The sequence below is a fragment of the Drosophila tropicalis genome, unplaced genomic scaffold (assembly GCF_018151085.1).
Source record: "Drosophila tropicalis isolate 14030-0801.00 unplaced genomic scaffold, ASM1815108v1 contig_1190, whole genome shotgun sequence".
In the NCBI taxonomy this organism is placed as follows: Eukaryota; Metazoa; Arthropoda; class Insecta; order Diptera; family Drosophilidae; genus Drosophila; species Drosophila tropicalis.
In genome coordinates, this window is record NW_027172561.1 from 3,268,315 (window position 1) to 3,340,403 (window position 72,089).

At 35.9% G+C, this 72,089-nt stretch overlaps 1 protein-coding gene and 1 non-coding gene across 2 annotated transcripts; both read left to right on the plus strand.

Moving 5' to 3' along the window:
• The first annotated feature begins 3,871 nt into the window (after nucleotides 1-3,871).
• Nucleotides 3,872-3,944, plus strand: TRNAV-AAC (transfer RNA valine (anticodon AAC)). The gene has a single exon. It is a non-coding gene; the product is annotated as a tRNA-Val (tRNA).
• Nucleotides 3,945-26,707: 22,763 nt separating this feature from the next.
• Nucleotides 26,708-27,964, plus strand: rpr (reaper). Its single transcript, XM_068293215.1, has one exon. The coding sequence runs from the start codon at nucleotides 27,197-27,199 to the stop codon at nucleotides 27,407-27,409; it is 213 nt and encodes a 70-aa protein (XP_068149316.1). The 5' UTR covers nucleotides 26,708-27,196; the 3' UTR covers nucleotides 27,410-27,964.
• The last annotated feature ends 44,125 nt before the right edge of the window (nucleotides 27,965-72,089 follow it).

The window sequence follows — 72,089 nt, forward strand, 5'->3', positions numbered from 1 at the left end:
GTATTAAAAACAACCAGCAGCAGCCGCAGCAGCAACAACAACAGCAGCTAGAGAAGGAGTCAAAGAGTGTAGGGCCAAAAGGGACATTGACTTTAGCTTTAAGCGGCTTCGATTTTCATTTTTCTCAAACCCAGATTGAGTGCTAACATTTTTGCACAAATCATGTACGAAAATTGGTAGAAAGTGTGATTTTTTCTTTATCCTATGGGGTGTTGATTGGTCCCTGTCACACACACTCACAGAAATACGCACAACACAAAAAGAAAATAAAGAGAGAGAGAAAAAAATGTAAAAGCAGTTGGTTGGCCTGCCAGAATTTCAAAGGATTTTTCATAGCCAGCGGCTACTTATCATAAAAAAAAAAATAAATCGGAAAAATGAAACATAATGCCAAGCCATGTTGCCTGTCTGTCAAGTCATGTGTGTATCCCCGGCCATAATTGAGTTGTTGCCGGCGGTAAAAGAAAAACCTTTAAACCATCTAGCATAACCCTTCTTCTACGTCGTCTTCTCTCTGTTAGTTCAGGCATATTTGTTCTTAAAGGAATTTTGTCAAAGTGAAAAAAATGCATGCCTTATTTTTGTGCCAATTTCGCCTCAAATATTATTTAAGAACTGACTAACTTGATACTAAAAAATCGAATTATGAATTAAAGGTTTACATAAACACTAAAAACAAATTAAAAAAAAAAAAAACAAAAACTTTTTTTTCTATTAGATTATATATTCTTTTGAAAAAATTCTTCATGAGGATGCAAAGAAATCATATTCCAATGGAATTAGGAATAAGGCTATCACATACAACTGCAGGACATTTTGACTGTCTCATATGCCGAAGCTTTCTTCACGTCTTACTTTTACGGTTTTATTATTTTCGTTTCGTGTTCGTGTTTCTTTTTATTTCTGGTCTCTGGCTTTTTGTTATCATATTTTATGGGCAACTTTTGTGTTGATTTGGTTTTCACACCCAAACGATGTCAGTTCGTGTGTGTATGTGTGTGTGTTGTTATTATTGAAAATTGGCCAAATTGTATAAACGCACATATGCGTGAAATTCAATTTTGAAGAGTGTGAGGTATGAGAAGCAATGGGATGGATAGCCGGAAAGGAGTGCCAAGCAATGGTTGAGCGCTTTGTGGTCAAGGGGTAAAAAGGGTTGGTCACACACACACACACACACAAATTGCAAGGCAAACTAATTCAATTTACAAGTGATTTGTCCTGGGCCTAGGAACAAACGCCAACCTGAACCCAATGGTACCCACTACCCAAACTCAATCTAGTTTTGCCTGGCTTGACCAAAGTGCACAAAAACAGAGAACAGCCAGCAAACAGAAATTTATGCAAATCCCATTTAAATTGTTTGCATTGCAATTTCAATTTAGAAACAAAATAAAACGTAGTTTCAAACCGAAACGACAATTGGGTTTGGGTTTTAATGTTAGATGGATGGAAGAAGAAATAAGGTGGATAGTGGTTAGGAAGGAGGTGCCACACACACACACACACACAAATGACAGCAATTTATTTAAATTATGTTGCAACATTGATACCAATTTTTGCAATTTGCCTGGTTGGGTGGGTGACTGGGTCCATTAACAAAAATCCATCAACAAAATTGCCAAAAGAAATCATCAGCCAGCTCGTCGCTTGTCATTTCAACGCCTTCAAATGTTGACGCCGTTTTCAATTTGCTCGGTCCGCTTATCATGAAACTGAAAATACACAGTAGACCGACCAACCAACCGTTCGACCGACTCCCAACCTTTCTCTATCTCTGCATTTACCTTGTCGTTGCCCCATCCAACACCCACACACCCAGACCGATCTGCCCATCCATCGCAGCTCATGCACCACTGTGCCACTGTTAGCTACCTACTATCAGTGGCCATAAAAACAGCTTTCCGGTCGTTACTCATTCATGGCAATCAAAATGGGTGCCAAAAAAAAAAAAAAAAGAAACCAAAAAATAGAAAGACTGAAAAAGGAATCGACATTCGGGTAGCTAAACAAAAGTGAAAGAGAGCCGCAACAAAACACGAAAACCAAAGCATACGCAAAAGAAAACAAAAGAGAAAAAAAGACATCCTGAAATGTATTTGAAAATTTGCATATCAATGCGTTTGAGTAAAACAACCAAACAGAAAAAAAGAAAATGCACTGCAAAAACAATTTACATAAAAAAATAAATTTAAAACAAATTTTGAATAGACGTTCGACGGAAAAAAATAAAATCATAAAAAACTAACAACAAACAAAGACTACAAAACTCTTTTTTTTAAGTGATGAAAATATCTCAAAAATGTGTTTAAAGAGATTTGAAATCATCTTCACCTCTTAAGACTTTCTTTCTGTGTAACTCTCCCAAAGTCTAGGCTCTATGAGTACCACTTACTTATCAAATACCCAGGACCTGTTCCCTTTTTCGAATACTGGTGCAGTACAGCAAATTATCAGATAGCTTCCCTTACCCATGAAAAATAGACAACAACCAGCAGGCCAACTGAAAAGAAAACCAAAAAACACATTGAAGTAAAATATTCAAATGAAATGTGAAACGCAGCAATTTTGGTAAAGTGGAAGAGAGAGAGAAAGAGAGAGAGAGGGGGGGAATACACGGAGGCACCAAAATAGTCGGTAATCCGTCAACGGAAGTCAAACGTATTAGCATCCTGGCGATTTTTCATACAAATGGCGCCGCACCATGGGTATACGAACAGAGAAGAAGCAAAAGGACTCCACTAAGGGCTTTTGGTAGTCTCGTGGCTTGTTGGCATGATTGGGCTATCATTGGCAACCATCTAGTAACCGGCAAGGCAAACCTGATGACATATTGCAACCATTTAACACTGTCGCTTGTAAGGCTACACGACAAACACAATGCCAAAGGGATCCCTTTTTGAATGGCAAAAATATGGCATGGAGATGGTTGGAGGAGAGTAGAGGTTGAGACAGACACAGGAAGCCTAAGCGAAGTCGTCGTCGTCGTTGAGTCGTAGTCTCTGGCAAACAAACAAAAAACAATTTCGAGGAAATTGACTGAAATTTTGCAGTGTTGCTTCATCATCAGACATGACCATGTGCTGCTCCTTTTGCCGCTTTGCTTTCCCTGTCGCCATTGCCATTGCCATCGCCATCGCCATCACCATCGTCATCGTCGGAAGTTTGCCTCACTTCAACTTGGGGCTAACCACATGCTGTGCTTTGGATAATGAGAGTAGTTCCTACTACAGTTAGCTCTTGCGCTTGATTTGAAATATTATGCTGCGGCATAGAAAGATGCGCAAGATGTGGGAGAGAGGACGAGGGTGTGAAAGAGAACGAGTGACGACTGAGTACAACGAGACCGAGTGGCATTCATGCAAATCTGATAATTGAGGGCTTGTCGGTTGGTTGGTTGGTCGGTTCAAAATTCGATTCAACTGAAGGACTAGAACCAGCAACAGCACCAAGACCAGAAGACAATTTTCCATCACCATGTGATATACTGAGATTAAGGCTGAGAACCAGCTGGCTAACCAAAAATTGATGACTAAAGCGGTAGGTTGAATTTAAGCTGAAAATTTAGCATATTTCTTTTGCCATAAAGGTTAATTCTATTCTAGTAGATATAATCTATAATACTGACACAGGGCAGTCAAAGATGACTTTAATGACCACAAACAAGTATAAATTATCAATGTTGATTAAGTGTTAAAAATTTGTACACCTCTGGCCTAAATTATATCGGCAAAAGTTAAATAAGTAATTTGGTATTAATCAATTTTCATGATTTGTCCGCATCGATAAAGTATTTGTCCGGTTTTTTGTCTAGCATTTCAGATGTGTTGTATGGCCAAATCCAATTAGATGGGACCAATGTGCCCAAACGGTTCTCGTGGTGTAGCGGTTATCAAATCTGCCTAACACGCAGAAGGTCCCAGGTTCGATCCCTGGCGAGAACATGTAAGTTTTTATACCATACACCCATAGGGTGAAATGGTATATTAAAGTCGCCAAAATGTATGTAACAGGCAGAAGGAAGCTTCTCCGACCCTATAAAGTATATATATTCTTGATCAGGATGAATAGCCAAGTCGATCTAGCCATGTCCGTCTGTCCGTCCGTCCGTCCGTCCGTCCGTCCGTCCGTCCGTCCGTCCGTCCGTCCGTCCGTCCGTCCGTCCGTCTGTATGAACACGCAGATCTCGGAGACTATAAGAGCTAGAGCCACCAAATTTGGTATGTATACTCGTGTAGTATGCACATGTTCAGCATTAATTGGAATTTCGGCCACGCCCCCTTACGCCCCCAGGAATCACACAAAACTGTTTTTCTTAAAAAGTATAATAGCTAGAGACATCAAATTTGGTTTATATGCTCGGTTAGTTAGCGCGCAGAAACTAATTGTTTAAACTTTTTGCCACGCCCCCTTCCGCCCCCGGAATTTACATAAAAGAGATTTCCTTAAAAACTATGATAGCTACCGACATCAAATTTAGTATGTAGACTAGCTTAATAGACGCGCAGATATTGGCTATTTAAACATTTTGCCACGCCCACTTCCGCCCCCGCAAATTAAACAAAACTGATTTTATCAAAAACTAACAAAGCTAAAGTCACCAAATTTAGTATGTATACTGGCATAGTATGCGCGGAGAATTTAGATATTTTCACATTTTGCCACGCCCACTTCCGCCTCCATAATTTAGAAAAAAACGATTTCCTCCTGTAGTTTTTTGACTATCGCATTTAAATTTGGCAGACTAATTAATCTTATCTATTTCTACAAAACTACCAAATTTTATTGAATTCGGACCAGAAACATGCAAAATAAGCGTATGAACGTATTTTACTACGCGGTCCACAAGGCCAGAATTGGACGTTGGCTAGTAGCGGCGCTAGAGTGCTCGTGTGTTTGTAGAGTGAGCGAGATAGCACATAGTATAAGACATGTAAAAACAATTTAATAGACATACATTTGGTCTTCGAAATTTGAAATATTTGGTTCACCAGGTGTATGGTATACCCAAGTCGACGAGTCGACTTACTTGCTTCATTTTTATATATTTCAATGTATTCTTAAATTACTGAACCTTTGTGTTCCTATTTTGTGAAATCTGAAATAAAGAAGCTGCCATACTCGCTTCTAGTCATGTGCTTTCTTTATAGATAAAAGATTTTTAAATATACTGTTCTAGTTTTCGATTCCGAGTGATACATATTTTAATCTATTTATAGCTTAATAATATATGCGATAATGCCAAGTCATTCCCAGGGAAGACCTAATGCGTGAAGATTTTCATAGCAGGTTCGACTATATATGAACTCGTCTCTTCGTGCTGATCAAGAAAATATATACTTTATATGGTCGGCGATGATTATGCGTTGCACACTTCTGACCAAAATTAATATGCCCCTTATGCAAGGGTATAAAAAACAGGCTATACTGCTTTCTTTTATTTTCAATCATTACATTATGCTTCAATATCAGTATTTATCAACGATAAACGATTCAAAGTTTAGAAAACCAAAATTTTCGACAATTTTTCTGACTTCCTGGATCGGTCCCTGATTTTAATTGCCATATTGTAGATTAAGCAAGTCGCAACAATTTATTGATTCACTTCCGGTTTAATTGTAAGCTTCTTTGTGTGTGATTCTTTTTTTGGCTCTGACCACTTGAAATGCATTGCAGTTGTTGCACAACTGTACTTGAATTTCACTGCTAGTGTCCGTCCGTCCATATGCAAATGAAACGCAAGGACCGCACTTACCGCGCGCGGTGGCGTCTCGGGCGCACCCCTTGCACACCGATAAACAAAAGGGGTTGAGATTTAATTATGGGAAAACAGAAACCAAAAAGTGCCAGCAAAAAGAGTCAACAAACTTTGGTTCAACTTGGCGATTTACGCTACACGTAATTAAGCACACTGGGCAGGGGACAGAGGGCAGGGCGGGAACAGGACAAGGTCCGAAGTCGCTCATTAAGTTTCAATGCCTGCATTCTATGCATTTAACTCTTTCAGTTTTTCCAGTGTGTTCCATTTTTATGGTCATTAATATGCTTGATTATTTCCCATTGACATTGTCCTTGTCCTCCTCATCGTCAACGTCACCGTCCTCATCGTCGTCGTCCTTGTTCTTCTGCTGACACGTGACCAGCAACCAGACGAACGTCCAGCAGCGCCCGCATAAACATTTTCATCCTGAAGTATCAACTTCCTGTGCGACGCAATGCTCACTGTGTGAGAAGCGCTTCACGAAAACCATAAATACATCTTTCCAAAGTAGAGCATGTCGAGGTAGAGTACCTACACACACACACACTTACCTTAAACACACCACCAGAAAAGCAAAACGCAAAGAGATGGAGACGAAGAAAAAGGGTTAAGTAGCAGATTTTTTGATGAAATTCGCTTTAGGGTTGAGCCACGCCTCATTTTAATGCTGATTGACGCCTGTTTTGTAATTTTTGTAATTGAAACTGAAGTTTCTTCTAGCCTTTTTCTCTCTCATTTTGTGTTCCCTTAATGTTGCGCCCACAATCATTTGTTTGTTATCCTTTGATCTTTTCACTCTTGTCAGCGGCAGGCTAATGCGCTTTGTCTATGCGGCTTCTACGGTTTTTCCGCCTTTTTCTTTTTTTTTTGTCCTTTCTTCTCTTTCTTCAGACAAATTTTTAATTTTTTTAATGCAAAATGACAAATTATGATATTCTCACACGATTCTACCCATTTCTTTTTATTACTAATGGGTCAAAGGGGGTTAAATTATCCGTTTTCTTTCAGACGAAATGAAAGAAATAAGCAACTAGAAGTTTAATTTTGGAATTTATCTTAAGATTAATATTTTTTGTAAGTTTGAAATATATTTAATCTGAAATGTTATTAATATTCAAACGAAAATATTTCAACAAGTTTTCTCCAAATGTTATTTGAAAATCTTTAAAGTAGTCAGAACTGTGCAACGGCTAGATGAATGATTTTTTGGCCTTTTTGATTGAAAATATTTCAGCTCTGTATGATCGAGATAAGTTCGTACACACATACACATATGGGCATTTCTGGCCACTCGTCTGTCCGTCTTTCCACCTAGATCAACGCATACTTCAACGACGTAAGTAAACGTTAGCTCAATTGCTGAAGATTTGTTAGCTCTAATTTCGGTTTTCGTTAGATTTTTGGCATTACCATGTTATCTTTTAGGGTTGCCAAATTATACAATTATTTAGGTAAACATTTGGTTTTGAGTGCAAATCCTCACAAAAATAACACACGTTCAATTTGTAAATGATTTTTAAACTAATTCTGATTCTAGTCCTAACATTTTAACGACTAAATTTCTTTTCGACTTCCTTTAGATGTTTTTCTCACTAAAATTTTCATGTTGACTTCATTTAATTGTGGCTAATATTGTTCCGAATATATAAAAATAATAGAAATATATTTGGAAATAAGAAAATTGGCAATAACTTTCATTCAACTGAATAAAAGGCAAACGATTTGAGTAATTTTACATGGAATTGAAAGCGGTGAAAAGCACAACTCTGACGAATGGAATAGTATGGCCTGCTGCTTTCTACCATCTAGTATTTTGGGCAACAATTTTTAAGGTACAGTTATGCCGTTGAATTCAACTAAAGCTTGAGTACAGTTTTGTGTTTTTGGCAGCTTGCTGAATTTATTTTGCTGCTGTAATACAAAACCACACCTCAGTCACCATCAATCAACTATAATGATTACGCACATATGTATTTCATGATGAAAACTTTCATTCGCTTTGTGTCCAATTTTCCGTAGCTATTATCAACTGTAAAATATCAAATAACCACAGGATAACTGACAAAAGCAATGGCAATGGCAATAAGCAAAAAAAAAAAAAAAAGTATAGAAACCAGGAAAAAGGAAATAAAAGCATATTTTGTATAATGATTTGGCATTTTTAAGCCAATGGCAATTCCAATTGTCCACACACGCTCAGACACACACACACACGCTCACACACATAGATATCGGACATAGGCATCAGATTACATTGTTGTGGTATAGAGAATCCCCACACAGAATCCCCCCACAACCAGAGACCAACCACACGTGTTGCCCGGACGATATCAATAAAAAAAAAAAAAAGAGAGGAAAAAAAGGAGAAAAGAGAAAACCGTTGCTCGGCATATGCGATAACGGGAGTGCAAAAAAAAGAAAATCCATATATGCGAAATTGACAAATTGACATACGGTTTTGGCTTAGAGGTCCTTCATCATATGTCCTGTCATTAGAAATAATTGTGTATGTGACATTTTTTAATGTCGACGATGGGCCAAGAGAGGGCACCAAGGGTACGTGGTTAGGTGGCTAAATCCATTTTGAGTTAAGCAACTTCGCTTTGATTGGATGCTCAAAAAAAAAAAATCCCTTTGATATATCAGCATTTAGTTGAGCTCGCTCCCTTTAACCATTTAATTGTCTGTCCTAGTTTTGATATACCCTTTTGTTATTTGTTTTGAATTATGTGCGAAACTGTGCAAGTTGATTTTGAGATTTCAGATTTAAGATTTTGATTCCAATTCCTGGGGTCATGGGTTGTTTTTTTTTTTTTTTTTTTTTTTCTAAAGGGATGTCCAGATTTATTTCTTTAGATTAGAAGATGAGAAAGCGAGCGTGAGAGAAATGCTTTCTGGCTCATATCTCTTTACTCTTTGCCGACAGGGTCATAAAAAGCAAATAGAAAAAATGGAAATTTCGTTAACCGTCTTGCTACTGACACAAGTTTTACGATTTCGTTCATAAAAAGTCCGAATAGTTTGATATCAGGGAGTAATTAAAACTCATAGAAGAGTATTTCCTGTAAATTTTTGTAATCCTTTTTTTTTTTTTTTTTTTTTTTTTTTTTGCATAATTTTTTTACATCTCCAAAGGGAATATGAAATAAACGTTTTACGACAGCAACAGCAAAGCATGAAGGCGGGTGTTGGGTTGAAGATAGGGAAACAAAGGAAGAGAAATGAAATTAAAAAATATGGGCAAAAACGCGGAAAAGAAAACAAACAATCGAGATGAGCAATTCTCCTCCCTTTTTTGTTTTATTGCCCCGACTCTTTGTCTCATGGTCTCTTGTGTCTGCAATTGTTTATCTAAAAGGATAATTGTCGAAGGGTTGCGCGAAAATGAATTACAACTTCATAAGCAATAAAATCATTAAATTTTTATTATCAGCCTCTCGTCGTTGTAAGCAAAAAACGAACGTAGAAAAAATGAATCTGAAAAGCAGCTTAGAGAATACATATACAATACATATATACTCTGATTCTTGCCCTGAAGCTAGCAGACACAACCCTTTTCCTGATTATGGCCTCGAAAAACCTGTCGTCCTGCTGGGCAGCTAAGATCATTACAATGCTCTATTATGAAACTCGAAAGCAAAAGGTAGTGTTAGTGTTTCATCAAGCTTGCTACCAAATTGAATATCCGTTTATATTTATTAATATTTTACTCAACCAAAGAAGTTTTTGCAAAAAAGTTCGATAGAAGTACATACTTATTTAAATTATTAAACAGTTCGTTGGCCACACACAATATGTCAAAATTCCAAATTAAAATAATTATAAAGGTTTAGGAAAAATTTATTTTTACCAAAGATCAGTTTTAAGTTTTAACCTGTAGCTAATTAGATTTATTATTAAAAATAAACCAATTTGAGAAATTAAATACCAATATTGGCTTGATAATTCAGTTCTAGTGCGTTATGTGTTATTTTTCTGCATTCTTTTATAATTATTTTCAAAAAAACATTTGAAATACTTTACCATTTCTTTGATATTTTGAAGATTTCTTTTATGTTATTAACAGCAAGGATCAATGAACCATAAGTTGGCAGGAACGTTCTGTTACAAAAATCCCCTTCTTGAAAACCAATTGAATTTGTTTTCAAAAGCGATTAACACTTTTTTCACCTTATGAACTATCAAGGAACTTTCTTCATAAGTTAACGTATTTGTATAGTTTAATGAATCCAACTTAAAAGTAAAAGGCAACAAGGGAAATCAAGCTTCAGGACAATTAGAATTGCTTGCATATTGTAATAGAGTATATAAACTGCGATGCTGAAATAAAATAGCTGCCTGCTTTTATATTTTTGTGTCCTTATTATTTACTATTTGTATTTATTTTTAGCTCAACTGCAATGTCGTTATTTATTTTTATAATGCCCAATTTTTATTTGTTTATAAACATTTTTTGCAGTGCTCTCTCTCTCTAATGCGCTTTTATGTTTTGGAAAAAACAAACAGAACGGACGACGACCATTAAGCGAACGGAATGTCTAGCTAGATAGATGAATGAATGAATGGTTGGATGGGTAGTTGGTTGGATGATTGGCGGAATAAGGTGCTGAGGGTTGTTGGTGGGTGGATGGGTGGTTAAGTGGTTGGCTTGCTTGTTGCTGCTGCCGCCTGGCACCAACTGCTGTTATTTGTTACAATTACACTGGACAAGAGCAAAGTAACCCAAGATGATGGCAGTTTTTCTTCTGCTAACAAATTATGCCACATCAAGATTTAAAGCGAGTCGAATGTATCTCTTTGACCTGTTTCACTGTTTGACAGTCTTTCTGTCTGTGCTTGGTCCGCTGAACTTGTCACTTGGTTGCTAGTTTGGTCTCTGGTCGCTTTGGGTACTCTCCAGCACAACCAACAGAGTTCATCTGTCAAATGTCAAACGGGTCTGGGATTGTCCTGCGCTTACATTAACTAAATTAAGTAATCGTTTTCCACCCATCTTCTTGTTTTTTTTTTTCCATTGCATAATTTGTTAATTTAGCAATTGCTAACGTTTTCTTTCTTTCTATTCTTGTTTTTGTTCTTTTGATTTGATTTTGGTTCTCGGGGGATATTTTGTCATGGTGAAGAAGTGAATTAGTTAAGCGGATTGAAACCATTTCCAAATATTTAAGTATCTTTGTATGTGTGTGTATTAGATAAAAAATTAAACAGTATTAGCTCATCTAATGACTTAATAAATTGGGTTTATTTAGAGTTTGATTTAGTTTTTTAAGTGGCTCAAAATTTCATGGTCTTACATTCTGCAAATTTTCTTTTTAACACAAATATTATCTCATTCTCGACATGTCAATTTGGAAAACAAGAAATTTTCATTAAAAATTAGTTCTACTATAATTAGAATTAAGAATTAAGTTTTGGCTAGAAAGATAAAGAAATTAACTTTCCAAAAAATTGATTGTTTATTCATCTCGACCATTAATTATGACATTCTGGGTCACTTTCAATGGAAAATTATAAACCGAAATAGCCTCTTAGTTAATTACTTTTGCTCACTTTAACCCATTTTCTGGGCAAGTTATAGGAAATAATAATATAATTAGATTTATATTCATTTTTTGTTAGATATATAATTATTAATGGTTATTTTTTATATTCCTTATCTCTAATTTTGAAGGGATTCAAATTGATTTTTATTATCATCCTCAATTGATGATTGCTTTAAGTCTTTTGGGCATTAAAAATGCTCAACGCCTATTTTAGCCTATAAATTTTCATGGTAATTAAGTTGCGCCTTCTTTTTCACACACGCACACACTCACACAACGAACAAGCGAACAAACAAACGAATGGAGGCGATAAAACTCATCGCCGAGAGTGCCAAGTGCTCAGTTCCCAGTGCCAAGTGCTTCGGCGTTCAGTTGGTCGGGCTGTACTCTTGGCCCGGTTGTCGTTTTGTCCCTTGAGAGATACTTTGACAATAACTCATAAAGGCATTTTAACTGCCCGGGCATTGGCTAATGACCAGGCAGACAAACAGTCTGGTTTAGTAGAATATCGACTTGGCTCTGGTCACAAATTGCGCGCAATTAGTGTGTGCAATTTTTGAACACTAGGTGGCGCGCGAGCGTTTTGCACACATCTGTGTGCCACACCCACCCACATTCCTTACCACACACACACACACACAACATTACAGTCAGTCCAGCCGTACCCTCTTCTCTTCCTCCCACTAACATGATTAGTCCTGAGTGTGTTTTTGGCGTTGTAATTGCTTTTTGTAATTTATGCTCGCAACGCATTTTGTCTCCATGTGATACAATATACACCCGACCCAATGATTCTTCATCTACTCCTCCTCATGACCATTTTTCCTGCTACGGCTGCTGCTGCTCATGATGATGCACTTTGGTCCATCATTATGACAGCTGCTTCACGACCAAACCGAAAGGGTCTGTACTGTAGGTAGGTTGGTTGCTATCGCGCTGATTGGGTAATTTTTCTTCACTTTGCTGCGGCTAATTTTGATTTTTTTTTTTTTTTTTTGCCCCTTATGAATTCGCTTTGTGACATTTGACATGTGTAATAAGTACCAAAAGAACTTCAGCTGATGCCCATCTACCCACACAAAGAGCAAAAGACGGCCAGAATGGGCGGCTATTCGTCATGGTGATTAGAATGCGCCCAGCGGCTGAGTAAGAGATTTTTAAATTGATTTTAATGGGATCTGTATCAACCATTTTTTCGGATATAAATTAAAAAATCAGCGGCGAAATAATCCTTCCACCTGAAGTGGAGATTTTGGTTTGTGGTATTAACATTTCATTTCAATTTCTGGCTTTAAAAGTGGCATTGTTAGACAAAAACAAAGGAAAATACCTTTAATTAACTATTATGAAATTTTACATTGAATCCTTTTGTTTTTGCTTCCCAACGATCGACTAGATCACAATCTGTTTAACTACTTTTTAATTAGTTCCAACAATTATAGTAAGATATGCATATAACCAAATAATTATATATAAATCTCAGTGAAATCATTTTCTCTTCATCCTTTATGACATTTTTTCTGCTCTGTCTCATTTGCAAATAGAGTGTATACAAAAACTTTAGTCCCCAAGCCTTCCCAGCCAGACAGTCAGTCAGTTAGTCAGCTCGACTGTTTTTCCCCATTTGTGGGAACTTTTTTCTTTTCAATTAATTGCCATTTAGTTAACTCTTGTTCCCCACTTCCGTTCCCAAAAATCAAAAGAAGGAGAGAGAGTGAAAAAAGGAGTTCATCTGGACTCCAAAACCACATCCAACCCCACCTCACTCATTTTTCTCAGTGACATTTTTGCTATAATTATGGCGCCCAACGAAGCGTAAACATATGTCGCCCTATACAAAAAATATATGTACGTACCTATATAAAAAGAATCCTTAAAAAAATAAAATGCAAAGGGAGTAGCTGAAAGTACAGTCCTTACTAGGACACCTCTGCAAAAGGCCACAAATATATACAAATTAATTATATATGTAGTCACTCATATAAATCACCAAAAGCTTAGATTATTTCTTAATATTTATACTTTACACACGTTAGTAGTAAATATCGAATTCGAAGAGAAGATAAGCTTAATGCAAATATGTATGGGGAAAGGTTATTTGCCAAAGGGCGCTCTGAAGTTGGGCACAAATGTGATTCATGAAATCAGCTATGAAACAGTCGTCGGTAAAGAGGACTGACCTTTTGTAAAATATCTACAAGTCCAGTTGAATCACTTTAATGTAATAATTTTGATAATTTTTTTTGGATCTGGATCAAAATGAATTTGAAAATGGCATTTAAGTAAAGAAATTCGTGACATTTTCTAAAAATCGTCTCAAAATGTTGTGCATTCAATTCAATTATTCTCGACGAAAGTTTGAAAATAAAATAAAGAACGAATACATATAAGCAAAGTTAGTTTTAAATTTTGGCAACAATTTTTCGATTTACGTCAACAAAAGAACTTATTTGATATCTCGATTAGTTTAGAGGCTACACGGTCTCAAAGTTGTTTTTAGACAAATTAGTCTCTGAGCCACTGTATTATGTACTTATTCCTGTCCCATTAAGCCTTATCAATAGCTGAGTCGATCTAGCCGTGTCCGTCTTTCCGACAGTCTGTATGAACAGCTAGAGCAACGGATAAATTTCATATAATAATTATGCTACTTTTGATTTAAATTGTTCGATACGAAGTAGATTTATCGATCGCTAATGTTGGGCTTATCACTAAAAAGAACTCATAGTCATTTACTATAGTCAAGTTCTACTGTATGGTGTAATTCTATTTTCTTTTTGCCTTTCCCCTTTTATTTTTTTGTGGCCTGCACAATATGCCCCATTCATCGCATGGGGCTTGCAACAGTAAAAGTTGCATTCATATTTTTGAATGTCCTTTTTTGCTTTGTGTGTTTTTCAATAGTCAAAAAGTATAAAAAGGACTATGGCATACAGTTACGCTCTTCCTTTGCCTTGTCCTCTTTGCCTTTCCATCCTTCTTCCGTTACCATTTTCTCGTTCTCGTTCTCATTCTCATCTCATTTCCTTTTAGGTTTATTTTTTTTGCACTCGGTCAACGAAATTGTTGCCGCGTTGGGCAGGTTCATTCATGCACAAATTGTTCAAAGTGAATTTTCAGGCTGCATTTGTCAGTTGTCCTCGCATCACACACACACACACCTCTCCTTTCTCTTCTTCACTGGTTTTTGTTGGGTTTTGGTTATGGTTTGGTTTGCTTTTTGGTTTCAGTTCGGTTCGGTTCGCATCGTTTTTTAATAAATGTTGCAAATGCGCTTTTACGCTTTTGACTTCAATTTGTCCGGCCGTATTGCGATGAGTATATGTCGCTTTTGATATTTCAGTCACATTGGTTTGGTTGGTTTTTCTTTTTTCTTCCTGTTTTTTGTTGTTGTTTTTTTCCACCGTGTGTTTTTGTTGCGTTTATTGTAATCGCATTAAGTGCGCTTATTTAACGCAAATCTGCCCTAGCTCACAGGACTCGCACATCCTTCATCTGTACATACATGCATAAAGCGTAGAATCCTTGATCCTTCGGAGTCCAAAACGCTAATGATGACTAATTTGTTTGCATTGCCGTCAGCCCAGCGTCCTTAGCATCTCTCATCTCATCTCTCGACTCTCAGCTCACTAGCCCTCAGCTTCGTGCATTCGAGTGGGCCACATGTGTGTGTGTAATATATGTGTGCGTGTGTGTATGTGTGTGTGTGCGGTTACAAGTGTTTGCCAGGACTCGAGTTCGCTTTTCAGCCGCCCACCAACTCACCCCTGATCCGACCTCGTCCCCGCCACGCCCACCCACGACCTTGTTCCCATCATCATCATCAGCAGCCTCTGAGTGAGGCTTTTTGTTATTTTTGCAACATTTAACGCTTATTTGGCTCTTTGCTAAGCTTTCATCGGGGAAAAAGGCTTTTCAGTCTGTTTGTTTTTTTCTTTTTTGTTTTTGTTTTTTCTTTTAAAGCATTTAGAAAGGTTTTTATTTTGTTGTTGTTGCTGTTGTTATTGCTGCTGCTTGTTGTTTTTAGATGCAGCGCCCAATTAATTTGCAATTAGCATTTTGTTTTGAAATTGTTAAGCAAATGATTTCCCGGTTTAGAAGGATAAACAGAAGCCAATTGGCAAAATGTTAAATGAAAAGTAGACACATCAGAATGAAAAACGAAAAGACAATTGGTTAATCAGCCATACGCAAGCATTTGCATACCTCTTCAATAAAATTAAGCTCAACTCATTAACCATTCTTAAATTTAGTCGAGATCAAAAGGCAATATGATTTGCTCATTTGGTGGATAAAGCCATAATAGTCCTACCTAACACAGATAGAAGTACTTATTTTTTAATGCCGATCAGAATAAGCCATTTATAAACAATTAAAAGAATTTGCGAAAAAAACGGATAAGTCATATATGTACATATATTAAAACTTTATTGCTTTGACACTAAAAGTTCCGAATCAATTTTCAGTTTAAGAATTTCCTGAGCCATCTGTACAAACAGAAGTGAATATAAACGTTTGCACAAAAAAATGCTTTCAAAAAAGGTCAAATTTTAACTAGGAACTGTATATTTCAACAAAGTAAAATATACAGTTCACATATTCGAACACAAAGTCGAACAAGTAAAACAAGTTCTGATTTGCCATTTATAATGGCAAGGCCGTTTCCTTATAATTTTAATGTTTATTATTATATTACTAATTTATTATGAATTTACTATTGCATTTACAAGTCTTGGTGTATATTTAAGGAATATAAGAAAAATATGCAAAAATCGACATGAGAAACACTTGCAGAAATATTTCTTTCCGATAGCTCTTAACATGGCTGAGTAAAACGCATAAAATTTAAATTAGTTTCGCTACTCGTCTCTTTCCTTTCATTTAAAAAGGAATAAAGAAAGTATTAAGTTTTAAGTTATCAATGAAAATCGAATTTTGGAAATTTTCAATGTTGACAATTTTAAAATTAAGTAAATTCAAATGACTCTACGTTTTAATTTAAGCTGAAATCGCAAGTCCAAGTAAAGAGAACTCTAATTGTTAGTAATAGAACTCTATTAGCTATGTAATAGTATAAATTATATATATTATTATATTAATATATTTGTTAATTAATTTCAATGTTTTTAACACAAGAAACCGTTCTGATAAAAAATGTCAATGGAATTGCTAGAAATTGCATATTAATTAATTCCAAATTAAGATTACTTAATTCTTGCAGTTTGGTTAATTACAAAATAAAGTAATAAACTCTTAACAAATAAATAAATACTTTTTTTTATCTCACTTACATATACATACATATGTACATATTTAAATTTATGTAAATGGATTGCAAATGTTTATTGTAAACCGATTGTTGACCGCTTCAAAGACTTTCCTTTCAATCCAGAATGTATGATTGAATTTGTACTTTTATGTGGTTTTGAAAGAATATATTAATGAACTTAATGTTTGGCTTTATACATTCAGCCAACTTGTTGAATAAATACACAGTAACCTCTCACTCACACAGCCACCTGCCACCTACAATGGACATAAATTTATGGATATGCCTAGAGCAAAACAGAAAAAGAGAAAAACAAATTCCTCTCTTTTCGTTCACCCTTCTTCTCATAATCAATATGTTGTGCAATTAAAATTAATTTCATTTGATTCAAAATATTGATTTAAATATTAAAAACCAACAAAAAGTCAACAGAGAAATGTATTGAAAAATTACGATAATTGCTTCCGTGTAGTGTGTGTTTCGTTTTTCTTTATTTTATTACTATTTATTTATATATGTATGTGGATATATATTTTATGTTTTATTTTTGGTTAAATTACAATAAATTATATAATTGAATTTATATTTACGACCGCCAAACAACACATTGATAATGACGGCGAAGACGCTATAAAATGTAAATATATGTATATATATATATATATATTCTCGGATAAGATCGTTAACCATTTCCTGCATAGATTATACACGCCCCAGACAAAGCGGCGTCCTGCCATAAAGACCGGACCGACAGACGACAAACACTCACTACACTGCAATGAAGCACGCGAACGCGTTTCACTTCGTTTCAGTTTGATTCTATTCAAATTTCATTCTTTATCTATTTTTATGACCAAATTTCTATCTGTCTATATATGTGTGTGCGCGTGTGCGTGTGTGTGTGTGTGTGTACCAGTTTTTATTTTTATTTATTTTGATTTCTCTTTTAGTTTTATGACTCCCGCCGCTGATGCTCGGATGCTGCTACTGTTACTGAGAAGCATCTTTTACGACCTTAGCCGCCTGACGATAAGCAGACAGAAGCGAAGGATTCCAGAGAATGGCAGGAGGATTGATAAGAACAGTTTGCATACGTGACATTTGCAAATTTTTTAATGCGACACATAAAACTTGACTGGTATATACCCACACACTCTCGGAGTTACCCATATGCAAAAGAAAAGGCTGAAAGGATGGAAGGATGGAAGGGAATGCCGCGACACATAAAAGACAATTTGAGGCGCCACATGTGTTGCATATTTCATGGCGTTTTCACGCAAAATGCATAAAAAGCACAAAAAAAGAAAAGGAAAGGAAACCAAAATGGAATGAAAACTAAAAATATTACACATAACTTAAGTGAATCAAAAGAAGAAGAAAAAATGATGTAAAAATGAAGACAGAGAGAATCGAAGGAGTTTGAAATGTTTAAGTGGCCATAAAAAATGAATTTTTCCTAATGGTTTACGTACTATATAGATGCATATATGCATGCTTACACAAGCTTTAATTCAAAGTTGATGGCAAACAACAACGCAATTGATTTTTGTCAACTAAATTCTATATATGTACCTACCTATCTATATTTACAAAATTAATTTGCCATAGGGGAAGACTTTTACACTTTTCGTTTAAATTACTTATCAATCTAAATATTCTGCCACAGTGCCTATGACCATTTAATAGCCGATTTCAGATTTGAGACGTGCTCTAAGTGAGATATAAGGTTCTTTCCTATTATGAAAGCAAAGAATTCTATGAAATATTTTGTGCAATAAACACACGATTTATGAAACTGCTTACATATTTACATATGTATATGCAAACCTGTACGTACGTACGAACATTATGTATGCTTCTGATCAGTGTTTTAAAAAAAAATCGCCGAAGTTCATGTATGCTTAAAATCGTCAATTTATTGAATAAATTTACTTGAAGAAGTATAATTTTCCGCATGTTTCTGTATTATAAGAATTTCTTAGATTTTTGGTATTTCTACTGAGATACATACATACATACATATATCTCAATATATGTACATACATGTAGTGAGCATTTTGATCGATGGTTTATATGAGAGCTATGTATATGCTTTGGTAAACCGATCCTACCCGAATCGTAAAATTTGATCCTGATTAGGCAATAAAAAGCACAGACGGGCAGAAGAACAGACGTATATAGCTACATATGTATAACGGTGATCAAGAATATACATATGTAGTTTATGGGGTCGGAAACGTCTCCTTCTCTCAAATCCATGTTTCATACATTTAGAGTTGACATTCGAAATGCTCATGCTTGTCATGAATGAGTTATAATAAAATTAAATCATCGAAAATTGTAAGCTCTTGAGATTGACTGCTGTTTTTGCACACCTTTTTCATGGATATCTAATTACTTTTCTACTTACAACAGCGTAACGAAAAAAGAAAAGAAAAAAAGGGAACATAATTTGCACATTCTTTTGGTTATTTACGAGCCACCGTGTGGTGCACACACACACACACTGGCACACATAGAATAATAGCCTATGCACCTACTTATAAAACACAACACTAATTGCCACACATTTACACAGTCGACAAGTTCTTCATGCTGCAATCGCTGCATGACTCACCCCACACAAACACACAGCACGAGAGAAAGAGGGGTTGAGGGAAGGGGTCGTCTGTATATTTCCCATTCCTCAACCTGAACAGACGACTTCGCCCGAGTCGAGTCACAGATAGACACTTGACTACTGCCCATGAAAAAAATATTAGTGCAACTAAGACCATAGACAAATAATGACATAAAGAGCAAACACACACACACTCACACCATAATAGGAACCTTTAAAATCGGGACATGTCGTTGCAAGTTGTATACCTTTAGACCCGATACCGAAAAATCTGTTATCTATTCATAAAATCTATAAGAAAGCAAAGAGAGAGAGATGGAAAAAGGGGGCGAAAATTACTCAAACAACTGACATGTTTGTGCAGACAGACGGACATCTTATGGTTCATTCGTTTGTTCGTTCGGTAGGCAAACAAAAAAAAAAATGAAAAAAGAACAATCAAATAAATTAAACAAAAGGCACACAAGAAGCAGATGAAGCAGATGAAAAACCCGAAAGAACCAAACCAAAGGTCCAAGTGGATCGTAAAGCAAATCTTATCGGTATATCATTTTTCGTTGTGGGTTTTGTATCGGTTTTGCGTTGAGTGTGTGTGTGTGTGTGTAAGTAGGACCCCAAATGTCCGAAGCCAAATCTAGACAGTTATGCACATGCCGAGACGATCAAAAGCCCTCCCCCGACCCCCCACTACAAAAAACACTCGTTAAACAACATTAAATGGGTCTCGTTTTGGTTGAGGTTCCAGACCCCCCACCCCCCACACCACACACACACATATACAGTCTGCAACCATGGTGGATGACTCATCGCCTGGGAAACATTGCCAGTTGCCGGTGCCGATGCCAATGCCAATGCCGGTGCCCACTGCTGGAACCTCTCTGAAGCTTCTGCTATGCGACCGCGATCTCGATCGCGTATGGCTAACCTAAGCAGCGCTCAATGACAGGCGTTACAAAACGACAGAGGGGAAGAAGCAAGTTAATGACCCATACCCATACTCCTTCATAGCTTCTCCTACTCTATGTGTGTGCCTGTGTGTGCAACGGATCACTTGGCAATTGTCTTTGTCTTTTTTTCTTCTTTCTTTCCTGGCCTTTCTAAATGGGAAATCAAATAAAAAATTAAATATTTTTCTCTCTGACAGACGGCAAAACATGTCTGTCTGATGGGCCACCAGTTGAGATCATAAAAAATTAACACAAATTAACGAAACGAAGCAAAACCAAACCAAACCGAAAACCGAGAAATGGAGATAAACTGAGAAAAAATGAAACCCCAAACACACACACACACACGCACCGCCGGAATATATTTTGGGTGGCCTCTACGAAGTTTTGGTACTCTCTTAAGGTTTTCAATACAAGCTAAAATTGACTTGTGTTAGATCTAGTTTTTTGATTATAGAACAAGTAAGCAAATGGCTACAAATCTGAGCCGCTCGGTGAAATCCACTAAATGGTTGAAAGCTAACCAAATTGATATACCCTAATTTTGTCAAAGGGTGTTGAAATAAGTAAACTGGTCAGTTAATAAGATGAAGGGCGGGGGGGAAATCGGATAAAATGATTGTGAGAAGACACCAAACAGGAGAGACGCAGAGAGTGAGAAAAAGAGAGAATAAGAGATTAGCTCTCCACTTTTTATTTTCTCTCTGTGACAAATAATGTGATAATGAAGTTAATTTTTTCACTCTGATGTACATATGTACATATGTATGTACATAATAAGATGTATATATGTATATGTTACATTAAATACCCACAAAATACATATGCAAATCTGGATAAAGATCCACATAGTTTACTATATTGTATGAAATTAAAATCGATCAACACAATGAAGCGTTTGTTTTTGCTTTTACACCAAGAAAAGTGATACTTTATCAAAATGTATTCAAAAGAATTTATCAAAGAAAACTTTTCCTTCTATTGTGTAATATGGCTCAAAGATGTTGATTCACTTTTTGTTGTCATCAATTAGTTTTTCAAACAAAAAATTGAATAGTAAGATCGGAAAGTATTCGCCAAGGACAAGTGAAGTCATAGAAATGAGTTCAACCCAAAAGAGGCTAAAAGAAAAAGTACGCAAAACAACAAAAAATAAATAACTTAATCCAGAAAAGACTAGAACATTCTCTGAATGGACGAAATGTGCAACTACTTTCTTCTATTACAGACTAAAACTTGTAGTAGTTGATTTAAAACAATTTTTTTACAATAAATGAATGAATAATGAAAAACAATTACAGCATTTGTCTTAATGCCCATAGATTTATATAGATTTATTTATTGCAAAGTGAATCCAAAAAGTATTTAGTTCTAAATGACATCAAAATGTTGCGAGATTCTAACAATGTTTTTGAATGATTTTCAAATGACTTGTTTCCATTTTCTTTTCGATTTCATTCCCATAAACTTGCCTTAAAAACTGAAAAACTATTTCGTAATTCGAGTTTATGCCAATTCAAATATCAAATGGGAATTTTCAACTTTAAATTTCTCAAATCTTGTTGGCCTCAAAATATACATATATTCTTAAAATACATGCACACCGCTTTGAAAACTTTCAAGAAATGATTAAATTAAATTCGCATAACTTTTTTTCAGAATTTCTATTACATACGTCGCCGTCAGCTCTACTTTTCTCATCTACGCATTTCAATTGAATATAATTTTGTCAAGCTTATTTATAGGGCTTAGAAATTTAGAAATCAACTCTCAGATAAATTAGATAAAGCATTTCCCTCTTAACAATAGCCAAGTACGGAACCAAACAGGTTAAGATATGTATATTTATATTTGGCAAGACATGAAATTTACAGAGATATTAAGTTTATAAAGTTATTCATAATTTTTTTCTATTTTTTTTTTTTTTTTTTTTTTTTTTGGGAAAACTATTTTGAAATCTATATGTGAGTTTTCCTATTTCTATCAATCCTGTGGCATAATCAATCAATTGTTTAACTTATATTTATTGGTTGTTGATACAGCTGATGTTGATTTGTGGCTATTGTTGGGAGGCCTGTTATTTGCTCCTTTATTAACTGATTATACGTGTTTACATATCTCTCTGACAGGTATATTATATCGAAGCAGTTCCGACTTTTATGTTCCAGCATATACGTAAGTATTTATTTAAATATGGTATAGTAAACCGAGAGAGAGAGAGAGAGAGAGAGCAAATAACTCTCACAATGATCACACGCCATAAAATGAAAGAGAGCGAACCGTTCGACCGACCGAACAAGAGTTTTTAATATCTTGCGCAAGTTGTCAAGTTGTTGGCATTACTCATTAGCATTCGCGGGGGACTGAGCACACTCACTCAGACATACAAAAACAAATACACATAAATAAGTATATATACATATATGTACATATGTAGGTGTAGGTATATAGTGTACATTTTTGAGGCAGTCCCAGACATCCATAAAAAAAACAAAACAAAATAACACATTCTACGTCACCGAGCCAAAAAGACAAAGAAAACTGATGAAATATTGTTACATTTTTGGTTTTTGGCATGCAGCGCGGGTAAAGGGGAAATAATTTTCGCTGGAAAGTTTCTTTTACACGTTCTCCCCCTCACCCAAGCTCATGTGAAAGTCATTGATGTGAATATTATTGGGAAACTTCCGGATGATGATCCACACTCGATTCTCGTTTTGACACAATTCTCAGGGAATTAAGTGTATGTGTGTGTGAGATATCCTCATGCCTTAACTTTATTTTCTTCTGTTGATTTCTTTGCATGTGGGTCATTTAACATGCAGATTAAAAACTCAATCAAAAGCTAATTTGACAAATTCAATAACCACAAAAAAAAAAACTCCAAAACAGAAATTGAAACTTTATGATTTCGATTTCCAAACAATTAGCTATGCAAATTGATTGCCATAATATATAAAATATGGGTGGCAAAGCATCCCTAAAAACAACAACAGAACAGTGTTGACACAGAACCGAAAGAAAATATAATAATTACCCGCATAAGGAACAACTATCATGTAATCCTTTAAGAAACACACAATTCACAAGATTTCAATCATCAATTTGTGCCTGATTGGACTCAATCAATTCTTACAATCTCAATTGTTTTCATCTTTTTGTTGTTGTTGAGAAAAAAGGTAAATTCAACTAATTGCCGTAAATTGTGCCGCCGCAACTCTCAACTCTATAGAGGAGTTTGGCCATATTCTTAAGCATTTTGACTCCACCCCAAAGACATTGATGATGATTCATGAAGGGCAACCAACAACAAAAAAGGTAGCCCTAGCCCATTTAGGAAAAGAAAAAAAAAACAACAGCCGAAGCATAGCTCCGCCCCACAAATACAACGTAAAAGTAGCCAAAAAAATAAAGGCCAAAGAAGAATAAAACAAAAACCGAACTCCAAGCTAAAACCCAAAGCGAACCAAACCAATCCAATCCCAGTATCAGTCCCAGTCCCAGTCGCAATCATCGTAAGGCAAAGTGAAAGAGAAAATATATACGTATATATTTTTGCTTTCTGGAGTATAAAATGTTGTTAGGAAATAAGCCACGCCTTTTGAATTTATGTTGCCCCGTTTGCCACCAACCAGCCAGCCAGCCAGCAAGCCACATACAGCTCGCGGCGAACCCGGAAAAGGCAAAAGAACGAGAAGCAATGTGAAGAGGAGAGAAGTGTACAATAAAACCAAAAAACAAAAAAAAACAACACCAAACCAAACTATGAAACGTTGTGCAAGTGGGTAGGAAAATGTGTATGGCATAGTATAAGAGTGAATAGCATAGAGACACATTGAGGCAAGAAGCAGCAGCTAGCAGCACTAGTTGTTGTAACACAATAGACCTCAATAGACGATGACAGAAGAGGAATATATATATATGTATGTACATACAAGTCGCAAGGAAAATCAACCCCTAAGTGGGAAAAAGCTGTGTAGTAATATTTTTGAGAATGAGAATGAGGAATGAAGAATCAGCTTGCCACTTGCCACTTGAGACGCCAGACAGAAAACTGGCAAAAAAAAAAAAAAAAAAAAAAGTATAGAACTCGAGTTACTACTGCTCGACAGGCTTGTGGGTGGAGTTATTGAATATATGTATATCTACTGCAATCAAATGTTTTAGAGATAATAGCCGAATAATATAAAATGGAGAAATACTTCTCATTAAAATGGCAAAATTCAACTAATATAATGAGTTAATTAAAATGATTTAAATATTAATATTAGACTAATGTAAAGGGATCACTAAAATGATTTTTAAATATGTTTAGTCATTGGTTCTGCGTTTTTTCACTGATTACCAATAGACCTAGCAAAAAGCAATTTGTACTTTCTACATATTATAATTATGAACGAATGCGTATGTAAAATTAATATATTTTATTTAAGAAATAATAAACGAGTTTGGTTTGCAAAGATTCGGGGTTTTATTTAGTTTGAAAATCCTTAAACACTTTCTCTTGAATTCATCAAGGACTCATTTATCTTATTTGGCGTTATGTGTTTGATTTTGAGCCTTAGTTAGTCTAAAACTCTTTTTCAAACTGCTAAGACGTTCATAAAAAAACTATATATTTCTACATTTATAATTATTACAACGACAGTTAGAATCGTGAATGAGAACTTAAGCATTCTCAAAGGATTCAATGAGAATTAAGTACTGCAGGGATCTAAATTTTCATTGTGTTTGACTTTGTGACTTGTTAAGTATAAAACTCCTTTTCAAGACCAATATAAAATATATTTTATCATTAACAATCAAAATGAAAGTTTGCTTTGATTTCAAACTGCCAAGATATATTTTAATTTTCATAATTATTATAATTAGTTACAATTACAACAATTCAAATATACGTTTTTCTATTGATCAAGGATTCATTGGAATGGTTTATTGTAGGGATCTTATTTTGTGTTTGTTATGCCTTCTTTTGTGTAAAACGTATTTTTAAACTGCTAAGACCTATATAAAATATATATGTATCTATGTATCTACATACATAATGACAATTTTGTATATACACAATAAATTTGGCACAAATACGAATTAAAGTTCAGCAGAGAAACTTATATACCAAATATTATTATTGTTCAGTTCAAGAGCTTCAAAAGATAAAGATTAAGTTTCAACACAATTAAAACGGAGCTTTAGCTTTATTTGTACATACATATGTACATACATACGTATACATATTCATACATTGTCTATTCGTTCCTAAAAAGCATCAGTAAAAATGGTGACTAAGAAATCAAAATACTAAATGCAATTTAGTTACTCTGATAAGCGACTCAAAACATAGATTGATATACTTACATACATACTTATTATATGATTATTATTTGTATCTTTGTATGTGTATGTAATATAAAATGCGGATACTTGATATTTGATTATATAAAATGTCTTTACCCTTTTGATATAATGGGGGAAAAAAAGTTGCCCAACGATAAGAAGAAAATAGGAAATAATTTTTTTTTTTACTCAAAATATTACAAGTGTTAAATAATTGCCCAGGGATTAACAGAAAAGGAGAACAAAATAAACAACGGCAAAACACAACAAAATTATTAATGAGCATTCCTTAATAACAATAATTTCCGACTGGTTACGCTCTAATGGGAATTCAGTTGAAATCTGAACGCGAATAAAAAGAATCTGGCAAAGATGAGCTATAGTCATTGTTCCATATACATACATGTGTAGGTAATTTATGAGATATTGTCATAACTAGGTGATATAGTCACCAAGTTGTCGGAAAAAGAACAATATTTGATGATAAAGAAACCTAACGGGGTGGGTGGATAGGCCTGGCCGATGGGGCTCGACTCGTCGTCAACTTTGCCCACTTGCCCATATTTCAAGTGTCACCTGTTTCTACTCGAGATTCTTCTCCTTTGATTCGTCTCAGTCGTTGTCGTTTCGTCCCATCCTGTCACATTGCGTATACGTATTCGTTTCGTATTCGGTTTCGTTCTGTCATGCCCTGACGATTTAATACAATTAATATGCTAACTGTACTTCTCGCGCCGCAACCATTAATACAGTTACAACAAAAGGCTGAGTGTCTCGAACCTGGCGGCTGGCAACAGGCGTGCAAGGTGGCTGCCCCGCCCACGCCCAAGCAGCAGAAGCAGCAGCGACGCGTTAGCGGTAAAGGCGTTAACGCGGCGGGCCTGGCAACAATATTTCTACATAATAACATTTTTACGAATGAGACGATGTCAACAAAAATACCAAAACAACACGAAAAAATGTTTTTTGTTTTGAGTTCTCGGCCAGAGAGGAAGTGCTAGAAAGAGAGACTGCGAGAGAGTGACAGAGAGGGAGAAGCGCATGGAAAGACAAGGAGAGAGAGAGAGGCCTATCTGCAGGCTATTCAATGAGAGAAATGAGAGCAGAGAACCAGAGGCAAAAACCACCCGTCCCGCGAAGGAACAACAACTGAGACACACAAACAGAGAGAGTTAGAGAGAGCCTCGTATAAAAGTCGAGATACATTGCTCTGGGCATTCAGTTTGAACCAAGCTAGCGAAGCGTGTGGACGTCTATACCAAAAGAGAACGGAGCGCACACAGAACAGAGAAATATACTCCCCCAAAAAAAAAAAGAACAAAGTGAACGAACTTCTTACTGACGACGACGGCGAGATTTTGATTTCATTTTTTTTTTTTCATCATCATCATCAACAACATCTTTGTGTGACGTACATTAAACAAAGAAGAAATTCTTTTAACATATTCATTATTGTAAATGAAATATCCAACTTGGCGGCGCAAAGAGAAAGTCGTCGAGTCATCATCAACATCAGCAATAACAACAACAACAACAACGAAATCATCGCCCAACCATCGAAGGCATTGACGATTGCGAACAATTGTGCAATTGTGTGTGAGGCTAAGAAAAGTGGAGACAAAGAACAAGTTTTCTTAACCTATCCCTCCCTCCTCCCCCCGATACCAACAAACACATTGATCGGGAGCATCCTCAACAACAACAACAACAGGAACAACAACAATGGCTGTGGCCTTCTATATTCCAGATCAGGCAACGCTCCTGCGTAAAGCCGAACAACAGGAGCAACAAATCCTGCGACTACGTGAATCTCAATGGCGTTTCCTGGCCACCATAGTGTTGGAAACATTGCGTCAATTGGTGGACACAACGGCAAGTCAATGTTTGCCGCGTTCTGGACGCAGATGCAGCAAATGGCGTAAACCATCACAATAAAGCCGGAAATCTTAAAAACATCAAACAAAACCCGGCGATAACTGAGTAAACAACTAAAACTAACTGGCAACTAAACAAAAACTACAACAACTACAAACTACAACAACAAAACAATCATCAAGTCAAAAAAAGAAAACTACTGCTTAAATATGGAACAAGTACAAAATCAACTCAAAAACACACAATCTTAACCATCAGCTGATCCAATCTGATTCAAAAATTCCCATGAGTCAACACCGACGGCAAATGACAAGGCGGCAGCAGCAGCAGCAGCACTTTGCATCGTTTTTATTTGATTTGATTTTCATGAATTCAACTTGGTAAAATTTCCCCCACACACTTTTACACATTTAATTTTTTTTAAGTTTACTCATCAAAGCGATTGTGATAATGGTTTTGTTTCTACACATAAAAAAAAAAAAAAACAAGTCATAAGCAAAGGAAAACTAAAACACACACACATACATTTTGGAAAACTAGTATTAAATTTTTTTCATTTCATCGAAAATTATCCGAAATACAAAAATGAAATAGTTTGTAAGCAACCAAAAAAAAAAAAAAAAAAAAAACCCACACACACATTTTGTAAGAAGAATTTTTCTCAGTTTTTTTTTTTTTTAAATATTATTTTTAAGAAAATTTTTGTAAAAGCTAAAGAATGATGATATTGAAAGTATTATACTTATATATATTTATATATATGTATTTGATATGATATGATATAAAGATAAACGTTTGCTAAAAATTGCATCAATTTTTTGTCAAACAAAAAGTCAATAAAGAAAAAAGGAAACGAAAAAATAATTAATTTCATACAAAGAGTTCTCATTGATAAACAAAAAAAAAAAATGGGCATTTATCTTTTATTATATGATTTCCTATAGATCGAAAGACAGCAACAAATGCAAACAAAAAGATGAATAAATGGCAATCTCATACACACTCGAATGTATTCATTTTCCAGAAAAACAAGACGAAATCTACCTGCAAACAAATTGAATAAGAAACCAAATCAATTTACATTTTTTTTTCTAGATTTATTGCAGTTTATGCGGGTTTAGCTCATGTACCGACTGCCACGTTTGTACTGTCAATTGGGTCAACTTAAAAAGTAGAAGTTATTTTTTGATTTTAATATTGAACAGAAAATTGAGAAAAACTAAAAAAAACTTTATGATGATCTTCTATTCGTACTGTTTGACAAGATTAACGAGAGTATGGAAGTTCATCTATATTCATTTAATTCATTCAATGCGTGATCAGCGAAGAGGAAGGTCCACTTTATAGGCATTGTCTGTATGTTATTATCCAATAGATTTTTCGACAGTTGCTTGGACAATGTATGAACATACATACATACATACAAATTATACCTAATGCACTTCTATAATTTGTGGCGTGGAAAGCCCAGAATATTTTTTTTTAAAACAGACTTTGATCAATTTATTGACCAGTTTCTAGTTCCCTTATTGAAGTATGATACATTATTTTTTTTTTAACACAACAGATCTTCGATTGATTATTTAAAGCAAGTAAAACAGAGTTCGCCAATAAATAAAAAAGAATATAAAATAAGAAAAAACATGTTAAATGTGCAGACTTAATTGCAGATCATTGAATTTGTATCAGTTATTTGTGGGGCAGAAAGAATTAGAGATGATTTTGACATCGGTTCAATCACGAGATAGCTGCTAGTTTAAGATCAACTATTTCTGAAGTATTTACTGGTTATGTGGTTGTCAACAATTTAATTGTTTACCGTCTTGCCGTAGACTTTTGCCATCCTTGTCGTTAAAAGTCCTTTCTTGAAGCAATGATTTTAGATTTCCTGCCGAAATTATGCTGTCTTTCTGCTTGAAATATATTCAGAATGGAATAAATTTTCCTCGTTTGATTCGTTTCTATTCAAACGTGTGAAAACGTGTACTTTTTCTTTCCTTCTTTCGTAAACGTACATTGTACGTTTATATTATTTTACCAAATACAATAGCAGATTGTCACCCATTATAAAAACGCCAATCTAATTTAGTCCGAAAAACCACAAGCAACTTAAAATTTCTAAAAAGATTGGGTAAAAAAAACATTTGAAATTGGCTAAAACGGTTAAAGGTATTGAAATACAAATCCAAAGATTACCTTTTGATCAAGAAGTTTTCTACTCTATACAGATGTTTCTTACATTTTTTCATTTTAACCAAATGAGCAGAATGAACATAGTTATAAATGAATTGGTCTTTTAGCTCAATTCCCTGTTAGTCTGCAAATATATTTTTGAATTAACAAACAACACGTTCTCCTCTTCCACTCGTTGTTCAAATCGTGGAAAAACTTTTCCACTTGCTGTGTTCAAAATTGGCCAAAAGTTGTACAGAGGTCGCTCCCCAAAAAAACATTGCACCAAACACACACAAAGAAATTCAATTATGCAAGAGAAAATACAACAAAAACCAGAGGGCCGGGGCTAACTTCGACCGCGTCAAAGTTTGTATACCCTTGCAACTTTTTTTGGTAACTCTTTCCTTACCTATTAGCCATCAATGTGGAAGAACGCTTTATCTAAAAAGGCTTATGTTTGCGAAAGAATGGCCTACAATCACAGGAAATAACGAAGATATTGATGATAGTCACTGTTTTCCACCGATCGTTCCTATGGGAGCTATATGATATAGTCATCCGATCTTGATCAACTTTGGCACAATAGTTTATGGGCGTAATAAACTGTACAATATTAAGTTTCACGACAATAGCACAGAAAATAACGAAGTTCTTGAGAGAAGTCACTGTTCGTGCCTTTGGGGTTTGTATGGGAGTTATATGATATAGTGGTCCGATCCGGCTGAATCCCCTGCAGTATATACAAGCCTACGTGCAAAATTTCAGCTCTGAAGCTCTTACAGTCTAGGAGGAGTTTGCGTTGATCCAGACGGACGGACGGACATGGCTATTTAAACTCGACTCGTCGTGCTGATCAAGAATATATATACTTTGTATGGTCGGAGATGCTTCGTTCTATGCGTTGCACACTTCTGACCAAAATTAATATACCCTTTTTGCAAGGGTATAAAAATCATAACAAAAATTGTAAAAATGCGAAAATTTCAAGTATGCAGAAATATAGAAATGTTCCCTTTGGCTCTTTAGTCGTACAAAAGTTGAGGGAAAATTCGCTTGATTTTCCGACGAGAATGTCAAAAAATTAGGTGGTAACAAAACAATTTGCATTTTTAAGTTAATTTTTCTCTACGCGCGAAAAACTTATGGAAAATCACTGTTCACAATTCTAAGGGGCCTCATCATAAGAGCCATTTTGCTTCACCACCCGTTGTCGCCACCTCTCTACACTCTCTCGACTCTCAACTGTAGTCGAGGACTTTTAATTAAACTTTTGCACTTATGCAGCTGCAATCAGACGAATTCTAGTATCAGATTCTTCACCATCCTTTGCTGTATCCTGCTGCTTTCTACATCCTGTCATCCCAGCAGTTCAATTCACTTTGATTGCCAAACATAATAAAAAGTTTTCTGCATCCATCCAAAAAAAAAAAAAAAAAAAAAAGAAACGAAATCAAAAATTTCACTTTACCAAACAAAACTAATTAACGTTAAACAGATAAAAGTTAAGCGGGTGCCAAAGAACTATATATAGTGGGGCTGAGGGTGGGGAAGAAAGAGCATATGAAAAATAATTAACACAACTTTATGATTATGTTTTTCTCCAGCATAACAAAAAAAAAAAAAAAAAAATAGAAAAAGGATCCGAAAAAACTTTTTACATCAAGCGATTTGTAAGTAAAAAGCTGTAAAAATCACAGACAGAAAACACATTTTTGAGCTGTGCTAATTACTTGGAAAAGTGTTTCGAATGTAACTGACTGACTGATTGACTAACTAAATGTTTTTAGCACGCGCAGTTAATCTAGGGTTAAATGAACTCTCAATATACATACATATATGTGATGAGATGGGGAGAGAGAAATTTCCAAGAATAAATCGGCACCAAAATGCGAACAAAAACATAAAAAATAGAGTTTCCTTTTTAACGAAGTTTCTATGCCCTTTCTTTCCATTCTAATAATATCAGAAATGATTTTCTTGCAAACAGATCTTTATTCCAAATCAATTTTTCTTATACCTACATATGTAATTTCCCTTTTTAAAAACAATGCCAAGAAAAGAATTGCTCAATTTAAAAGAGAAAACTAACTGTAACTCAACATCCGATCAAGTATATCGTATATACGGGGTCAAAAAATTTTACGTACCCTTTTTAGTTTTTAAATTAAAAAAAAAAAAATATGTTCGCCGCAAATAAACCTTTTATTGTTGTTTCTTTATAACCTTGGCGGATTTTTATCTCTCTTTCTACTCTATCGATTCTTCACATAATTGTCTGACGTTTTGACCAATTTTTTTCTTCTGCTTTGTTCGGTTTAAATGAATTATTCGATTAGCCTAGACAGGCAGAAAGGGAGACAGAGACCTAAGACCCAAAAAAGGCCAAAAAGACAAGGGCAAAAAAAAAAAAAAAAAAGAAAGAGGACCGAAATAAAAATATCCTTAAAAAGTGCTTAAAACTTTTTATTTGGGTATATAAGACTAGTTGAATGTTATAGACTTAAATTTTAATGAACTAAATACTATATCAATTACTATAGTTTAAACCAAATATGGAATGCTGACAACATCTTGCACTTCTCATACATTACTCGAATTCATTACCTCCAAGGACCAACTTTTCATTAACCTTATCTTTCTCAACATTTATCTTTGCATTTTTGGCTATCAAATACAACAAAAATATATTTCTTAATTCGCATTTTTAGGGTATCCCATTTACAGTGTTTTTGGTTGGCCTCTTTTATTTTGTTGCTGCTGCTGTTTTTCGTGGTCACGTCTTCGACCCTTTTGTGTTGCCAAAAACGAAGCAGAAAAAATGTAAGGGAGGCAAAACAAAGGAGAGAAAAGAAAAGGAAAAACAGAAATCAAATCAGTCAAGAACTAATGGCTGGCATAATAACATTAGGCCAAAATAATCAACGACGTAGAAATGTTTTTACACAAATTATGATGCGATTTAGTTAAGGATTAGCAGCAGAATCTAGAGCTAGAAGAGAGAGATAGAGAGACCAAGTCCAGTCAAGTAACCACTTCTCATAGATATTATGACAGTTGTGTGTGCACACGGAAAGACACGGACGCCAGGAACGCGGGGAAGGGAGGCAGCAAGTCAAACTAATTTGATAAGTAAATTAAATTACAAAATTAAAATTGATGGAAAAACGTAAAGAGGGCAGCAGCGTAACGCCCTTAAAAGTAATCAGAATCAAATACAGAAAACCACTCCAAAAACCCGTGAAGAAGAAAAAAAAATATCATTTATATGCCGCGCGACAAGCAGTTTCCTACAAAATGAAACATTTTTAAAAATACTTTTTGATTGATGATCCATATCTAGTCAAGAAGTCTAGACCAGCACAAACAACAACAACACAAAAAAAGGACACGCACATACAAAAAAAAAAAAAAAAAAGAACAAAAATGTGTTAGGAAGTTTGCGGGACGGAAACAAAATGACAAGAAAGATAGAAAATGAAATAGAAAAAGTCCATCATTAATTATTGAAATGTCATTAAAAACGTTGAGAGAAACGAGTCTGACATGACGCAGATTCGCATGAATATTTAATAGCAAATAACTTACACACAAGCCCAAAAATTGGGGAGCTTATGAAATTATGACAATGCGTGACCATCGACCGCATAGAGTCAGGATATTGCTACCAAGATGATATATGGCTTGTCGACAACGACTACGGCGAAGACGACGACGACTTTGAGGTGAACAAATCACGCAAAGATGATAACAACAACAATAATAATCACCATCTTGATAATAATGAAGTGGGCTGCCCTTTTTCGGTTTCAGTTTCAGTTTTTCCTGTTTCTGTTTCTGTTTGTGTTCCTGTTCTCTGGGGCGCATTAATTACACACACACAGGGTGGAAAAAAACACATTGCCATTCATCAAAGTTGAGCATTTAATTATATATTTGACCCAAATCATTATCGACACACAATGCCATTGAAAGTCTAGCTAAGAAATGCAAATATGCAATAAAAAATGAAACAAATTAGAAGCAGCAGGATCAAAATCACAATTCAAAACAAATTTCAGACCAAGTGCCAAAAGAGAGACAAAAACGGACCGCCTTCTGTCAAACGTCAAATTTGTGTGAGGGCGAAGAAGGAGAAGGCTCAATGAAGAAACAACATTTTAACAAAGAAGTTGGCATACCCTTTCTTTTTTTTCTTAATGATTCTAAATAGTTTTGGTTATATTTAAACTTAATCAAATCGAATCAAACAATCAAGCAGATAACTGCTGATGATATACATAAGATACGAGATACATACACGTGGTGTATGTGTGGTGAGAAACATTCCTAAATCACTGAAGTACATCAATTTGAATTAGTATGAATGATTAAAGAACACCTAAACAAGGCAAAGGATCTCGTTTAACACTTAAATCGTACACGTTTATTTTCTAGTTTTAAATGGGTTTAAGACTCAACAACTGCTCGAGAAGTCATAGTACATAGATAGATATATATTAATACTATGTGGCATACGACCAGGAAAAATGAATGTGCCCTGTTTCGGCCAGTGAACGATAATACATAAACATAAGGTAATGGAAAGTGGGCAAAAAATAAAAAGGACAACCCGTCGGGCTTTTTGGCAAATTTTCGCGCCTAAAGTGAACGGCGTCAGAAACTATAAAATCGGCAAACTTCCGTTCAGTGTCTGGGAGTTGTGATTCAGTCAGTCAGTCAAACAGTTAGTCCTTAGCTCATTCGACTGATGAGCTGTTGATTTTTGATGTGTTTGACATACGCTCGGTCGCATTGATTGCCACATAAATAATGAATTTATGCTGACAGCAAGTCATCATCAGGGCCAGCAGCGGGGCCAGGAGCAGGGCTCATAGAACGGTAGTAATGCATATGTATGCACAATGAGAATAATGACGACAACGAGAACGAGGACGAGTACGATGGCAATGATGATGGCTATGGTGGTGGTAGGACCACGCACTGCGTTGCATCCTTTTTGCCAACTAATAAAATATGTTTTTATTGCAACACAGAGACAGAGACACACACACACACACATTTTCAGAGAAAGGACACACACACACGCACCGCGTATAAAAATTAATGAGCCACAGAGGCGCGCGTTTTATCCCACCCCCCTCTCTTCCCTTTTCCTCATTTTAAGGGTTTTCTACCTTCAAACACAAAAATCATTTCGCATTTTGCAAATTTCATTTCATTTCATTTCGCATTGCATAAAAGTTAATGTTTTTGTTGCCTGACAGCGACCAACAAACGAAATGTTAATAATATGCATAAATATGTCAGCTAATAAAAAAGGTTGCACAAATATGGGTACGCACAAACACACGCACACCTAGGGTGGATCAACTGTACATACATACACATATAGAACAGAGTAGCCAACTAATGCTCAACACTCTCATCATTTGCGGTTTGACCGTGCGACATCATCTTCTTTCCATTTATGAGGTTGACTTCTTTTTTCCTTTTTTCTTAAGGTTCTTCTTAAGGGTTCCGCTTTACGTTTTGGTCTACGGGATATCATCATAAATATTTATGTTAAGTAAGTGGAAAGAATTGAGGTTTATGTAGGTGCTAATTGAAAGCCATTGTGTGTGGTGGAACTGTATTCCTTTTCGTTTGAAGTCTGTAACAGATATTGTTAAAAGTGCCAACCACGATGGGAAAATTCAATTAGAAACGACCGCAGAAGTCGGCAGTGATACTTATAGAAATTGCAACACTTTGCAGAAAATAAATCAGCACCTTTTATCAGTCTATAGAGTATAATAACTAAATAAAACAACAATTTAAAAAAAACAACAAAAAAAGTTGAGAAAATCTGGTATAGATAACAGGGTAATGTGTAAGTGTTCCGTTTTTGGGAAGGTCCCTATCAAGAAACAATTAAGAAACGTCTCGAAATTCAGAAGTATCAATTGGGCTTTTACTGTGCTTTTGTGTGCCTAAGTTCAATGGTTCCAATTCAATTGTCAGTGGGTGGTGAAACATTTTTCAGGCTTTCATTCGCTTTTGAAAGTATAGCTCCTTTTTATGTCCTTTGTAGCTAAAGCTGAATTAGACAAATCTTATAAAATGTTTTCGAGGCAATTATTTGGAGCATTAACTAAATAACGATACAATTAACGAAATACATTTTTCGATATGTTTTTAATCGAAAGCTTGAACGAAATAATCGATTACTCTGTGTTAATCAATCGTGCCATCACTAGGCATAACACTAAAACTATTTACTTTAATCAAGTAGCCATGGAAAAGTTTGCTTGACAATTGTATAAATACGGGAGCAACTCTTTCTTTTTCTCATTCAGTAACTTCCCTCTGCTGGGGTTACATCTGTTTTGGGGTTCATTCCCTTATTTAGTTTTTTATTTTTTATTTATTAAAGCATCACAAAATGCCCATTGGACTGACTTTCATCAGCGGACTTTGTGAGGCCAATTTTCATGTGCCGTTTTCCAAAGATTTTGCAGTCGAAATATTTTGGCTTAGGTCCTGTTTTTAAATTACACGTAATGGACACTTTAATGCCTAGAAAACTTTTATGAGACTGAATATTAGAGCTGATCATTTTTGTTATTTACTTTCCGTAGAAACATACATTGTCTTTGACAGGCTTCAAATGGTGGCGACAAATAAAAAACAAAACCTTAAAGCGAAAAAGGTTTTATTCGAATTTTCCTTATTTTTAAATTTCCCCATTTGCAATAATTAACTTACCTGTGCTAACTGTCTACGGCTACACCGCTGTCATAGTTAAAATCAAAATTCAGTTCCCTTAACAAGGACTCGCAGCTGTTTGCGGATTGAGGCTTACTTTCATCATCAATTCGGACGACAATTCTATAGCCATGTGATGACATCACCTTTACGGGGTATCAACTGATTAAAAGTCACCTTCAATTTGAATTGAATATACATTCAATTTTTATTCGAATTTTCCTTATTTTTAAACTTGCCCTTTTCAATAATTAACTTACCTGTGCTAACTGTCTACGGCTACACCGCTGTCATAGTTAAAATCAAAATTCAGTTCCCTTAACAAGGACTCGCAGCTGTTTGCGGATTGAGTCTTACTTTCATCATCAATTCGGACGACAATTCTATAGCCATGTGATGACATCACCTTTACGGGGTATCAACTGATTAAAAGTCACCTTCAATTTGAATTGAATATACATTCAATTTTTATTCGAATTTTCCTTATTTTTAAACTTGCCCTTTTCAATAACTAACTTACCTGTGCTAACTGTCTACGGCTACACCGCTGTCATAGTTAAAATCAAAATTCAGTTCCCTTAACAAGGACTCGCAGCTGTTTGCGGATTGAGGCTTACTTTCATCATCAATTCGGACGACAATTCTATAGCCATGTGATGACATCACCTTTACGGGGTATCAACTGATTAAAAGTCACCTTCAATTTGAATTGAATATACATTCAATTTTTATTCGAATTTTCCTTATTTTTAAACTTGCCCTTTTCAATAATTAACTTACCTGTGCTAACTGTCTACGGCTACACCGCTGTCATAGTTAAAATCAAAATTCAGTTCCCTTAACAAGGACTCGCAGCTGTTTGCGGATTGAGTCTTACTTTCATCATCAATTCGGACGACAATTCTATAGCCATGTGATGACATCACCTTTACGGGGTATCAACTGATTAAAAGTCACCTTCAATTTGAATTAAATATACATTCAATTTTTATTCGAATTTTCCTTATTTTTAAACTTGCCCTTTTCAATAATTAACTTACCTGTGCTAACTGTCTACGGCTACACCGCTGTCATAGTTAAAATCAAAATTCAGTTCCCTTAACAAGGACTCGCAGCTGTTTGCGGATTGAGTCTTACTTTCATCATCAATTCGGACGACAATTCTATAGCCATGTGATGACATCACCTTTACGGGGTATCAACTGATTAAAAGTCACCTTCAATTTGAATTGAATATACATTCAATTTTTATTCGAATTTTCCTTATTTTTAAACTTGCCCTTTTCAATAACAAACTTACCTGTGCTAACTGTCTACGGCTACACCGCTGTCATAGTTAAAATCAAAATTCAGTTCCCTTAACAAGGACTCGCAGCTGTTTGCGGATTGAGTCTTACTTTCATCATCAATTCGGACGACAATTCTATAGCCATGTGATGACATCACCTTTACGGGGTATCAACTGATTAAAAGTCACCTTCAATTTGAATTGAATATACATTCAATTTTTATTCGAATTTTCCTTATTTTTAAACTTGCCCTTTTCAATAACTAACTTACCTGTGCTAACTGTCTACGGCTACACCGCTGTCATAGTTAAAATCAAAATTCAGTTCCCTTAACAGGGAATCGCAACAGTTTGCGGATTGAGTCTTACTTTCATCCTCAATTCGGAGGATGATTCTATAGCCATGTGGTGAAATCCATCTGATGGGGTATCAACTGAGTACAAGTCTCCTTCAATTTGAAGTGAATACATATTCGGTTTTTATTTGAATTTTCCTTATTTTTAAACTTGCCCTTTTCAATAATTAACTTACCTGTGCTAACTGTCTACGGCTACACCTCGGCCTATAGTTAAAATCAAAATTCAGTTCCCTTAACAAGGATTCGCAGCAGTTTGCGGATTGAGTCTTACTTTCATCCTGAATTCGGACGACAATTCTATATCCATGTGGTGACATCACCTTTACGGGGTATCAACTGAGTACAAGTTTTCTTCAATTTGAAGTGAATACATATTCAGTCTTTATTCGAATTTTCCTTATTTTTAAACTTGCCCTTTTCAATAATTAACTTACCTGTGCTAACTGTCTACGGCTACACCTCGGCCTATAGTTAAAATCAAAATTCAGTTCCCTTAACAAGGATTCGCAGCAGTTTGCGGATTGAGTCTTACTTTCATCCTGAATTCGGACGACAATTCTATATCCATGTGGTGACATCACCTTTACGGGGTATCAAGTGAGTACAAGTTTTCTTCAATTTGAAGTGAATACATATTCAGTCTTTATTCGAATTTTCCTTATTTTTAAACTTGCCCTTTTCAATAATTAACTTACCTGCGCTAACTGTCTACGGCTACACCTCGGCCTATAGTTAAAATCAAAATTCGTTTCCCTTAACAAGGAGTCGCAGCAGTTTGGGGATTGAGTCTTACTTTCATCCTAAATTCGGACGACAATTCTATAGCCATGTGGTGACATCACCTTTACGGGGTATCAACTGAGTACAAGTCTCCTTCAATTTGAAGTGAATACATATTCAGTCTATTCGAATTTTCCTTATTTTTAAACTTGCCCTTTTCAATAATTAACTTACCTGTGCTAACTGTCTACGGCTACACCGCTGTCATAGTTAAAATCAAAATTCTGTTCACTTAAGAAGGAATCGCAGCAGTTTGCGGATTGAGTCTTACTTTCATCCTGAATTCGGACGTCAGTTCTATCGCCATGTGGTGACATTCTTCTGACGGGATATCAACTAATTAAAAGTCACCTTCAATTTAAATTGAATATACATTCAATTTTTATTCGAATTTTCCTTATTTTTAAACTTGCCTTTTTCAATAATTAACTTACCTGTGCTAACTGTCTACGGCTACACCGCTGTCATAGTTAAAATCAAAATTCAGTTCCCTTAACAGGGAATGGCAACAGTTTGGGGATAGAGTCTTACTTCCATCCTGAATTCGGACGACAATTCTATAGCTTTGTGGTGACATCCCCTTTACTTCTTCAATTTGAAGTGAATACATATTCAGTTTTTTTTCGAATTTTCCTTATTTTTAAACTTGCCCTTTTCAATAATTAATTTACCTGTGCTAACTGTCTACGGGTACACCGCTTTCATAGTTAAAATCAAAATTCTGTTCACTTAAGAAGGAATCGCAGAAGTTTGCCGATTGAGTCTTACTTCCATCCTGAATTCGGACGACAATTCTATAGCTTTGTGGTGACATCCCCTTTACTTCTTCAATTTGAATTGAATACATATTCAGTTATTATTCGAATTTTCCTTAGTTTTAAACTTGCCCTTTTAAATAATTAACTTACCTGCGCTAACTGTCTACGGCTACACCTAGGCCTATAGTTAAAATCAGAATTCTGTTCACTTAAGAAGGAATCGCAGCAGTTTGCGGATTGAGTCTTACTTTCATCCTGAATTCGGACGACAATTCTATAGCCATGTGGTGACATCCATCTGACGGAATATCAACTGATTACAAGTCTCCTTCAATTTGAAGTGAATATACATTCAATTTTTTTTCGTATTTTCCTTATTTTTAAACTTGCCCTTTTCAATAACTAACTTACCTGTGCTAACTGTCTACGGCTACCCCACGGCCTATAGTTAAAATCAAAATTCATTTCCCTTAACAAGGATTCGCAGCAGTTTGCGGATTGAGTCTTACTTTCATCCTGAATTAGGACGACAATTCCATAGCCATGTGGTGACATCCATCTGACGGGATATCAACTGATTACAAGTCTCCTTCAATCTGAATTGAATATACATTCAATTTTCATTCGAATTTTTCTTATTTTTAAACTTGCCCTTTTCAATAATTAACTTATCTGTGCTAACTGTCTACGGCTACCCCACGGCCTATAGTTAAAATCAAAATTCGTTTCCCTTAACAAGGAGTCGCAGCAGTTTGCGGATTGAGTCTTAATTTCATCCAATTCTATAGCCATGTGGTCATACCCCCTTAACGGGATATCAATTACAAGTCTCCCTCAATCTGAATTGAATATACATTCAATTTTTATAAGAATTTTCCTTATTTTTAACCTACCTCCGCTAACCTTCTACGGCTACACCTCGGCCTATAGTTAAAATCAAATTTCAGGTGGGTTGTGGAGTAATCGCTCGAGATTCAACGTCACTTTCATACTGAACATACAACAATTCGTCCCACAAAACCATAACAATGTGTTCTAATTGTAATCAAAGCATCAGGTTGCCCTTATATTGTTGGAATCAAATTGAACTTCAAAATAAATTAAATTCATTGAAAGAATTAAGAAACAGCTACAAAATGTTAACCGTTAATTTATAATTATTAATTAAGGTAAAAACAAGGATTTTTAAACTTCAGACTCCCAATTCAATTTTATCTCAAGATTTGGAATTTTCGTAAATTATTAAAGTTTTCCTGTTTCAGACAATATTTTTGTAATATTTTTTGTAGTTTACTCTGTTACTGATTTGCCACAATGTTGAATCAGAAAGACGGAGAGGGAGAGAGATATCCAGATGTTGTGACTGATATAGCAACTAACGAAAACTTCATACTTCATTCTGTCTTTCTCTCTCTTTCCCAGCAACTACAACAACAACTCTCCAAAAGACTTTTTTACGATATTAAAAGCAGAGATTTTTATAGATTTATATCCACAATTCGAGAATGTTGTCGTTGTTGTTGTTGCTTTTTTATTGAAATAGGAAACTTTGTGCATATTGCATGCATCAAATGGCAGAGAACTTATTCGTCCTCTTCTTCACTTGCAACATTGGCCACTTTTTTTTATGACAAAGAACGAAATGAGATGAAATTATTGACGACGAGGAAGGAAAGAAATAGACGGAAATCGCTGGCAATAGTCAAAGGAAATAAAAGCGAAATTACTTTTGATAAAGCAACAACAAGAAGAACTTATAGAAAAAACTACACATAAGCTTGGCCGTAAAAAAATAAAAGAACAAGAGGGAAAAAAATTGGTAGAAAAATCGAAGGAAAAAAAGAAGACACAGGATGTAAGCTACAAGAGGGCGTTGATTTGTCACAAGTAGAATTATGAGGACGCACGGCAAGGACGATTTTGAGTGAAAGAGATAGATGCACAGCAGCTGCCAAACATTGGGAAAGCTGCAACAAGCACTACGAGAAGCAACAACAACAAACACTTCAATTACCGGAAAACGTGTGTCTGATAATACCTACAAGTTTCTCTAACCCACCGACCGACCCCACCCAGCTGGAGGCGGCGGCAGCAACGGCGGCAAAAGTAAATAAAATGTAATTTTATTATTTTGATTTTTACGGCTAGACTTTTTTCTTGAATTTTCTTCTTCTCTGTTACCCTGCAAATAGGCTAGGCAAAACAGGGCATAGCCGGCAAGCAAAGCGTATTAACAAATTTTGGGCCGGGAGGCAAAAATTTTTGATCTTAAAATAGAAAGTGAAATTTACTGTACGAAAAGCCGAACAGGGGGGTAGAAATGGGTTCAAAACAAGAAAGCAAACAAATTTAAAAAAATCGTTTATATGTAAGTTTTAAAAAATAAAAATACAAATGTGCAAAACCTATGTTTAAAAAGAGCCAATTTTTCTATAGAGTATATTTTAAGAGTAGCACTGTGACAGGTTCCCCGCTTTTCCCGCCGCCCTTTCACATATGTATTGTATGTATGTCTTCCTTTCATTTTTTCCTATATTGTATTGCTTTTGGTTTATGTTTCTTTCTTTGCTTCTTTTTTTTATGCATTAATATTAATAACCAAGTCATTGTTATTACTGTTGTTGTTGGCGCCAAGCAAATACACACACATACACATTGTTGGCATGCTAAAGAAAGTATCTGAATATATATGTACATAGTTCTTATCATCATCATGCAGGGTGGTTCAGATGGATTTGGTTGTGTTTCAACAGGAGTTGCTGTCCTATCTACCTAAAAAGAAGAGAGGTGTGTTTACGAATAGTTTTAATGGGTTATTATTGTAACTGTTTTTCCTTTTTCTTGTCATAAATGTCATTGCTCGTAAAAAGGCAAAATGCAATTTCTCTTACACCTCCCTCTGCCCTGCCCAGTTCTGTCCCTTCCCCCAACCACCACCATATCTAACTAGCTTTGGTCTGGGTTTCCATCCTTTCTGCTTCTTTAAAAATAAAAGTAACTGCACTTAAATTTTATATGTATTTTGTTTGCTTTTGCCTTCATTCTTCACAAGCCCAGAAGCGCATCCACAGTTGTCAGTGACTCCCGTCATTGTGTGTGTGCAAGAACCTTCGCCTGCGTGTGAAATTATGATAAATGTGCATAAAATCGCGTCAAGGAAAACAAGCATTTTGAAATAGATTCAACGACTATGAAATACCGTAGAGTGAAGGGGTCCATGGAGTCGTCCTTGAAGTGTCATCTAATCAAAACTGAAGTATATAGAGTCTAAGCAAGGAGCAGACATATGTACATATTTTAAAAATTATTAACTATTCAGCATAATAATAAGCATAACGGTTTCAGAGTCCCCAATATACTTTCAAATATCTTATCGTCACAAGGTCTAAATAGAAACAACAACTCAGGAGCTGCAAAAAAAAGGAAAACCAAAACAAAATGCACTTTTTGCTTTGCCTTTCTGCATTTCGTCATTGTTTTGCGGTCATAAAAAATGTCCTGCATCAAGGAAAATTACCAGGCAGCACGCAGTAGCAATAGCAGCAGCAGTCCAGGACAATGCAATCCTCCGCCCCTAAGACAGACAGACAGACATAACAGCGCGAAAGACAGCGGCGAATAAATGGCAATTTTGATTGCATTTTCTTTTAATTAAATTAGCTTTTTTATGCTTCCCCTTGGTTTGTGGTCATAAAATGAGAAAGACGAAATAAGAAAAAAAGGACACCGAATGAGGAAAAATTTAAGTGTGAAATGAGGAGTGTCTTGAATTTTATTTCTAAGAAATTAGAACGGTAATTTATCAGCAGCTTAAGACAAAAAATCGCCATGAAAAAAACCTAAAAAAACATTTTGATTTATAGTCAAAAAAAATTATGTTTTTTTTTGTCCTCAACAAACCTAAAACCTAAAACGGATATCAAATCAACTACATTTTTGCTTGGGCTATTTTGCTTAAAGTTTTATTTAGGTCTTCAGTATTTAAAGAGAGCATTTTGTGTTTATTTGAGAACTAATAAATTTTTCTGGGTTTTGGCTACATATCTACATACGTTTAGGCCATATCCCCTCCTCCACCTCCGGCTGCAATCTTTAGGTCATTCAACTCCTCAGCCAAACGTTGTGTGGTAGCCTCCAAGAGTGTGGGAATTTTTAAGAAATTAGCAGCCGATGCCAATTTGTAAATCATATTGTCATCTGTATCGGAATCTTTGAGATTATTTAAAGTTGAACGTCCTACATTAACATCGTCGACAGGATCATCGCCAACAGCCTCACACCATTTCAAAACCATGGCAAATGTAAGTGAATCAACTTTATGGATTGAAATCAGATCCGCAAACAAGTCTCCTTGCAATAAATTCATTTGCTTGCACAGTTCGCTAGTAATTTTATATATTACTCCATCGGAGATTCCCAATGAAATAAGCCTTATTTTCTCCACTCCATCTTTATCTATCTCATCTTTTACGTCTTTTTCTGTTTTGGAGTTGGATTCCAGATCGGCAGTTGGTGAATTAGTTTTCTCTAATTCAAAGTCCGACATTTTGATGTTATTTTTTTCTTTTCCCTAGCTGGTTGAGAATGAGAATTGACGACAAGTTAGTCGAAAGTCAAAGTGGCAGGATATATAAATGAAAACTGGTGGCCTACTAAGCTGATTTTGTGGCTTAAACGAAACGCAATTCAGAGACGATTCAACATCATGTGTTCTGGTCAGTCCTAGGCAACCAAATAAACACTTGAGCAAGCTGCTGGAGCTAATAGTAGATTTCGATTTCCGTTGCCAAAAACATGGCCCAGGATAGCCCAACAACGCAGAAGTCCAAGTCCAAGTCAAAGTCCGGCAATTGATTGAGTTTGACCAACCGACAGGCAGACTGTACAAGACTCTCTAGAGCTTTGTAAGACTCTTGCGGAAATTGCAAAATTTCTGCACCGTAATAAGATATTAAATTAAGTTTGCACACAAAGCAAATATGGCAGGGAAAATCCAAAGGCAAGGCAAAGGACTAGGCGGCAGACAAGCAAACAGGATTTTCGTCTTTCAAGCAGCAAATGAACCACTAATTGCGTGCCGAAATGCAATTTAGTGAACTTTACCTAGTCCGAGCGCCCTCTAAATAAATAGAAGGCTACAAATAATATTGGAGTGAGGCGGTGGGTGGAGCGGTTAAGGCAAAGGCAAATAAAGCTACACCATCCTCTCGCACACCATTGAAATCTATGTCCAGGCAATGTCCGAGAGGCCAAAGTGAGTCTAAAATCTTGAGAAAGACAAACAGTGTAAAATCCATTCATTGCCCCTTCTTCTCATACCTTTTGTTTAATTGTGCAATTTTCAAACTTTTAAATCCTTTCGATTTCTTTCCTCTTCTTTTTTTTGTCGTTGCTGTTGCTGTTGTTGTTGCCAGCTAGTTGGAGATCCTGTCATTGTTAACCCTTTCCGAATGTGTTGACAATGATAAATTACTTGATTTATCGCGCCCGCCGACGACACATTGACACGTGTCCGGTCGACACTTTCTCATCCCATAATTATCTCCCCTCTCCTTCTCCCCGCCGTCATTCTGCTCCCATTGGTGAGGCCCTCTTTTGTTTGGCTTACTTTTTAATTAAATGCAAACAAAAATGACCATTTGATAAGCTTCTGGCCAGAATTGACTAAGGGCTCAACCGATTCCTTTATGCCAGGATCCCCCACTCCTCCCCACCATTCCTTTGTCCCTTTTCCTCGCCATTTGTATACTCATATTTAAAATGCACTCACCGGACGAGAGCATCGCACATTTGCCATTGACCACGGACAACTGCTGCAACCAACTGCATGGCATTAATTTTTATAGAGTTGACTGCATCCATGAAAATTCATTGGCATTTCATGACCGTTTGCGTCATCCCATCGAATGCAGCAGCCGGCTCCACTCCTCTCGAGGAAGGAGTTCGGATCATAGGTTCGGTATTCGGGGTCTTTCATAGGCCGTTGCACCCATCACAACAATTTTCGACTTAATGATGTTTCCAAATGCATTGGCAAATATGTTTTACCAAAGAAAACAAAAAAACTCTTATCCCGCCCGGGAAAAGCTACTCGTATGAAAAGTAATTATGATTAAAAATGAACTGGTTAATACCCTTCTTACTTTTGAGTGTAACAGTGTTTATCACTATTTTGTTGCGCCCGAAGTACATGATCATAATCTACTGGAATCGTTATCTTGGCATGGATTAATCTGCTTATAGACTAAAAGTCTTGATATATTTCTAATTTCATAATGTACTGTACCTCTCCATTAAATAATTCGGCATAGATTTATCGATTCTCAAATTGTTATCAATAAAATAGGCAAATATAATCGATTTATTCTATCTAGTGCCGGATTTGATCACCGAAAATTTGATTCAATTACCAAAAACACAGTTTTGAGCAAAATAAGTAAATTGACAAAAATTCAATTTGCAAATTTCGGAAAATTTAAAATTAAAACTCTTTGCGATTCTATAAGTTCGAATTTCGAAAATGTTATCTCATTTGTAATGCGTTTCAAGCCTATTATGATTTAAAATTTAAATTACATACTATGTTTTCTTTTCAAACGAGGCCAAAAATGCCAATGCACAGTTTTTCTAAATATCCAAGTTTTTGATGTTATTTTAAAATATGCTAAATGACTATTTAATAGTGATTTCAAATCGCTTAGAAAATCACTAAACTACAGTCTGAGGGAAGAAGATGGAATCAACAAAGATTATTTAAGAAATAACTCAAATGTGAATCTGTAATACTGTCAATTTTCGACCGATTATTAAAATTCATTTTCAGTTTTCTTATTGGAAAATAATCTTTGAGTTAGCAATTTTTCTGCAAAACAAAATAAAATGTATCGATTTTTTTCCTTTATTCACATGTAATTGACGAACAACGAAATTTCTTGATGCATCTTTCATATAATCTAATTATGTGTTTGCAGTATTTTGATACTTGGAATATGCATATAAAACTAGCAAATATAAATGTAAATGAATACATTTCATTTTAGAGAAAAAAAGAAAAAGAAGAAAAAAAACGCTTAACTGAATAGATATATCAATAACAAATGAATGAATTTTATGCTGAAAACGATGTTTAAAACTGATATGCCCATTATGATGAAATTTATATTATAACCTGACTATTACTGCGGTTGTTCCCCAACATCCAACATTATGCTCCTCCACCCCGACCCAACCTTCAGCCGCAGCAACAATTTCAATATGTTTATGTGTAATTTTCAAATAAAGGTTTAAATTATTTTGGCAAACAATTGCATAGCCAAAAGAGTGCACCAAATAGGGAGAAAGCATCCGTTGGAGGTGGAGCAGATGGTGGAAAAGCTGGTGGAGTGCCTACTGCCACATCATTTTTCTTGTTTATGGCGGCTTTTTGCATATGTATTTTGTATTTTGCCGAATGTGTTACATTGCGGTTATATGTATGTATGCATATTTGTGTGTGCGTTCGATTTTGGTCATTGATATTTTTGGTAACAGTAACGGGTTTTTATACATGTGTGTGTGTTGAGTGCTTGTAATCAACATGGTTGCGGCTTTGTTCTCCATATATGTATGTATGTACATACATTTATCGATATGTCCGGCCAGATATTGCTTTTTCCCTGATTATTTTCAAATATATATAGAGATTCTTTTTATTTGCATTTTGTGGTTGATCCGTGTAAAGTGAGAGATTGAGAGTTTGGTTTGGTGGCTTGGTTCGGTGGTTATCCGATGAAATGCGTAATTATCGAAAAAGGAATTTGTCAGCTAGCCTTTGGTAATGATTTTATATTCTAATTTAATTAAAATTTGTTAACTATATTTCAATTGGCTTTTTTGTTTTGTTTTTGTTGTTCTTTGCTTAAATATTGATTTGGTTTAATTGATTTGCGATTAGGGGTATAGTTAAGCAGTCAACATGAAGTAACTTTTGAAATATTATTCATCGACTATAAGATATTTTCAAGGACAACTAAAACACACAAGCGAAAGTAACGTAATTTTGTATTCGAAATTTTAAAGGGTTTAACATTAAACTTTAAAAGTAGACACTTTCAATATCCTAAGACTACATTAAGAAAATACGAAAATTGTCTTCCATTTTAACTGTCAATCACGAGACTGATTTATTTATCAATGTAAATTTTGCCAATTAAAAAATAGCTTAAATAATCACCCACTGAGCCAGCCGCAGTGTGTAAATTTTAAGGAATTTAAGGCAAAAGACAGAATTCGATTCGATTCTCTCACCCAACTACTGCACCATCAAGAAGTGGGGCGACATAAGGGAAGCAGGAGCACAGAGAATGGATCTCAACTAAATTACGTGCCAATCAACCACTTGGAAAATGACAATGGGCACACGAGGACGACAACTGATAAGACCCAAGACGAAGAAAACACGGCAGAGGCGGCAGAAGACAAACGCAAGACAAACTTATTTGTTTAACAAGACGAAAACGACGGGCACACACACACACATAAATACACAAGACGCACAATAATACCATAGAGGGTTGAGAATAAGAACGAGGACAAGGATTCAAGCTGACTGTTTGCTAATTAGCACATATTCCTCCTGGCAGGCAAAAGAAACAAACAAAACCAGGCGACACATAGAGAGAAAATGCCTCCTGGCGGCAGTGTCAACATCTCACGTGCAGTTAGCTCTCTCTCTCTCTATGTGGAATCCTTCTCGTTCTTGTCTCGGCGGATTAAATTGTTTAATTTTAAATATGCTCTGTCACTTCATTTGTAAGGAATAAGAAAAAAAAAGCCACACACACACACACACAATAACTTTCTCAAAGGATGTTGCAAAAAGTTTTCGGTTCGTAGGAAGAGAGAAAAATCATTAACACGCCCGCAAGCCAAGCCAAACGAAAGGATAACAGATTTTTCTGCTAATTTGAGGCAGACTCCTTTGTGCGTGACGATGGGGTCGAAAATTGGGTGGGGGAGAGGAAGGGGCTGGGTGGTGCCAGGATTGGCAGACACTATCTTAGACTTCAGATCAACTTCTTGCCGGTTTCGTTGTCGTCTTGCTTGAGTGACGAAGCTAAAGAAAGAGTAAGTATGAGAGATAAGCTTTTAGCCAGGCAGGATGTTTGAGTTGGGGTCGCGGCTAACAGAGTCGAGGAGGAGAAGATAAAGGAGTGTGGAGCCGGTTGGCAGTTCCTTAAACTTTCTCAATAAATTGCGTTTCTCGGTTGCACGTTGACAGTTTTGCTTAACGCTTCATAATCAGAAAACAAATAAGTTGCCATCTAATTGTGTGTTGTACAATTAAAAGCCAAAAAGAAGGACTTAAGTCAACTGAAATTCAAAAAGTTTTACAAGACAAAAAAAAATGAAGCAAGAGACGAGAGAAATTGAGAAGATGCTAAGGTCCACGAGCGTTTAAAAAGCCAAAAATGAAGGGTGTGAGAAAAACTTTCAAGTCTTTCGCCTGAGTAGTTGCTAAGGAAGTTGGCGAAGGGAATGTCCTTTCGCTTCGCCGATTTGCACACACACACAGGGACAGAAAGGACAAAATTAATTGTTGAGTAATTGAAATTTTATTTATATTAGTTTCCTTTTTGTTGTTCCTGTCCTTACCGCCTGCAGTGTTTGTCTTCGTTTCCTTTTCGGTGTGTAATTCTTGTTTTTCAATGTAATTTAGTACTTAGTTTTAGGCTTCACTGCACTCAACCAAATGCCAAGAGAATGGCCACGGGGCTCATTTTTTATTCAAATTTTCCTTTTTACAAACAGACGGGACGAGAAGATCAGAGCAGAAAATCAATTATACGCCTTGTTGATGATGTCATTGCCAAGTTTTAAGTCATTTTTTCTAGCCCCCCGACTCCCCCATGTGGAAAAAGGTTTAATTGGTGAAATTTAGTCTCACAGCTGACCCCCAAGATGGCAAGGAGCGGCAAAGAGAATAAGAAATATCTTTAATACTAATATCATCTTCAGTTGTGTCATCATATTTGATAGCCCCTTCTTTTTTCTTTTGTCATTTGTTGTAATGTTTAGTATAGAATTCAATTCAAATTTGACAAGCATTTGTATGGGTTTTCAGCTTTAATCAAAGTGTGTTTTCTACACCAATTTTTTAATTCCATTGAATAAAAGTCTGAGTCTGTTGCTGCTAACCATTTCCCCTAGACGGCTATTTGTGCTTTTCCGTTAATGCCTTTTAATTTAATTTTGCATGCCCAACCGCACAGCATCACAACGGAACAGAACACAAAACACAAATGGTCAATACTCTTCAAATAAAAACCCAGTCTCTGCCAGACCCTTTTCCATACAGTTTGAGTCCAACAATGTTGAATGCGCCTCGCCCCCTTACTCACACCTCCTCCATGCACATCATTCTATAAGGGTAGAGTAAATAGGTGTTATAAGGGGCGGCAAATGTGAATGCAACCAAAGTGGTACTACAGTCAATAAGAATGTGAATGCGAATGCGAATAAAAGTGTGGAATGCCGACTATGACCACGTTGAGGATGACGACGACTGTCAGTCGCATATAACAAGCTATGCTGGCTGAGTTCTGGCTATCAGCAGCAGCAGGACACACTCCTTTCCAGTAACAACATACATAATTGCCGGTCATTTGCAGGAAAATGAACAATCCAACTCAACCACCCGAACACTCGTTCGTCCTGCCACCCACCCACATTTCGTTTGTCATATGCAAATCAAAAACAAAAAGCTTTTTTGTTGAGGTTAGCACTCTCTGGCAACATTGTTGCTGCAACATGTCATCGTTATGTGCTGCCTTTTGTTTTTACTGCAAATTTCAAATTGTATGCTAGTGGCTGCAGGGATATTCTTTCTCAGTGTCGGACAGAGGTAAAGGGGTTTAAGCATTTTCGACCATTTTGATGACCAAGATAAACTAACTGCCTTGGAAACGCTGAGAATTTGGAGTAAGGGTTGCGCAATGACGGTAGCTACTTTTAAGGGTCTCGAGAACCGTTTGCTTTTATTGACTGACCAAACCAACCAACTGGCCCACCATTCCACCCAACGGTCAGACAATTACGTTTACTGCGGTCAAAAATGCAACAACTACACAAAAGTTATACCGTTTAATGTTGTGCCCCATCGGAAGCATTCAGCCAGCGGGTAAGTGAGTGAATGCACACAAAGGGTACATGGGTTAAACGAAGGAAGTACCACTTATGCAGAAGAAATTTTTCTTAAAACAGAAATAGTTATATGTATTTGCTATACTGAAACCAAAAAAAAACAGGTTATCATCAAATTGCTCACTTTAATAATTCAGTCGGTAAGAAATTAATTCATTTACATTTGTTTATTAACCCACATTTCGTGTTTATAGGTTTAAAATTATCTCTTACGAGATTTATTTATTAAATTAAAACTAATTATTGGGCCTTTACCTAAAAGATTTTAATGCTAAACTAATTAACTGCTTCTTGTCTAAAGTATTTCTAATAATTTCATATTCCAGTCCTTAAAAGAAAGGGTATCCACTTGTTCATGCTCAAGTCGTACTCATGTGTTTTAAGCTCATTTCTGGTTAGTTATGTCGTATGCGTAATAAAAGTACAAAAATCTCATTTTAGCATTGGCTCCTGTTGTGCATTTATGTATATCTCATGTCTCGCCATTTAATTCGAAAAGTTGTTATCTAAATAATTGCAACGATTGCAACAACATTGAGGTTTTTAGTTTGCTCGTCTATCTCTCTCTTTTTCTCACACACACGTCTTTTCAATTCTTCTTTACCATTTCATTCAGTTGAATTGTTAAGGCAGTGAGAAAGAGGAGAGATACACGCCACTTTGCTTAGCCAGGCCATAAAAAACCTGCCGCCTGCAAAATCTCATTAGAATAATGCACACAAACACACAGCAAAAGGGGAGAGAGAGAGAGAGAAGGCTAACAGCATCACCACTTAGAAAGAGTAAGAGAAAAGGGGAAAGCAAACAATTGTTGATTAAATTCATTTTAGTCATTTGCATATGAAATTGTCTGGGATGACTTCAAGTCGTTTCCCTCTATCTGGTTGTCTGTTTGTCGGTTTCGTTTGGTTCGTTTTTGTTATTATGAAACCGCATTGAAAAGTCATTTTTGCTTTGGCGTCGAAGTCGAAGAAGGATTTTGGCCACAAGAATAATGAAGTTGCCAGGGTCTTAAGTCTTTCCCTCCTGTTCTTGGTTCTATGCAGAAACAATGGCAATGCCAGAGTGTGGCAAATGGTGACAACAATGACAATGAAATGACTTAGGTGCAACAGGATTTGCAGAACGCACTTAGGTGTTTTTGCTCTTCATTGTTCTTTTATGGTTGGTTTCAGCTTGTTTTGATAATTTAATTGAAATGGCAAAAGGTGTATGTGTGTGTGGGTGAAGCCACCCAAAATCCACAAACGCAAAATCGTTGGAAAATGTACGAACATATATCACAATGTTTATTTCGATTTTGATTTTGCAAGAGGCATGTAAAATGCATGACAATGTAAAAGGACTTTTCCATGAGAAATTCAAACAATATCTATGTACATAAGAAAATAAGAAAGTAATTTTTCACTGCAATATATTATTCAATTGTTGTGAAATTTTACAGAGGCTAATTGTGTTTCGCAACTAACATCGATAACTAACTGCGATCAACAACATTTTGATCAGGTTTCCATTGAGGGAATGGTTATGAAATTTTACCAAAAACTGTTCTGACTTTTCATGAAGATGGGGAAACTACCGTAAGTTAGTTTAGACCTTTCTTTCTTCACAGACTATTGAGATGACCCTCGTGCCATAGCCAAAAATTTGCGAGTCAAAACCAGGAACCAAACACTTTGAAAATCTCTTGACAAGTTTACAATTACGTTCCGCCCAAATGGCTTTAAATGGGCGTGGATGTGAATGAAAATTTCCAAATGCACACAGAGAGTCACGCTCATGGCATTCACATGAACGTGGCCATTGATTGCATTAAGTAGTTTGGACCCACAATAGATGAAGTCCAAAGACAGAGAGAGTTAAGAACTTAAGGCTAAGTTTCGACACATGCAGGAAGGAAGGCATTTCAATAGTTTGTTCTATTATTTTTTTTTTTTTTTTTTTTGCCAAATTTTAATTGACTTTAAAAGCAACAGACCGCAGCAGTTGGAAAACTTTTTAGTGAGTGAGAAGAAGAAGAACGAGGAGGACCAGAAGGAAATGCTTCGTTTTGACTTTTATTGAATTAAAATTGCGCGAGCTTTTCACTATACACTTCATTTTACTTCAGCACCCCGAACCAGCTTAATTGCAGTCATGTGGGCTGTAAGTGACGACGTGATTACCTGCTGAAAAGCAAAAAAAAAAAAAAGGCATAAAAGAAACACATAGGGAAAAAGTTTACATTCACCTTAAGGCAATTAGAAGGAGGCCATTATGTTGGCTTTAACTTCCTGCCGCAAGGACTTGCTTACTCTTTACACTCACGCACACATACACACTCAAGCACACTATAAACACACACATGAAAAACTTGCCAGAGTTTTTGAAAGTTTTCTTTTTATACCCTGTAAACATTCGGCTAATAAGGGTCTATGAAATCTTTAAATATAAATGTTTATAAATATTAAGCAGAAGAAGTTATTTAATTGCGAAGGATAAATGCAACATCTGCTCCCTGAAGAAAATCAAAGAAAAAGTTCGCTTTTTGAAATATAGAACGAAAATCCTGAATCAGTACTTTTTCAGCCTATTGCATACTTTAATGGACAAAGTTCCCCAATTTCATAGCCCTACATTCGTCTACAACATCTAAAACACAGATGTTTGACACTAACGAAATTGATTTTTATTCCATTTCTAACCCATTTCGATAGCTTTTTATTATTGTTAGGGTAAACTTAATGTCGAGTTTAACCTTTAGGTTTTTCTTTTCTGCATTTTTGATGAACTTCCTTGTCAGTTGATCCATTTGCATATCGTTTACGTTTTAATGTGATTATGGCATGTGCATATGGAATGGCATCTTACGGTCTCTCTTTCCCTTCGTCTTGTTCTTTTCAACTTTTAAAAAGGGTTTTCTTGTGAAAATTTGCGGTTAGTTTGCTTAAATAATGAATATTTAAATGCCACTTAAAGGGGAACTTATTCCCTCTCTCTCTCTCTCTCTCTCCGTCTCTAGCTCTATGCCTCGTCACACCTTTGCTTTCGTTCATCAATTTTTATAGGACAATTTACAATAAAAATTTATTTACGACAATGTTTTCGAACTACTTAGAGAGGACTGGATGGGACAGGACTGGACATTTCAAGTGTCCAACATCAACTCCCCCACTCTAGGCGCTCTTTTACTCTCCTTCCTATCATCGAGGCATCATGTTTTAATGCCTCCTTTATTGGTTAGAACATGAGTTCAACGGCGATTTTTTATATGTGCCACGCTCTTTTTTTTTTCTTCATGGTCTTCTTTCGTTTTATTGCCAACTATTGACTGTATGTGTGTGTATGTGTCAACCTCCAGCCTTCTGTCCCTCGCCCTACACATGTTCTTTAGCTATCTATTTGACCCCAAAGTCTATGTGTGTACGTGTGTGTGTGTGTGTGTGTGTGTGTGTATCCAGGGAACATAATTCACAATTCGCTAGTTTTACGAGTCGCTTCCTGTGTTTCATTTGAGCATTTTGCCCCGTAAAAAGGCAGAAAATAAAATCCATGACTCCTGGGGACGCGCCCGCATCATCAAGTGACCATTGTCCAGTTCAGTTCAATTCAGACAGTTCTTTCTCTGGCTCGTCTACATTTTTTTACGGCATCAAGGGTCATCCTTTTGTGCTTAATGGCCAGGGCAGTTTCATCGTATCGGAGGAGACAGGGCAATGTTGGTGTTGTGGAGAGGGGCGAAGCGGGCCGCAGGATGGAAGCTTATGTGTTACGTCACTACAAGGCAATAGAATGAAATTCCTTCCTTCGTTCGGGCATAAGTTATTTATGATCCATCATTGTGCAATATTTGGTAAATCTTACAGACTTTTTACAGTTACCCATGGCCTAAAATTGAGGACTTTCGTTTCTATTTTTCCCCCTGACAAGCTGTCAGCCCCCTTCCCCACTCCATGTGGGTGTGTGTGTGTGCGTTTTTTTTCTGTGTGTGTGACTCAGTGTGACATTTGGAGATTTATTTCGCTTATCGTAGGGTAAATAAAGTTATAACAAAAAAATAAATATAAAAACCTTTTTGCTAGCATTGATTTGATTTGTTTTGTTGACGTAGTGATTTAAGTGAAATTCTCTTTCTGAAATTTAATTGCCGCTACTAAGGGTGGAAAATGCAAGCGACAACTACAATCAAATCTAGACGAATGAAGTCTTGGAATGAAAACCTTTTCGCAATTACTTGAAATCTTAAAACGAGAAAATACTTAATTACATCAGAAACTCTTTATTCGAAATCACTGCTTAAAATCTGTCAAAGATTTACCTATTCACCTACTGTATAACCAGGGTGAGAGATATGGTAAAAATGTCATATATTATTATTTTATTTCATGCAACGTTAATTTCACATCTTTCACCGGTTACAAGTAATTTGACTAATGTCTAAACCCCTTCTTAAGGCTCTCCTCCATCGCAGCAAAAAAAAAAAAAAAAAGGAAAAAACAACACAACCCAAAAGGATGCACATAAAAATGCCAAAAAATGTCTGTCAATGGGCATAGGAAAATTAATGTTCTACACATAAAAATGCAACGCAAAAATATCGTAAAAAATGAGCCCATAAATTTCATGCCCAAAACAAAAAAAAAAAACACACACACAGACACGAGGAGAGCAACACACACATAACATTGAATATCGACAAATGCAAAGAAATGTATCGAGGACCCCTTTTTTGGGTTTTTTTCTCTCTCTCTCTTTCGATTAACAACATAATTTCGAGTGTCATTAATGCTCACATTATGCCAAAATAATGCAAAAATCATATAACTTACATGGAATATTGGGTTCATGTGTGTGCGTTGTGAGTGGGCAGGAGGCAAGGGATGACCACTAACGGGACACAAACATAAAAGTGGCCACAGCCCAAAAAAGAGTTAGAAAAAAGGGTTAAGAGGCGTGCTGGGCAGCAGTTTGGGAAAGGGAAGTAATCGTCGTAGATGGTTGGTTAGTCTTTTGTCCAGCATGAATTTGAGCATGTGGTCAGTTTGGGTGGTGGAGGGTAAAGCACTTGAGAGCAGGACAATGGACCAAAAAAAAAAAAAACCAAGGAAAGGTTAGAAAGTGGGTGTATAAAATGATTTGGCCAAAAGAGGCAATGGTTATGAGAATGAACAATGGGTCAACTGTTTAGACTGAAGCGATCGAAAACTGTTTTCATACGTGTTGAGCCAGTTAAGAGATAAGTGTGCACAACATGAGAATTAAATAAATAATCCCACTCATATTGCTTAGATTTCAAACATTTGAGTTTCAATTTTTGAGAAAGACCTCACAAACATAACATGTTGTTTTAACAGGAGAAAAAACGAACTTGTAGTTATTTTAAGTCTAGGATCTTATCTAGAGCTTCAGACGAATAAACCCCTTCAAAAATTACTTTTTCTTGGATTTCCGGATGTGTAACTATATCCCCCATAATTTTGTGATCCATTTCAGATTAATTTTTTTCGTTTTCGGAATCTTTTCAAAGTTTATCAAAGTAAATTTGGTAACATTGAAATTTGAATATGTATATGTATATATTTTTCTGCAATAGTTTTAAAGCCGTTTGCAAAGTTAGCAGGCAAAAAATTTGCGTAGCAATATTTTGCTTTTTTTTTTGTTTGGGGTAAACGCTAACGAACCGCGAAACTGTCAAAATATTTCCAAATACGAGTACATATGAACTTGCACACATGCAGTCAATGCCAGTGGCAAACAACAACAGCAATAGCAGCAACGACGCACGTTTCTTCTATTAAGCTCATTCTGGCGCGACGACAACGGGCACAACATATGCAACAGCAAAAAAAAAGAGCAAAGGACAAAAAAGAGTAGGACGAGAGCTAAACTAAACGGAAGGATACGCCAATAGCAAAACGTAAAGTAAAAAACGGAGCAACCGGAAACCGTATGCAAAATACACACGGCAGCAAACAAACACACTCACACACACAGTGAGAGAGAGAGAGAGGGCGACCTTAACCCCTTTTAGTACTCCCCCCTCACATATGCATTTTCCGTGTGTATTGGGCTGCGGCGACATGATTTTGATTTAGTGGCACTTTTAAGGCAAAGCCACTCCACTCGACGCAAACGACTCCTTCGAACGGACCAACCAACCAGCCTCAGCCTCAGCCTATAAATTCAATTTGCGTATTTATTGAGGCAGAAATGCGTCAGCAGCAGGAGCGGCAACGGGGCGACGACTTAATGCACTACCAATTATAACTCAATTTTCATAAATAAGAAAAACGTAAAGGAAAATGCCATACATAGTAGAAACAAGAAGGCGCAAAAAAAAAAAAAGAAAAAGGAAAACGAGGGTGAAGAGGTCGTCGTTACCGTCGTCGCTATGGCTTGACAACATTATGCTTTGATTTTCGGATGAAAATATAATATAAAATAAATAAATAAAAGGAAAACAGAAACCTATATGAAATATGAAACACAACCACATGTGTGTAAACATTTGGCTTCGACTGGTGAAAGGGGTGACTTTCAGAACAAAAAAATTGCCTTCCCTCACGTGCTCAAGGGTTAGGTAGTTAGAGAAGGCCAAAAGAACCCTTCTGCTATCCTTTTTTTTGCGTAAAAACATTGATTTTTATCACCCAAAATCAATTGCATTATTGTGTTTGACTTTTGCGGGGAGAATCGGAGAAAAATGTGTAAAAGCATCGTATTTAGCCACCATGGATAAATCAATTTAGGCATGGCAAATAAATTACCAAACAAAAAACAACAACTGACGATGAAAAAAAGGAAAAACCTGTCAGAAACAGGAGTTACGAGGATCTACCAGATGAAAATTGGCATTGAATGGCATGATTTGGAATATATTTTATGAGTGCATTAAAACCTGAAACGAAACCATTATCTAAACTGCATTTGTTCATTAACCATCCTATTCTCGGTCTATAATAATTGTCATTTTTGCCATCTGCAGTTTGATTAAAAATATTTCACAAACTTGTGTATCTCCACAATTTCATTCTTTAGGCCGACTATTATAGGACTCAATGCTTGAAGCTTTATTTCCAACTTGAAACGGAGAAATTAAGTAAATAATTTGAAGCTCTCTCTGAAAAAGACCAGTCCGAAATCGTCTAAGCACAAAATTAGATTTTCTTTTTGCGCCAAGATTCTCATATCCTAGTTTAGGGTAAATTAGGTTCCCTGATGCAAAAGTTTTTGAACAACACCGACCCCAATGACCATGTTGATCTGTGTTGTCAATAATGGAAACTTCTCCCGCTCTCCTGTAAGGCACTGGTGAAAATATAGATGCCGGCCCGTAAGTCTTTTTAATTTATTTCGATTTCAGAAAGCAACCAGAGGGCCGGGGCTAACTTCGACCGCGTCAAAGTTTGTATACCCTTGCAACTTTTTTGGTAACTCTATCCTTACCTATTAGCCATCAATGTGGAAGAACGTTTTATCTAAAAAGGCTTAAGCTTGAGAAAGAAAGGCCTACAATCATAGGAAATAACGAAGATATTGATCAAAGTCACTGTTTTCCACCGATCGTTCCTATGGGAGCTATATGATATAGTCACCCGATCTTTATCAAATTCGGCACAGTCATTAACATATATGTATATTAAATTAAGAAATGTTTAATTTAAAAGCAATCGCGTTAAAAGTAACGAAGTTATTTACAAAAGTCACTGTTTTCGACCAATCGTTCCTATGGAAGCTATATGATATAGTCACCTGATCTTGATCAAATTTGGCATAGTCGCTTATAGGCGTAGTAAACTCTCTAATATTAAGTTTCACGACAATAGCTCAGAAAATAACGAAGGTATTGAGAAAGTCACTGTTCGTGACTTGCTCGTTTGTATGGGAGCTATATTATATAGTCACCCGATCTTGATCAAATTTGGCATAGTGGCTTATAGGCGTAGTAAACTCTCTAATATTAAGTTTCACGACAATAGCTCAGAAAATAACGAAGTTATTGAGAAAGTCACTGTTTGTGACTTATCCGTTTGTATGGGAGCTATATGATATAGTCACCCGATCTTCATCAAATTTGGCATAGTCGCTTATAGGCGTAGTAAACTCTCTAATATTAAGTTTCACGATAATAGCATAGAAAATAACGAAGTTATTGAGAAAAGTCACTGTTCGTGACTTTGGGGTTTGTATGGGAGCTATATGATATAGTGGTCCGATCCGGCTGAATCCGAGATATACAACGCCTGCAGTATATACAAGCCTACGTGCAAAATTTCAGCTCTGTAGCTCTTACGGTCTAGGAGGAGTTTGCGTTGATCCAGACGGACGGACGGACGGACGGACGGACATGGCTAGTTGAACTCGTCTCGTCGTGCTGATCAAGAATATATATACTTTGTATGGTCGGAGATGCTTCGTTCTATGCGTTGCACACTTCTGACCAAAATTAATATACCCTTTTTGCAAGGGTATAAAAATCTAGTTTAATTATTTAGTTTGTATGTGAGTATAAAAAAAAAAAAAAAACAAAATTTGTTGATCACTTTCTACAAAGCTCGGTTAAAGACATTAGTTCAATTCCTAATTAATGGCAATTTGATATAACTAATTAAAAATGATTTTTAAATAGATGGACAATTCAATTCATCACACAAAGAGTGGCATGAAGAGTATGTTTAAATGGAACAAATTTTACAATGGTCATAATGTTCAAATAAAGTATACGCATATGTCTTAACTGGAAGGCTTTTATTAAGTACAAACGGAAAAAAATAAAATGATCTCGCAGTCCTCGGTAGATGAGTTGTCTTAGTGACCCAGTTATTTGGGCAACTGAACAACGAGGACCCGAGTTCGAATCCCAGGCTAGTGTATGGATGTAGTTTTTCGTCTAAGCCGAAGGCTTTAGTTGCCAGTGCTTGTAAAAATATAGTTAGGTTGATAGTTTACAACTATATCCTATACTTATAACAAACAAAATGATCTAAAACGGACTGGACAATCGGATTCAAAATACAACTGTGAGTAGGCTTTGATAAGCAAATAAGCTACTTTTATATAGAACGATTCCCAACCCCATACAGATACAAGAAATTTAATTTCAGCAGCACAGATTTCAACTCGTTTCCAAAAAAAGAAAACTTTTCGCAGAGTCGAGCAGGTATTTGACAGCCATCTTAATATAACCTCAATTAAATCCGAGATACAAATAACGACTTTCCGACTGATATTGTACAAGACTTGAATAAAATGAAAACCACCTTGCCCTCTGGACAAAAGTCAACACCTTAGTCGTATAGAGAAATGTCTGCGACTTGATCTACCTCCACCTGATTGGTAACACATTGAACATTTAAAAAGTCCTAAGGCCAATTCAGCTGTCAATTTAATATACATATGTAGCTATTTTCCAACAAGACACATTAACCTACATTAGGATCATAATCTATATTCTCTTCTGCGCCCTTTTTCTTCTCTATAGATTAGGCAGTATTAAAGTTTTAACTTTAACAGATTGTTTTTTCTTTTTCCATTTTTGTGGCAAATTTGGTGGTAAATAATATCGACGACATTTTTGTCTGATTAAGGCCTTATTGTTGCAAAAGAACTTCCTTTTACGGTTCTCTCTTTCGTTCTTTGGCAACATTTTTGTTGTCACTTTGGTCTAAAATGCAACCATAAATCATAGGCCAAGTTAAAAAGTGAGTGTGGCATCATGACAGGATGCGCCCGAGAACACACATGAATCACTTTATGGCGCAGCGAGTGCAACAAACTGTGTGATTAATAGCAACAGCAGCAGCAGTAGCAGCTCAGGCCACAAGAAAGAGATAGAAACGAGGGGAGAGAGAGCGCGAGAGAGAGAGAGGTAGCAAGTTTCGCTTCCCCGTTCCAAAAAAATCTTGTGCTGACAAATTTTCATGAATTTTTTATTAAACATTGAAATCAATTCCAATTTTTCCTCTTTTTTCCCATTTGTAAAATGGCAACTCGAAGTACGAGAGAGAGAAAGGGGGTCTGAATGGTTGGGGGTTTTTTTGGGGGGTTTTGCGGATGGATGTGCCATGTGGAAAAATTTTAAAATGTTTGTGGTGCTACTGCACCGTGTACAATGTATGACTTAACTTGTTGATTTATGGTTTTTAAGCTGTCACCGAAGGAAGCCCAAAGCCCGAAATGGCAACTGCCGTGTTTTTATTCCTTGAGAGGGGGCAGAACAGGATTCGCTTGAGTCCTGTGTGCTTGTGTGCGTGTGTGTTGTCCTCTCTTGTATCATTGTGTAAAACGCTTGTTAACATTGTTTGCACTATGGTTTGAGAATTTTTACGCTGTGATTTCACATGGCAACAACAAAAAGACTCTCACACAACACACACACACACACGCACATAAGAAAAGGAATTTAAATTAGTTCGAGTTATAAATGCGTAGCAGGAAATGCTTTTTGACTTAGATTTTGGTTTCAATAAATCATTTAGCTGCAAAAAGTTTTCAAAGCATTGATGGAAAGAGTATCAGACCACATAACTATTATTTTGCAACAATATCTAAGTTCTCATAAACATTATTGATATTCTCTTAGCCGATCTGCATTAGAGACAATAGGAAAAAATTATCTAAATGGTCTAGTGATTTAATTTAGCAAAACTTAGAAGTAAATATTGAATATTGAAAAATTAAATTAATAAGAAGCCTCTTGACGTTTTCGATTCTGAATTGGAATTGAAATCAAAAAATAAAATGAAAAAATTATTCAAACACATCTTTGGCCACACTGTTTATGTTACTTTTATTACTTTATTCACTCATTTTTACTTATGTATATTCAAATCGACACTTAATTGCCAGATGATTAGTTTATATTTGCAAGGTTAAAGCATTTTACTTATCACTTGAAGAGCCAGAGATCTGTGTGTTCCCAACTCCACAAACTCTAAAAATCCCTAACCACATTTCCTTGTGGGCTTCCCAAACCTGAATAAGCAATTTCGTAATCGCCGAACCGAAATGCCCACACAGACACAGACACAGTTTAGTTTGACATTTTCATTCATTTGTCTACGCAAAAGCGTCAAGAAAAACGAAAAAGAAAAAAACAATAAACGCATAGATAGAAGAGAGGGAAAGGAAGAATACGGAATAAAGCCAAATACATTTCAACTGCTGTCCATCCAAGCGTCCTACCATTTATCCATTTCGCCATTTGTCCATTGTTCGAACGCCTGTGTGTGTGTGTGTGTGCAGACAGCTGCCTGCTGTTTTTGGCCAACTTTGGGTTGTCAATATGGCGAAATCAAAAAAAAAGAAGTTGAAAAAGGGAAGAGAAAATGGCTGCAACTTGGCGTACATTTTTTCACGAAAGCTTTGGCATTTTAATCAACATTAAGCAAAAATGCTTTTTGCAAACAATTCTTTCAATCTACCTCCACTCACACTCTCTCCACTCTCTCTTGCCACATTTCATGTGTCCATCAGAATGGCTGGCTGGCTGACTGACTGACAGTCATTCGGTGGGTATTGTCATTAATTTTACGTATGTGTTTTGGTCATTTATAACGCCGACGCCGAAAGAGACTAGCAAATTAAAAAAAAGGAGTAACACAGAAAGAAAAAAACAACAAAACCCATGAACAGAAAAATTTCAATTATAAAATAGAACAAAAAATTACTCATCAAATGGAGAAGTTTTTTATGGTAAAGGAAAAGATAGCAAAAACCTACCAAAAAGTATAAAAAACCTTAAGTCAAAAACCTTCTGTGCTAAACGGGATTTAAGTACAAAGAACTAAAGACTATATTACCCTGTGGTTTCCAAAAGCATCGTATGTTGGTAAATGTCAAACCAAAGCGTTAAAGATTCCACCCGCCAAGTTGGACTCTCTGTCTCTCAAGGGATTGGAACTCTGACTGCAATGCAACACTTCAAAGTATATGACCGAATAGCCAGATCCTTGTGGGAATTAGGCAAAAGCACTATGGTCTTGGGTGCTAATAATTACCACTCCCCATCCATCCATACCACCATCCATCCACAACATAAAGTGGAAGCACCTTGCCGGTTTGTTGGCCAGTTTGAAGAAATGTTTATGATTATAAAACGGGCTTTGACAAGATTTCACAAAATGGTTTTATGGCGCGTTCTGACCCCAAGAGTTTCTCAACTTTTGTAAAATATTTCATTAATTTTAATTGGAAATTGCGCCAAGATGATGATGGTCGGTCGGTCGGTCGTTCGCGCGGTGGCAAACGTCGGCGGTTGAGTAGATAATTACACTAGGAAGCTCTCCAGTCGGCTATTCAAATATTCACAAGTGAGATGCAAAGATACAACATCAACAACAACAAGGACAACACGAATGGAATAGAAACAATGTAACCAAGGGTTCCCACTCTATCTTGCCTCCCCCTCTCTATCTCTCTCTCATTGTTCCTTTGCTGCTTAATTTGAAACAAATGTCGTAAAAAAATGTTGAAAAATAATTTGATGCTTGACTGATGCCAGGGATTTACTGAGCAGTCAACAAAAATAGGTATTATTTTTATGTGAAATGGCAAAAAAACATAGAAGAGATTTTTAAATATTTTATGAGGGATTTCAAAAGTGAAGTCTAGTGAAATATTAGACGAGCACAAGAAAGGAAAAAATGAAATTATATTACGCTAAAATTCAATAGATTCAGAGGAGAATCTAAATAAGCTTAGTTTAGGTAGATCAAGTAAAATTATTTTAATCTTTTGCAGAGTTTTAACTTAGCTTCATCGCATCAGGGTCACTTCCATCAAATTCTATTAGTGCTTCGTGTCCCGAAATGGAGCAAATTTATGTATATATTTTTAATGTATGTTCGAACCTACAGACGGAAGGAAATTATTATTATTCCTCAGTAAAGAAATTTTTATAATTTGGTAATTATTCTTTAAAAACTTTGTTTTATTTTGTCTTCAACAAATAAATTTATCCCTTAGAGCACTACTCGTTGTTTAAAAAAACTCCTGTCCAATTATTCGAGATATTTATCAAAAAATAGTTGATAATAACCCTCTGAATTTCCAGAAATGTTATCAATATTTTGTTGACACATCGAAAAATAGTAAGGTCAATGCCAAATATTCCAATAATACCACACAAATAATTCCACCCGTTCACAAATCGTTCGCCGTCTGCTTTTTGCTTATGGAAACTTGAATTAAGCTATTCTATAACAGTTTTCAAGATATTTTTAAAGTATACTGATTTGATGGTTTCTGCTAACTATGTAGCTAAAGTTACATTTTTCAAGTTTTAATTGCAACTAACCAACCAATTCACACACAACATTATTGCTTGTAACGGGAAACGTGTGCGTGTGTTGTAATAGGTATTTGCGGACGGAAAACAATTCAATCAAATAGAAGCTACAAGTTCCTAAAACTAATTAAAATGCCATCAACGTGAGCCGTAGGCCAAACAACGTGTCCACATTTGCAACAAAAACCACACAGATTTTCCCGCGGAGTGTTGTTGGGTTGGCAGTTTACGCGTAATTTGACGCGCCTAAAAGGCCGCTACCTGCCTCCGACCACCCATAGAAAAAAAAAACAGGACTAAAGCAAAAGAATTGGAGTGAACTTTGGAGAACCTTGGGGACTCTCGCTCGATGTGTCTGTGTTTGTGTGTGTTTTGGCAAGTTTGTCAACGTGGTTTTGCAAATCCGCGGACTGCCGCCAAACAACCGCGTGATTTATGCGCTTTTAAAGCACTTAACGGTAAACAAGTCTATGAAGTCCATCGAGGGCCCAGTCCGAGTCAGCAGCGGCTTACAATAAATTTTGCGCGTATAAATCTTTCAACTACATAAATCTCACGCGCCAAATTTGAGCCGCATTTTGTTTTGTCCACGTTTTCTCTTTTTTTCTGTCACGGGTTTTCCTCTTTTTTTTATCCTGGTTGGTTTGTGGCATTTGCAATTCGCACAAATCAAAGCGTAAATTGCTTTTGATTTGAAAGCTTTTTGCCCTCTGGGCTGACTGTACCTAGCGGCGCGTAGCCCACCAATTAAAAATAATTTCAAATAAGGCATATGCGCGGATTTTGTTCATTTTTTCGTTACTGGGAGGAATAATTTCAACCCCATGGTAAGTGTATGTGTGTGTGTGTGGTTGTGGAGAAAGTATCAATAAAATTTTATCTCATACGCAAGATTAAAATACAAAACTTAAAGCTTGTAGAGGGCGCCACATATGCGCCAAAAAATGTACAATTAAGCATCAAGCGCGTAGGCCAAGTCAAATAAACATAAGTTTTTATGTGTTCAACGGTTGGTATTGGCGGGTACTGGTGGTGGTGGTTGTAATGGTTAACATCCTCGTGTGGAGTATCATCATATGCAAAAATGCAGCACATGTGTCAAGTAAATCTTCCTCATTCTCCCATTCTCTCTCCCGTCATTTGGCCATAATCATAAACATTTATGGCTGACGGGCGCGCGTTACGTTACGTTTGCAACTCCATCCCTGAAGGCTCTTCGTTCCGATTCTCGGTGACGACTTTGACGAGTTCAATCCTTTCACTTCTGTTTCGGTGGCTCACTTTTTTTGTTGGGCCTGTGTGTAAAGCCACAGGATTAGGCACAACTGTGACTGGGTTCAATTTGATTATGATCTGACAAATAATTGTCATTTTGATGTGATGCGGCGGATTTAAAAGTTTCCAAGTAATTGTAAATATTGAATTTGCGTTTTTGAATGCAAAAACCCTTTCTATCTGTGAGGATAAAACCTTGTAGTGGTGAGTTAAAGCTAGAACTACAAATATATGTACATATACGAAACACTTTAAGAATTACATAAGAAATTTATGTATGTACATATAGATAAGAATTTTTTTGAGCAGTGTATTTACTTCATTCTGGATGGTATGTAACTCAAGTGCATAATTGCGATTGCACTTCTATAGCTTGCCATAACTTTCAGCTATAATGACGAAGCAATTAAGGTGGGTATATGTACATATATGTATGTATGTATGTATATGGTAGATGGGTAGTTTAAGGTCCCCCACTACAGTCCTCAAGCCACCATCGCAACCAAAAAACAATCAAAAACGGTGTCGAGTCGCTTACCAAAACCCATAGGGTAGGGGTAATAGCTTTCAAACAATAAATGTCCGCAAAACCATTGACATGGCTCTGCTCCATGCCCAAAACACATCGAAGAACAGAAGAGTGGTAGCAAGAGAGGCAAGCAGCCAATGTCCAAGAAGGGAGAATGTGAACCAGGAGACAGGGGACAAAAGGACTGACTGACTGACTGCCAAGCAATTCATCTAATTTGCATGACCATTTTTTGGGGAACCAGAGATTTGGGGGGTTGGTATATGTATAAGCACCACCCATGGACGTAGCCAAAAAGGGGCAGCACGAAAACTTTTATTCGAATTTGTTGTGAAATGAAACTTTAAAAAATATTTTATCCTTTATATATAATATTTATCATCACTTACCTGTTTTATGCGTCACCTTAGAAAATTTGCTGTTTTTCTTCATGGCTAGAGAGTCTCTCTTTTATTTGTATACAGTTACACTGAAAAAAAAAAAAAAGATGGAAGTAAAACCATTGAACTACATACATACATACATACATGTACATATATACATATGTACATACATAATCTTTTACAAATGAGAAATGAGAAAAATTAATAAGTACGCTTAACACGGCAGAACTTATTTGATCGGATAGAACTTCATACATATATACATATGTATATGTACATATGTACATACATATGTATAAACAAAATCCTTGTGTGTGAAAGAAAACGTCTTCAGTGGCAACATTGAATGAAAAGAGCAGACAAATGGGAACCGTTAAAGAGAGCAATTCAAATGATCGTCAAAAACGAATTACCCCACACGCACGCGAAAAGATATGCATTCGCGTTCTCACCACAGAGAACCTAAATGAACCGATAATGTATCTCTCACTCTTTCTTCTCTGTGTGTTGTATTTGTATGGATGTGCGTGTGTTGTGGGTACGCATACGTAGATATCTGAAAAATGAGACTCCTGTGGGCAAACAGATTGAGACAGGCAGAATAACGGGGCTTGCAAAGAAATAAAATAGGCAGTGATTGTCTTACATACATATGTACATATGTATGTTTGTATGTATGTACATATTTCACATTGATCAAAAATACACAAATTTTACAACAATTTCTCTTCTGCGTTTCATTTACGAAACGAAATACTTAAAAAACACAACACATTCTGCAAGGGTGTAAAAGAGACAGCAAAGAATTGCGTTTGCCACAAAAAAAAAAAAAAAAACAATGATCGTCTTTGTTGCACTTCTTATTTCGGACACATAGACACAAATGCGGCACTAAAAGAATATTTTTATATTTTACAGAACCGTTAATTAGTTACATAATCATCACAATAAATTTTCTCATCATTGGCAATTAAAATTTAAATGAAACTGAATGGAATACAAGACATCCACACCTAAAAAATTTCAAACGTTGACACAATCCACACATAATGCAGCGGTGTGAAAGAGACGGCAAAGCTTTTGCCACCAACAAAATCGATAAATCCAATGATCGTACATACATACATATGTATGTATGTATGTACAGGGTTGCCTGTACATATGTACATACATATGTATGTACGATCATTGGAGCTGCTACTGCCACTGCTTTGTAATTCACACACTCACACATACAAAGAAAAAAATTTCGTCAGACGCTTACATTCATACATACATACATACATATGTACATTTCGATAAATAAGTAACGTTTCTATTTTAATCAACACCAAATTAACGAAAATTAAATAAAATTTAACACTACTGTAAATTAATCAATAACTAAGATAATTTTCCGCGTCATTGGTCGTGAAAATTAAAATAAAATGGAATGGAAACTTTTTCCTACCAATTTTGCAAGCGGCGAATGAACAACTAAAAGAGAGATGACGTGAGGGAGCAGAGCTTAGTTTTTGAAGAGAGATCTTCAGCTAGGAATTTCTGTGTGTCTGTGCGTATGTGTGTGTGAATACGTTAGAATTTGGAGAGAGGAAATACATTGACGAATTATTTCAAAAATTCTCCTTAACGATAAATTATACGAAATTGAATTACATACATATGTAATATTTTACAGATGGCTAATATTAATTACTAAAAACCTACGATTAAAAATCTTGTAAATTCGTAAGATTTGTTGACCTCAATCAGGTTAAAACACAATTTTGAATAAATTACTAAAAACTTTTAACATATTAGGATTTTTTATAAGGTTTCTAGTCCGGTTAAACATACATACATACATACATACATATGTATGTATACGTAGTTGTAGAGTTAAAGACGTAAAGACTCTAATGGGACGCAAGAAGCTATTCAAATATTACGTGTGTATGTACATGTAGGTACATACGTAGTTTTAAAAGATTTTTTAACGCTAACTTCATTTAACTTAGATTACTCAACACCTACCTAAGCGTTGCATAACACATAGTTGACAACTTTCTTCTAAATTCCAAAATTTAATTATCTTTTTGAACAAAGTTTCTAAGATAATGTTAGATAACGCATTGTTTGACCCCGCTTGGTGGAGTTGCGTAATACTTGAATGGCGCCTAACGTTTTCCCGTAAGATTCAGGGATGGACAAATGAGACTCGAGTTTCTTTGTTTTTGTGTTTTAAATTAGTATTAGTAACATAAATCGTTAAAATAAAATAAAAAGTTTTGTTTAAAGTTAAATATTTTTCAAGTTATTTAGGTGTCCGAATAAATGTTGTGTACACCTGTTTTCTAATCTTATTATATAAAGCGTACTTTTTATACTAAAACTATTACTTATTTTTGATCAATAGGTTGTTTCTATTGTGTTTTAATTTTCAAAATCCATCTTGATTACGTAAGCCCCGCTTAACTCTTTACATCCCTTTTTGGCCATTAAACTGTATACTAAATTACATTTAGATCGGAGTTTAAGTGAAATTTCAGGAGATTGTCTGAAAACATAATAGATGAACTCTAATTACTTTAAGCTTTCCCGATAATAATGACATCTAAAGAGATCTTAATTACCCTTAATACTATATAACCATTCGAATAATACATATGTCAAAACGACTTACCGACACTTAATGGAAGGACGACGCTTGTGCGAAAACTTTTGTTTTTTTTTTTTTTTTTTAGACATATGGCACAGAGGAGATGAGTTTTCGGGTTCAACCCTTTTTGCTACGACCATGGCCAGAGCTGGCCAGTCAGCCATCCAGCCAGCAGTCAGTCGCACAATAAATAAAATTAAAACGATGGCAAACAATGAATGAATGGACCTACGCCAGGGGCATAGACGACTATTGTCGTAATGCGACGGACACACACGCGTAATGACCTCCGAGAAGAAAGCGCAAAAAAAAGCAGAAAAAAGGGAATTGCGTGAAATGTAGTTAGCAAGGACTATATAACATCCTGCAAGCAGCAAACATATATTTAAAGAATTTTAAACGTTTCAACAACGACAGTTTAAGGGAAATGTATCCGCTCCTTTTTGACAGAAGGTCAATCCTTATAAAAGATTAATCTAATCACTTATCACTTCTACAGCTTCTTGTTCCTATTTTAAAAAGTCTTTATATCGCCGATTGAGGTTTCTGGTTACAGGGTATTAGGAAACTGAATCGAAACCAAAACCAACAACGGGGACCAAGCAAAATTGAAAAAGGAAATTGTTTGTAACTGCGAAACGAGTTTATTATTTTGGCACCCTTTTTCGGCCATGGACAATGGTCAAAAGAAAGCGCGAAATTTTACATATGGCTTTTTCGGTCATCATCATACACATACCCTTACGTACCATAATACCGTACGTACACCCAAACAGTCTGGGTTCCTGGTAACCTTTTTTAATTAAAATGTTGACAGGCGCGCATGGAAAAATGCAAGCCAGAAAATGGCCAAGATGGTTACGGGATTTTGTAGTAGGTAGGTACAAAGAATGGAAGGGATTGGTGTAAGCCCATCAAAAAGTCAGACATGGAGGCAGTTGCTCCGTTGCCTTTCAATGGTCAGCAGACATTTGCCCTCGGGCCTAAGACAAGAGGGACATACGCTCAAACCGAAAAGATAAGTACAATTTACGAGTTTTTCAGAGCAAGGGTGGATTAAAAACAATTCAATAGGCCCATTAAATCGGTGTTATATCGATTGTCATTTACTTTACTTTAAAGGGTTGGGTGGGCTGTTCGTTAATAAACTATTTCATATGTATACTGAAATGAAACCTTTTTTAGAGTATACTTCAATACTCAATAGTAATTTTCGTTGATAGAGAGACTTTCAAATATGTTTCACATAACCACCCACCCCCTCAACCTCCCTTACTCCTTGCTCGACTGTTTTCTTAATGCGGGCGTTGATTTTTGCATAATTTCGCCTTGGGCTGATTCCCAGCAACAGGAGCTTCCAGGAGAAGGATGGTGGTGGTTAACAAATTTAGAATAAAAATTCATGTTATTTATGGCCTTCCTTATGACATTTAAGTGGTTTTTGCACTTTTCACGCACGCATGCCACACACAAACACACACACACACACACAAAAGAAAAGTTGCCAAATACATACATGCTGTATATATGGTACATGGTAATGCAAGCAAATTCCAACCAACACAAAATGATTTAAGGTTTTTTAATTGAATTTTTAAAGTGGTTCTATTTTGTTTTCCAGGTTTTTTTTTTGGGGGGAAAATCCATACGTTAGGCAGGTTTTTAAAATGGGGATTATCATAGACTTGGCATTTTCTCCATAATTTTTCAAAAATGTGCCCATATGTTTGGTTGAGAAAATAGATAACTACCCAAGAGTCCGAGAGACCAGTAGAATGTATGCCTCGAGGCGTATCAGTTTACAATTACAAAATGTCAAATTTTTGACATGATAAATGGGCATATGTGGAAAGCTTTCTTGCATTTCACATTTTACTTAAGGCTTTTTGCCTCTCCCGCCCCCCTGAAACCCGGAGAAACCCCCCAAGCCATTTAAAGGTTAAACGTTTAGGAGAAACAATGCATGACATTTCTTTCTCTCACAAAAAAAAAAGAAGAAGAATTTCACCCAATTTAATATACCTTTTGCTTTCTCCTCACCCTCTTCGTACAAATCAAATACGCGTAATGTAATATGAGACTCAAGCCTAATTAAGCCATTTCTCATTTGTTCTTTTTTTTTTTTTTTTTTTTTTTGCACGGCAGAGAAGAGGAAAATGGAAAATACAAGACAATAGTTTTTTTTTTCTTTTTTTGGGGGGTTTTTTAGGGGTGTTTGTATAGATAAATTTAATGTGACGCTAATATTTACACACACAAATCATTTGAAAGTTGACACTGACACACTATTGCGGACAATTGAATTGCCTTGGATGGGCCAAGGATGTTCCATGTGGCATGAGGGTTGCCCTTGTCTGCCCTGTTTGGAAACACCTTTGACAGAGAGAGTTATACAATACCCAAATATGGGTTCTCGTTTCTTTCACTGGTAAAAGATCATAAGCAATTAGCATTTAATTTTTTTTTTTAAGGGGGGTAACCTGAGCAATTGTGACAGTTGGAGGAAGGAACCACCAATGTAACCACACCTCAAATTCTTCTTTATCAATTAAATTCGTGTCCTTTTTTTTTTGCTACTCTACAAATATCTTGTCAATTGACAACTATCATTGCTTTAACTATTCTTAGTCGAGCATTAGTTTAGAATGATGGCTAAAACTTATGGTAAATAAATAAAAAGACAAAGGGTTATCTTCTCATCAACTTCTTCTTGTCATCTCTTGTTAATTATAGAATTTGATTTTCGTGTGTGATAAAAAGTATTAAAGATCATTTTAATACCTCTTCAATTACTACATGGGAAAAAAGTTCAACTTTTCAAAGAGACCATCTCTATTTGGATTAACTTGATGCTAAAGGTCTAATTGAAACTCACCCCAAAAAAAAAAAAGGAAAAAAATTATCCAGAAAAATGCTCATGGCTGATTGCACTTGTCATCAGAGAGTGAAAGACTTGCTGACTGGTTGACAGTTAAATTGTCATTTTTGGTTCAAATTGTGGTACCCGAAGACCTTTTGTCTTTGATACAATTTTTCATGCATTTTGCCACACATATGTTCAACTTTTTGTGCATTTTGCCGTATGAATAAAGTTAAGTGCTTTAGTTTTGATTTTCAATTATGTCACATTAACCATCCCCGCCTCTGCTACCCCTCCCCCTTAAACCAATTCGAAACCCTTGTCTATTAACAAGCTAAGCTTCTGCTGCCATATGAAGTGAAAATTGTTCAACCCTCTGAAAAGAATAAAAAAAAAAATCTAAAAGTCAACAAACTTGCCGAAATTTGTATACTCTTCATATTGAATTTATGCAGAGTTTAATTAAATTTAACAGATTGAAATGTCTTCTTAGGAAAAACTGT

Excerpts from the sequence above, each read along its gene's own strand:
- rpr (XM_068293215.1), top strand. The coding sequence starts at position 27,197 with ATGGCTGTGGCCTTCTATATTCCAGATCAGGCAACGCTCCTGCGTAAA.